The 72,089-nt window shown below is 44.3% G+C and overlaps 2 non-coding genes across 2 annotated transcripts; both read right to left on the bottom strand.

Moving 5' to 3' along the window:
• Positions 1-54,495: 54,495 nt before the first annotated feature.
• Positions 54,496-54,569, bottom strand: trnat-agu (transfer RNA threonine (anticodon AGU)). Its single transcript has one exon. It is a non-coding gene; the product is annotated as a tRNA-Thr (tRNA).
• Positions 54,570-67,743: 13,174 nt separating this feature from the next.
• On the bottom strand, positions 67,744-67,815 carry trnah-gug (transfer RNA histidin (anticodon GUG)). The gene has a single exon. It is a non-coding gene; the product is annotated as a tRNA-His (tRNA).
• Positions 67,816-72,089: the final 4,274 nt, after the last annotated feature.

Genomic DNA, 72,089 nt, shown 5'->3' with positions numbered 1-72,089 from the left:
CCAGCCCCATGCACCTGTTGCTCCATTCTGATGCCCAGTATCAGAATGAAGAGATCAAGAGTCACCATGTCCGGAAACAGGCTATTCAGCCCACCATAGCCATGCCAGCCTGCAGGGACCCATCCATATTAACCCCCTCTTCCAGCACCCAGCCTTTGATGCCTGTACTGTTTGAGAGCTTGGCTGGACAATTCTTAAAAGCTTGTCACCAAAGCTGTCTTCCATTCTCCTGGTGACAACAAATCTTAATGTTTCTGTGAGGTTACTCAATGTTCGAGCAGCAGACCACAAAAAAAAATTCTACCCGTACCTCCTACTTGTTCAGAGCTCTGGTGATTTGGCATGCCAAAATGGGGTTTACAACATGGGGTACACCTTCAGTGGGAGACTTGCAGGACAGCATTCTGTGTTTGAGTTGAAAACACTGGAGACTACAGATGCTGGAATCTGGAGCCAATTGAGACACTCTGTATGAAGGGTCTCAGCCTGAAGTTGACCGTCCAATTTCCTCTGTAGATACTACCCAGCTTCTGAGTTCCTTCAACACTTCTTTGTGTTGGTGTTGTTCATGTTGCAAAAGTAAAAAAACACTGAAGCCCTGCTGTCTAATCAGTTTGCTGTTGCTATTGCCACTTTCCTGGTATTACTCCTGACAAGCAGTCATCTACTCCTCTAAAGAACCAACAAGATGTGTGGTAAAGACAGTACATTGTAAATCAGTATTAATCCAATTGAGAGCCTTATGCAAAACATAATTAAGCATTGTAGATGAGAGTGAATTTAATTCCTCTTCATGGCCTTCACCTCCATTCCTGATTGATGCACCATGTTGAAATGTTATTTGCACCCTGGATATTTTATTCAGTTCCACACTGTTCACTACTTCTCATACAATCTCATTTCCTCTCCATAAATTGGCCTCCCTTTGCCCCAGCTCACCTACTGCCCAAACTGTCCCCAAATCTTTGTCATCTGGAGGCAGGCTTATGACATGTGAATTTCAGCCGTTGTTTGAGTCAGTGTCCTTTCTCACACCATATCCTTCCATTCAATCTGGCACCACATTTTTAGGTGGCCCTTGTCATGTAACTGCCCTGCTCTTTGAGTCTCATTACTATACCAAGTTTTTTTTTTTTGTTTTTGGTCGTTTTTGGGGATGTGGTTGGTGTTTCTTACCTATTCTCATTGGCGTTGAGCTAGGGAGATACCTCTTCAACCACAACTATCCTGGTGAAGGAGACTCCATGACTTATACTGACTTCCAGGATTCAGAATCAGGACTAGGTTTATTATCATTCTCTTGTAAAATGTGCTGTTTTGCAGCAGCAGTACCACACAAACACTTAAGAATCATTGTAAGTTGCAATAAATAAATAAAGAGTGCAGGAGGGACAGTTGTATAGTGTTCATGGACAATTCAGAATTCTGATGGCAGAGCGGAAGAAGCTGTTTTTAAAACATTGTGTGCAGCTCTTCAAGCTCTTGTATCACCTCCCTGAAGGTGGGGGGCAGTATACTGTAAAGGGGAAAATCTCTAACTGTGTTGCTGAGAGAGAGATCTTGGGATCCGAGTTCATAGCTCCTTGAAAATGGTGACACAAGTCAATAAGTTGGTAAAAAAGCCTGATGGAATGTTGGCTTTTATTAGTCAAGGCATTGAGTTGAAAAGTCAAGAGTTTATCTTGCATCTTTATAAAATTCTGGTGAGGCCACATCCGGAGTTTTGCAAACATTTCTGGTCTCCCCACCACCAGAAAGATGTTGAGGCTTTGGACAGGGTGCAGAAGAGGCTTGCCAGAACGCTGCATGGTTTACAGGGCATGTGATGTTATGAGAGGCTGTATAAACTGGGGTTATTTTCTCTAGCGTGCTTGTGGCAGAAGAAAAATCTGATAGAGGTTTATATAATGAGAGGCATAGATAGAGTAGATAGGAAGTATCTGTTTTCCAGAGTGGAAATACCTAGTACAAGAAGTCATGCATTGAAAGTGAGAGGGGGTAGGTTTGATGGGGATGTGAGGGGTAAGTTTTTTACTCAGAGTGATTGATACCTACAATGCTAGTTTGGTATGGTAGTAGAGGCTTTTAAGAGACATTTAGATAAGCACATGGATGTAATGAAGATGGACCATAAGACCATATGACATTGGAGCAGCATTAGGCCATTCAGCCCATTGAGTCTGCTTCACCATTCCATTAGGGTGTATGGGGTTGATCCCACTCAACCCATAAACCTGCCTTCTTGCCATATGCTTTTATGCCCTGACTGATCAGGAGACCATCAAACTTCTGCCTTAAAAATACCCATGGACTTGGCCTCCACCACAGTCTGTGCAGAGTATTCCACAGATTCAGCACTTTGGCTAAAAAAATTCCTCCTTACCTCTGTTCAAGGATGTCACCCCTCAATTTTGAGGCTGTGCCCTCTAGTCTGGATACCCCCACCATACCCCCATCCTCTCCACATCCACCTAATCTAGTCCTTTCAACATTTGGTAGGTTTCAATGAAATCCCCCGTATTCATCTAAATTCCAGTGAGTGCAGGCCCAAAGCTGCATTCCCAGAATCATCCTCGTGAACCTCCTCCAGACTCTCTCCAAAGACCTTTCTGAGATATGGCACCCAAAACTATTGACAATACTCCAAGTGTGGCTTGACTTACTGTCTTATAAAAGGTCACCATTATCTCCTTGCTTTTATAGTCTATTCCCCTTGAAATAAGTGCCAACTCTGCATTTTCCTTCTTTACCGCAGACTCAACTTGTAAATTAACTCTCAGGGAGCCTTGCACAAGGACTCCTAAGTCCCTCTGCACCTCTGATGTTTTAACTTTCTCCCCATTTAGGAACAGTCCGCACTATTGTTCATTTTACCTGAAATGCCTTATACTGGGCACCTCTGGAAAACTGGCTTGTTAGCCCCTCGTTAAGAGCCACTGGATTCTGTAGTGATAAACCCACCTTTATCCAGCTATGTATGTCTAGCGTGTATACGAATTTGGTCCCACCAATTCCATGAGGTTGGGATGTTTCGTTCACCCAAACCCTAGTTTGTGTGAATGCTCTGTGATTTACTGCCCCCGGCAAGAAATAACAGATCATATACTACATACAATTAAAAAGAAGTATATTTAAGAATGTTAATTTAAGCAAACAGTTATTAAATGAAAGAAAGAAAACAAAAAGGACCCACTACTCTTAAACGGTCAAATGTGCACTGAAGTTGGAGCTCATTTTGAACTTGTCCGTTACTCGCCTGCTGGACCCTCAGTCTGCGTGAAAGCACACACCACCTTCCAAATGTCAATTGAAATTCATCTCAAACGGGAGTACTGGTTCTTCCTTCCTGAAACCATCCATCTGCACCAAGCATCTTGTGCAACTGGGACAGCGTCCTCCGCCATCTTTTCCTCTGTCTTCTTCCAACTCCCACCAACAAAAAAAAAATTTCCAGCCTTCCAGGACCATGCCAGAATTAAGTGATTCTTAAAAGATCATGGCCAATGCATCTATTATCTCTTTAGCAACCTTTCTCAGGGCTTTGGGATGTAGTCCATCTGGTCTAGGTAACTTACCCATTTTAATACCTTTGAGATTGCCTAGCACTTTTTCCTTTGTAATAGCAATGGCACTCACTCCTGCTCCCTGACACTCACAGCTCTCTGGCACACCTCTAGTGAAAACATATGCAAAGTACCCATTAAGTTCTTCTGTCATTTCTTTTTCTGCCATTACTATCTCAGCAGCATCATTTTCCAGCAGTCCAATATCAACACTCACCTCCCTTTTACTCTTTATATAACTGAAAAATACTTCTGGTATCCCTGTTTATATTGTTGGCTAGTTTGCCCTCAAATTTAATCTCTTCCCTTTTTATAGCCTTTTAAGTTGCCTTTTGTTGGATTTTAAGAGCTTCCCAATCATTCAACTTCCCACTCCCTTTTGTTATCTTATATACCCTATACTTGGCTTTCATTCAGTTCTTAACTTCCCTTGTTAACCAGCCCTGCCATTTAAAAACAACTTCTTCTGGAGGACATATCTATCCTATGCCTTGTGAACTATTCCCAGAAACTTCAGACATCTCTGCTCTGCTGTCATCCCCACCAGTATCTTCCTCCAATCCATCTGGGCAAGCTCCTCTCTCATGCCTCTGGAATTTCCTTTGTTTCATTGTAATACTGATAAGTTTGAGTTATGCTTCTCACTCTCAAGTTGCAGTATGATTTCAATCATATTATGATTACTGCCTCTTAAGGGTTCCTTTATATTAAGCTCCCTCATAAGATTTGGGTAATTACACAATACACAATCTAAGATAGCCTTTCCCTGAGTAGGCTCAAGCACAAGCTGCACTAAAAAGCCATCTCATGGGCATTCAACAAATTCCCTCTCTTGCGATCCAACACCAACCTGATTTTCACAATCCCCTTGCATATTGAAGTTCCCCATTACAATTGTGATTTTACCCTTATTACAAGCCTTTTCCAGCTCTCTTTGCAATCTTAACCCCACTTCTTGGCTACTATTTGGAGATCTGTATATGATTCCCATTATGTTTTTCTTTACCCTTGCTGCTTCTGAACTCCACCCACCTCATTCTATTCCTATCTTCACTGCTGCATGGCACAGGCAGCAATCCTGAGATTACTACCCTTAAGGTCTTGCTTGTCAGCTTCCTTCCTAACTCCTTGTATTCTGTTATCAGGACCTCCTTTTTTATCTATGTCATTGTTATCAATATGTACCATGACTTCTGGCTCCTTCCCCTTCATTTACAAAGTATTGTGGATGTGTTCAGAAACATCACAGACCCTGGTACCTGGGAGGCAAACCACCATCCATATTTTCTTTTTGTGTCCACATAATTGCCTATTGTTCCCCCTAACTATGGAGTCCCCTATTACTACTGCCATCCTCTTCCCTACTCTTCTGACCCACAGGGCCAGACTCAGTGCCAGAGAAATGGCCACTGTTGCTTCTCTCATGTAGGTTGCCCCCCCAGAACGGACTACTTGTTGTTCAGGGGAATGGCCACGGGGTGCTCTCCGCTCACTGACATTCTCCCTTCCCTCTTCTGACAGTCACCCATTTATCTGTTACCCTTGGGGTGACTACCTCCCTGTCTATCACTGCTTCACTTTCCCTAACAAGCCAGGCAAGGCGTAGGTAGGAGGGATTAATGTTTGGGTGTTTATGATTTACTTTTCCGCTGGTTCCTGGGCTGAGTAGCCTGTTCATGTGTTGCACTGTTCTATGTTCTGTGTTCTATTGAGAAGAGTGGATGTCCTGAGTGGTGATGGTCTTTTGTACACCACTTTCTGAAGATGTGCTCGATGATTGGGAGCGTTGTGCCTCTGATGGAGCTGGCTGTGCCTACAAGCCTCTGCGGTCTCTTGATCCTGTGCAGTGACACCCAGTCAGAATGCTCTCCAAAGCTGCACTTGCAGAAATTTGTGAGAGTCTTCACTGATCATTGACATACGATCATTGACATACATTCCAGCCGACTGGGGCAGGTATTTATTTGGGTCAACTGTGAGGAAGATAAACTAATCAAGAAAAGTATTGGGATTCCTTTTGTTTATTTGGGATGCTATGCCATTTAATTGAGACAGGAGACTGTTGCCAAACGGGTTCCAAATTGAATCAGTCGTGCATACTTGTGAGGCCATCAGATGCTAAACCGTGCTTGGAGCAAACAGTTGTTAAATTGCAATAGTTGTGTGTGCTTGTGTGCAAAAAGCAGTGATTTTTGTCACTGATAGTCGGCAAGAAATAAGCGGCAAGAGATTTCAGAACTGTTTTGCTCACTGTGGTTTTAATTATTCAGGCTTCGAGATGCCAGAATTGGCCTGTAGTGAAAATTGATTATTTCACTACCTCAGCAAGTTAGGAAGTACGAAGAATTTGAAAGTATCGACAATCGGCTTGTACGTTACAATGAAAGTGAAGATTTGGAGGATGCAATCATCAATAGCATTGTACAAAGGCAGTCCATTATCTGCATTAGGTGTCTACACTGATTTTGATCATTGCATACACTGGAAATACAGGGAGGTAGTTACACCCAATTTACAGGACTCAAGGTGAGCATCTGGAGAGAGAAGCGGAATAGGTAGCCAATGTAGAGCTTCCCTGTGGATCTTCCCCTCAACAACAGATATGTCATTTTAGATATTGTTGGGGGCAGAAGAGGGAACAACATAGCAGATAAAAGCTTCAATGACCAGGTCTCTCACACTAAGTTTGGTTCTGTGGCTCAGAAGGTAAGGGGTGGAGGAAGAGGACTGCAGTAGTGATGTGATTCTATAGTTAGAAGAGCAGGCAGGAGATTCTGTGGACATGAGAGAGACACCAGGCATGTTGCCTCCCAGGTGCCAGGCTCTGAGATGCTGTGGATTGGGCCCACAGCATTCTAAAGGGGGGAAGTGCACAAAGTGTATGGAATAAGGTGACACATGATGGTACCAACAACAAAAGGAATGAGGCCTTGAATAGAGAATATAAGGAGTTAGCTAGAAAGCTGAAAAGCAGGATCTCCAGGAGTAGTAATCCCTGGATTGCTGCCTGTGCCACATGCCATTGAGGGTAAGAATAGGATGATTTGGCAGATGTATGTGTGGCTGAGGAACTGAGTCAGGAGCAAAGTTTCAGATTTCTGGACTATTAGGGTCTCTTCTGGGGAAGTTCTGCCATAAGTCGGTGACGTGTGTGTTAAAAGGAGAACTTTGCGGACATTTGGGCTTATTCCGGGTACACAGTCAGTGGTGAGAGCAGAGCACAGTGAATTAAATAAAGTACAGCAGAGATAAGCGGGTCAGCCATTATTGGAAGTAGGCCAGTGGGGGCAGTAAGAGTGTCAGGCTTTGGTCAAAAGAGGCTTCAGCTCTGAGTAAGTTTCTGTTATGGTTCCTTTTTCTCCCCCTCTTATTTTAAATGGTCGTTCTTCATGTTGGATATTGGAATCCTGGGAGACCCAGAGTCTCCCAGGGAGCTACAGCTGGGTGAAGTGCATCCGGCTGCAGCTCCTTGAAGACCATGTTGGGGATCTGGAGCAGTAGCTGGATGACCTTTGGCTTGTACAGGGGATATAGAGGAGCAGTTACTCCTAAGTTGCAGGATGCAAGTAGTTGGGTGACTGTCAAGAGAAATGGAAAGGTGAATAGGCAGTTGGCACCGAACACCCCTGTTGCCATTCCCCTCAATAATATGTATGCCGTTTTGGATACTATAGTGGGGGATGAGCTCACTGTGGAATGCCATGGAGACCAGGTTACTAGCATCGAGCATGGGTCTGTGGTGCAGAAGAGAAAGATGGAGAAGAGGAGAGTGGTAGTGATAGGGGACTCTATACGTAGGAGAACAGACAGGAGATTCTGTGCTCGTGATGGGACACCAGGATGGTAAGTTGCCTCCCAGGTGCCAGGGTGACAGATGTCTCATATTGCATCTAGAGCATTTTTTTGGGGGGGGGGGTGGGTGGGGGGGGGAGAGAGAGAGAGAGAGAGAGAGAGAGAATGAATGAATATTGGTACCAATGACATAGGAAAGAACAGCAAACAGGTCGTGAAGAGGGAATTTAGAGAGCTACAGAGAAAGCCGAGAAGCAGGACCTCCATAGTAGTCATTTCTGGATTGCTGTCTGTGTCAGTGAGGGTAGAAACAGATTGATTTGGCAGATAAATGCATGGCTGAGAAGCTGGTGCAGGAGGCAGGGTTTCAGGTTCTTGGATCATTGGGATCTCTTCTGGGGGAGCTATGACCTGTACAAAAGGGATGCAACTAAACTCAAGGGCACCAATAATCTTGTGGGCAGATTTGTTAGAGTGGTTGGTGAGGGTTTAAACTCATTTGGCAGAGGGGTGGGAACTGGAGTGAAGGGTCTCAGGATAGGATGGATGATAACAAAAGCAAAGATAGCATGCAGTCAAACTGTCAGGAAGGGCAGGCAGATGTTGGGACAAATTTACAGCCAGCAGGGTTAGTACCAGTGTATTAGGGATGCAGAATCAACAAGAGTAGCAAATACAGTACTCAAAGTGTAATATCTCAATGCATGGAGTACAAAAAATAAAGGTGGCTGATCTTGTTGCACTATTACAGATTGCCAGGTATAATGCTGTATCCATAACTGAATCATGGCTGAAGGATGGTTGTGGTTGGGAGCTGAATGTTCAAGGGTACTCATTATATCGGAGAGATAGGAAGAGGGTGTGACATGGCTTTGCTGGTAAAGAATGACGTCAAATCAGTAGAAAAAATTGACAGGATCATAAGATGATGAATCCTTATGGGTTGAGGTTAAGACAATGCACAGTAAAAGGACCCTGATGGTAGTGATATATAGACCTCCCAGCTGTAGCTGGGGTGTGGACCACAGGTTACAACAGGAAATAGAAAAGGCTTGTCAAAGGGCAATGTTATGATTGTCATGGGAGATTTTAACATGCAGGTTGGTAATGGATTTCAAGAGAGTGAATTTGGTGAATACCTTTGAGGTGGCCTTATGAAGCAGTAATCACAATATGATTGAGTTCAACTTGAAATTTGATAGGAAATATGTCTGATGTAGCAGTATTTCAGTGGAGTAAAAGAAATTACAGTGGTATGAGAAAGGAGTTGGCCAAAGTAATTGGAAGGAGCTGCTGGTAGGGATGTTAGTAGAGCAGCAATGTTGTGAGTTTCTGGGGAAAATGAGGAAGGTGAAGGATAGGTACATTCCAAAAATGAAGAAATACTCAAATGACAAAATAGTACAACCATGGCTGACAAGGAAGCCAAAGCTAATGTAAAAGCAAAAGAGAGGGCATACAACAAAGCAAAAATTAGTAGCAAGATAGAGGTTTGGGAAACTTTTAAAAGCCTACAGAAAGCAACTAAATGAATCACTAGGAGGAAAGAGATGCAAGCTAACAAAAAATATCAAAGTTGATAGTAAGGCTTTTTCAAGTATATAAAATTAAAAGAGAGGTGAGAGTGGATATAGGACTGCTAGAACCAGAGAAATAATAATGGGGGACAAGGAGATGGCGGATGAATTAAATGAGTAATTTGCATGTCTTCACTGTGGAAGACACTATCAGTGTGCCAGATGTTGAAAGTAATGATCTTTCAAAAATCATTGGACTGTGTCATAGTGCCAGACGAGTGGAAAATTGTAAATGCCACTCCATTCTAAAAAGGAGGAAAACAGCAGTAAGGAACTTATAGACCACTTATCCTGACCACAGTGGTTGAGAATGTTGGAGTCAATTGTTAAGGATGAGGTTGTGGAGTACTTGGTGACATACGACAAGATATGTCAAAGTTAGCATGGTTTTCTAAAGGGAAAATCCTGCCTGATGAAGCCGTTGGAATTCTTTGTGGAGCTTACAAGTAAGGTGGATAAAGAGAATGCAGTCGATGTTGTATATTTGGACTTTCAGAAGGCCTTTGATAAGGTGCCAAACATGAGGCTGCTTACCAGGTTAAGAGCCCATGGTATTACAGGAAAGTTGCTGGCATGGTTCGAACATTGGCTGATTGGTAGAAGGCGATGAATAGGAATAAAAGGATTTTTTTATGGTTGGCTGCCAGTGACTAGTGGTTTTTCACAGCGGTTGGTGTTGGGACTCCTTCTTTGTATGATCTATATCAATGATTTAGATGATGGAATAGATGGCTTTGTTGCCAAGTTTGCAGATGATACGAAGATTGGTGGAGGTGCAGGTAGTGTTGAGGAAACAGGTAGAATGCAGAAGGACTTAGACAGATTAGGGGAACGGGCAAGAAAGTGGCAAATGAAATACAATGTTGGAAAATGCATGGTCATGCACTTTGGTAGTAGAAATAAATGTGCAGACTATTTTCTAAATAGGGAAAAAGTCCAAAAATCTGACATGCAAAGGGACTTTGGAGTCCTTGTGCAGGACACCCTAAAAGTTAATGTACAATGTCCTGTGTATGTTACTCAAAATGGGTTTTTTGGTTTGTTAAGAGTAGGAATGCTTCTTTGATAAGTGTTTCTCTCGCAGTTGTTTTGCTTTATACTTGTTGATATGGTAATTGTATTCATTTGTTAACCAATGGGGAATGTTATTTTGTCTTGTGAGGCTGGGAACTTGGGGGAGGGGTTTTCGCGGGCTTTTTGGGAGAGAGCGGGAGGAAGACGTCGAGGAAGGTGGACGTGCGCTGCGCTGCTCGGAAGACCACTGGGCGTGGTCCTAGGTGCGAAGACGAGGAGTTTGGAGGCAAGCAATGGTGGGTTGAATGGTTCGATGTTTGAGCTCCAACAATGTGCACTAAACTGTCTGAACTTTGATAAGTTGGCGCCTTTTTGTTTGTTTACCTTGCAGGAAAGTTGCTGGCATGGTTCGAACATTGGCTGATTGGTAGAAGGCGATGAATAGGAATAAAAGGATTTTTTTATGGTTGGCTGCCAGTGACTAGTGGTTTTTCACAGCGGTATTGTATTGCCTAATACTCTTTTAATTTTAGTAAACTCTTTAAAGTGTATTTCATAACGGTATTCGTTGTGGGTTTGATACTGTGGGCGGGCACGAAGCATAAACTCGATTCTCACAGCACCTGTGTGTACAGGCGGTAGGATTGGTGTGTGGCTGGATCTCCTTTTCTCCTAGACCGGGGGTTGGCAACCCGCGGCTCTGGAGCCACATGTGGCTCTTTTACGTCTGTGCTGCGGCTCCCTGTTGCTTTGGGAAATAATTGGTCAGTATTTAATTAAAATGTATTTTATGTTAGTTTGTTAGTTTTTGAAATGTAATTCTAAATTTGAAGATTATGGTGATCTTGTACAATCTAAATAAGACATTGTGGCGACCCATTTCCTGACACATCCGAACCGGCTCACAATTAGCCAGCGTTCAGGCTAAGGGAGATAGCCTACGGGGGTTTGTGAGTACGTGTCTTTTGCAACATCCGCGCCCATGGGGGGGCGGGTTGAGGGAGGCTTAAAAGCAAGGCTATTTAGTTCGAACAAAGCTATCTTTGACTGCAGTTTACTGATTGCGTGTAGCACACCGCTACAACGTTTTTATCGCTGGCTGTCCAGAGGGGAGGTGCTGAAACGCTTTGTCGCGTGTCTGGAAGAAGTGAAAACTTTCCTGGGCAGCAAAGGGCTCTCCTTTCCTGAGCTGGAACAGCCAGAGTGGCTGGAAAAGCTACACTTCATGGTAGACATGACAGCGCACCTGAACACGCTGAACACAGCTCTTCAGGGGAAAGGACGTACAGCCCTACACATGTTGGAGGATGTTTTGGCATTCGAGCGCAAGTTGACAGTGCTTGCCAGAGATTTACAGAAAGGCACATTGTCTCACTTCCTCAATTTGAGAGAGTTCAAACAAGGTCACGACGTGATAAATTCGGAGTATTTACATTCTGCAATCATCGCAATGCAAACATCGTTTGGGAAACGTTTCTGTGAGTTCAGAGAGGAAAAAAACACATTATCCTTCCCGGTCACTCCCCTAAGCATCGATCCATCCCTACTGAATACGACTGCATTGTCAGGTGTGAGTCAACCTGACCAAGTATGATAAATATTTTAATTGCCTATTATTTTACGTATATTCATATGTTTTCATTGTTCAGTGAAATAGTCTTTTTATTTTTCAGGTTGACAGCTGGCTGATGTTATTTTTGGTTTGCTGCTGGCGGCAAATTTAAGTTTGGCGTTTTTCATAAATACAAGAAGGACTCAAATAGACGTTGAGTATTTTACTTAAAAGTAACCTTCAACCCAACGTCTTTTTTTCGGAGTTCAAAATGTTTTTGTTGCATGCAGAAATGTAATTTCGTTTTCTCTGCAGGAGTTCATCAATTTCATAAATGCAACACATTATAGTTTGTTTAAACATAGCATAAAGGCAAAACAAAACGTTGTATGCAGTGTTATTTCATTTTAAATGTCAAACGGGTTTTGCGGCTCCCAGTGTTTTCTTTTCTGTGGGAAACAGGTCCAAGTGGCTCTTTCAGTGGTAAAGGTTGCTGACCCCTGCCCTAGACATATACCAGCCTGTTGGGTAAGTGTTACATTAACTTACATGCTGAGGCAGTGGTGAAGAAAGCAAATGCAATGTTAGCTTTCATTTCAAGAGGTCTAGAATACAAGAGCAGGGATGTGATGCTGAGGCTTTATAAGGTACTAGTGAGGCCTCACCTTGAGTATTGTGAACAGTTTTGGGCTCCTCATCTCAGAAAAGGTGTGCTGGCATTGGAGGAGGTCAGAGGCGATGTGCAAGGATGATTCCGGGAATGAAAGAATTATCATGCGAGGAATATTTGATGAATCTGGGTCTGTACTTGCTGACATTTCTAAGGATAAGGGGGGATCTCATTGAAATCTTTCAAATATTGAAAAGCCTAGACAGAGTAGATGTAGAAAGGATGATCCCCATGGTAGGGGAGTCTAGGACAAGAGGGCACAGCTTCAGGATAGAGGGTTGCCCATTTAAAACAGAGATGCGGAGCAATTTCTTTAGCCAGAGAGTGGTGAATTTGTGGAACTTGTTACCACAGGCAGCTGTGGAGGCCAGGTTGTTGGGTGTATTTGAGGAAGAGTTTGATTGGTCTTGATTGAATATGGCATCAGAGATTATGGGGAGAAGGCTGGAGAGTGGGGCTGAAGATGGAGAGACAGGGTCTGTCATGATTGATGGCGATAGACTCAATGGACCAAATGGCCTAATTGTGCTCCTATGTCTTACGGTTTTGTGGTTTAAAACAAATGTGTTATACCTGAACCTGAGAGGTCCAATATCTTTGCCAGCTGGTTTGCCAAAGCTTTTTAGGGAGGGCTTAAATGGGAACCTGAGTGATAGGGCTGAGGATGGGACAGTTGGTATACCAGAAGATACAGTGTGTAGTAAGACTCTGGGGAAGAACAGACAGATGATAAGGCAAATTGCAGTCAGTGAGATAAGTTAAAGTGTAATAAGGTTTCAAAATCAAAAAGGGTGATGAATACAGGGCTGAAGATGTTATATTTGAAATCACTGGAATTAAGTAGGTGGTCCTTTAATGCAGTTAGAGATTGGCAGGTATGACGTTCTGGGTATCACTTTGTCATGGCTGAAAGCCGATCATAGTTGGGAGCTTAAAACCCAAGAGTACACATTCTGTTGAAGAGAGAGGCAGGTGGGCAGAGGAGGCGGAGTGGTTCTGTTGGTAAAAAGTAGGAAAAAAGTGAAATCTAATCTATAGAAAAAGGTAATAGAGGATCAGAAGATGTACTGTGCTTGTGTGTCGAGTTACCTACAAGGGTAAAAGAAAAACCCTAATGCGAGTTATATACAGGCTTCCAAACAGTCGCTAGTTTGCAGGGTACAAATTATACTGGAAGATAGGAAAAGCATGCAATGTTATGGTAGTCATGGGAGATTTCAGAATGCAGGTAGTTTGGGAAAATCAGATTTAGGCTAGATTTTTAGAACAGCTTCTGTTTGAGCCCACTAAGGGAAAGGCAATTTTAGATTGGGTGTTGTGTAATAAAACAGATTTGATTAGGGAGCTTAAGATAAAAGAACCTTTAGAAGACAATAATTATAATATAACAGAATTCACCATGCAAGTTGAGAGAGACAAGATGAAGACAAATGTATCAGTATTACAGTGGAGTAAAGGGCTGTAGTTTTTGGGAGTAATTCAGAAGTTGCAAGATAGATACATCCCAAAGATGAAAAGGTATTCTAAAATGAAGTTAAGGCTCCAAAGCATTCGGGCTCTCATGACCAGACTATGTAACAGTTCCTTTCCCTAAGCTATCAGACTCCTCAATACCCAGAGCCTGGACTGACACCTTGCCCTATTGTCCTATTTATTATTTATTGTAATGCCTGCACTGTTTTTGTGCACTTTACGCAGTCTTGTGTAGGTCTGCAGTCTAGTGTAGTTTTCTCTGTATTGTTTTTTTTATGTAGTTCAGTCTAGTTTTTGTACTGTCTAGTCATGTAACACTATGGTCCTGAAAAACGTTGTCTCATTTTTACTATGTACTGTACCAGCAGTTATGGTCAAAATAACAATAAAAGTGACTTGACGACGCAACTGTGGCTAGCAAAGGAAGTCAAAGAAAGCAGAAAAGGGAATGAGAGGGCATGTAGTATAACAGAAATAGTGGGAAGTTAATTGGGAGGCTTTTAAGAACCAACAGAAGGCAACTAAAAAAGCCAGAAAGAAGAAAAAATGAAATATGAGAGTAAGTTAGTTGATAATATAAAGGAGTGTACCAAAAGATTTTTCAAAAGAGTGTAAGGAATAAAAGAGAGGCGAGACTGGATATCGGACTACTGGAAAATGACACTGCAGAGGTTGTAATTGGGGACAAAGAAACGCATGTTAAAAAAATTGCGTTACTCTTTACTGTGGAAGACTGTAGTAGTAGGTCTCCGTTAGTCTCAACAGACCATGGATTTGCACCTTGGAAAGTTTCCAGGGCGCAAGCCTGGGCAAGAAATTTTTTTATGGAAGACTGGCAGTTGCCCAAGCTGCAGATCTCCCCTCTCCATGCCACCAATGTTGTCCAAGGGAAGGGCATTAGGACCCATTCAGCTGGGCACTAGTGTCGTCGCAGAGCAATGTGTGGTTGTGTTGTGCTCAAGGACACACACATTGTCAAGTCAAACTTGAGCAAGAATTTACTGATAGACCGGACGAACCTACGGCCTGAGGGCTGCTTCTGCCCGGAACATTTGGGCGGACCCCGCAGCATCACAGCAGTCTAGGAGCAGCGTTGAAATCCGCAGTATGATGCTGAACTTTGAATAACTTGAAACTGTTTCATGGAGAAGAACACTGCTTGTCACTGCGTTTGGGTTAATTTCACCATGGGGATCATCGTGTGCAGGCACTTCTTGGAAACGGTCCATTAGAGAAACAGAGGTGCAGGTCTGAATTCGTCTACAAAGTCCAAGAGGCAGCCAGTTTTTCACCGTAACCTTAATCTTGTGACTAACCTTATACCTTATGACTAAGCTAATGACTGACTTATGACTGATTATTTATGACTTATGTCTACTGACTAACAACTAACAGAACTATCAAACTGCCGCACTTGCGAAAAATAAAACGAAGAAAAAAGGAAAAGTTGTTTGGTCATTGAGTGGAATCTGGTTAAAAAACCTTTGGGTAGGCGCAGTCAATCTCTTTCAAGTGGGGAGGCTGCACATGTTCAAAAAAGAACAAGAACTTCGACTTGATAGTGAAAAACTGGTTGACAGTGAAAATACTGCTTGATAGTGAAAAGAAATGTTTTGACCAGAAAACTGGAGGACCAGGAAGCAGAAATCTTGGAGCTTTGATCAAGCTATTGGGAAATCAGTTGAGCAACTCAAGGTAAAGCGAATAGCAAAAAGTTTGTTTTCTCGTCTGGCCAACAGTATTAACAGGACCTATGAAGACATGTCTGAAGAGGAGCTCAGATTCAGTTTCGATAAACTGACAATAGAAGCTGTGAAAGTCATGGAAGCCAATGATGATGTGGAGAACGGGAGGTGGAGCTGAACACAGAGGAAGTAGCTGTGTTAACTGAACAGCAAAAAGCCGACCTGGCAAAGACGGCAAATGCATGTGAGTTGAAACTAAAGGAAGTCAGAAGGCTGATCCAAGAGACTCTTTGGACCAACTTTGGAAATGTTGAATTGTTCACAGTACTACAAGCAGCAGAGGATGAATGTGAAAATATCGGTGCTGTGCAACCCGATGGCAACCAGGAGGCGTATGACTTCATGCTTAACCACCTGCAAGAACTGGTAAAGACAGCGAAGGAGCTGCATGGTCGATGGAAACGATGGATCCTGCCAGGGGATCAGAAGGACCTTCAGAGTTGCCTAAAGGGGCTCGAACTCCACATTCCCAAGTTGGTTTCCAAGAAGGCCCACTTCATGCAGGCAAGGAGAAAGGAGGATGTTGAAAGACTGACACCGACGGCATTGGGCTTTTCCTCCAATTTTCCCATGCCAGCCATCAGATTGAAACGGATGGCCCTTCCCAAGTTTACTGGCAGAAAATGTGATTTTCACAGGTGGAGAAAGGACTGGGAAGCACTCCAGAGGCAGGGAGAGCCGATTGGTTCAAGAGAGATGAAAAAGGATCAAGTACTGGACAGTTTTAGAACCATAGAACACTACAGCACAGTACAGGCCCTTCAGCCCTCCATGTTGTGCCGACCCATATAATACTTTAAAAAAGTACTAAACCCACACTACCCCATAACCCTCCATTTTTCTTTCATCCATGTGCCTGTCCAAGAGGCACTGGTCACACAGCATTCACTGGGCAGAAAGTTCTCCTGCCTCTCCCATTTCCCTTAATTAACATGTGCTAAATGTGATTGATTTTTCCTTAGACTGACCCTCCAAGTCCTCCTCAACCTGACCCTTTGCCTTCCTCAGGCTGATTCTCTGTATCTTCCTTGGGCTAACCCGCTGCCAGTTCTTTCGATGGCATTGCCATCTTACTTTGCCATCAAACTACCTAATTTTCTCCCACCTCTGAGGGATGAAGCGTTGGTGCAATGTTCGACGAGGTTGTTCTGACTGATCTTTATTCAGAGAGCTTGATTCTGATTCACACCAGCCACCCACTGCATTGGTCATTTCATCAGCTTGAGAAAGGTTTACAAGATACTGGATTCTCCCCAAAATCATCATGACTATGAATGAAAAGTTTCTCTACAGAGAAGCAGGCATCAGTCACAAATTGGAAAAAAGTTTACAGAGGACCTATTTGTTATGAGTGTATTTTCCAAGCATTTTCTCATACAGTCCCTGCCCAGTATCAACAATTATTTGATAACAAATAAATTTGTTATCAAAGTACATAGATGTCACCATATACTACCCTGAGATTCATTTCCTGCAGGCATTCACAATAAATACAAGCACATTAAAATCAATGAAAAACTGCACCCAAGACAGACAAAAAAAAAACGATGTGCAAAAGACAACAAATAATGCAAATACAAAAAAAAACAAAATAGCAAAAAAATACGTTAAGTATTGAGAACTTGAAAGTGTGTCCATAGGTTGTGGAAGCAGTTCAGGGTTAGGATAAGTGAAGTTGAGTGACCCTAATGGTTTAGGGGTGATTAATGTTCCTGAATCTGGTGTTGTGGGCCCTGAGGCTCCTGTACCTCCTTCCTGATTGTTCCTGAAAATTTTCTCTGATGAGTGGTTTTGGGACTGATCTTTGCAGCATGTCTGAATGTTTGCCGCATTTTCTGTTGTATTTCACACTGTGAAGCAGCCTGGCTCTCTCTGTGCAATACCATAACAGCCGCACCTTCATTGTCAGTGAATGACTATAAGGTGCATGACAGGAGCTCACCAGCCCCTAGAATAACTTTGTGTGAAGTATAATACTGAAAACACTCAGCAAGTCCTACAACATCAGTGCAGGGGTAGAGTCTTGACAGATTACATCATTGACATTTCATAACAGCCCAAAAGATAATTCTGCAACTATTGTATATCTGAAATGAAAACAGAAGACTGGACCTGCTACCTATTTCAAATGTTCTGTTTTTTAAATTTCAGATTCCAAGCCTCTGCAGGTCTTTATGCTTTTCAGACACTTCAGCATGTTGCATGTAACTTTGAAATATTGTTTTTTCCCTCCTGCTTCGGTGACTGCTGTTTTACATCTGCCCACACCCAAAATGACCACATTAAACACTGTGCTCAGATATGGACTCCGTAAAGATGGCAGCACCATGTTATGACACAGACAATAAGACTGTCCATATTTAATCCATCAGTGCAATGTTCATCCAGTTGTGGTGCTGCTTTTGTTTTGCAGGTGTCACCGTGGTAACCATTGTTGATGTGAAACTTCATCACGCAATTACATTGATGCCCACCTTATAAAAGGCACCAGCTCCGGTTCCAGCACCTTTTCAGAGTATCGTAAACAAGACAATGATTCCAGGTTGGTTGGGGATTAAGCTGCTTCAGGGTGGAATCAGAACTGCTCAGAACCTCTCTCAATCAGTTGGGAGGAAGCCCTGCAGACCAGATGACCATTGTGAGGAAGAGTCAAGTACTTTGAATGAAGAAAGGATGGAACAAGCTGGTCCAAGTTCTCCACAGTACCATGCCACTCCAGATATAGTGCCCAAATCATTGAACATTGGTGAACATAAAATAGCTGGAGACCAGCCTGAAAAAGCAGAAAAATTGGAGCAAGAACTGATTTCCGATGAAAAGGAGCATCCAATAAGACGTGGCACACTGCTTCAGTTGATACTGGAGCAGGAGAGCAGAAGTGGAGAATTCGAGAGTTCCCCGGATGCCTCATTGGCGACATTTCCCCCTGCTGCCTCGTTCAAACATACGGTCTCCAAGCAATCGATGCTGAAACAAAAGCCACGATTCTTTGATTGTTTAAAAGGACAAAGGAGACGAAGATTCAGACAAATCCCACCAGACAGTGAAAAAATTTTACCATCAGGATTGAAAGCACATGCAGAGAGTGATAGAGGTGAAAAAATAGAGTTTTTATCATGTACCTCGTTAATGACATTGAGTAGTTTTGACATGTCCGTGGTTGATAAAACAGAAAGAATCAGGAAACCTGAGAATGCAAGTCTCCGAATGAAAAGCTGTGCCACAGGCTTAATCACCCTGCGCCCTGGCTTCATTGTCAGCCACGCACAGCAATGCAACAGAAGCTGGCATTTTCAGAAACTTGCATGGTAGCCATTCACAAACATGTAGGAATAGAACCTTGTTTTATTCACAGGGAACTGTACTATTTAATAATAAATATATTTAGCCCTGTTTCACTTCTAATGTGTGAAGTTATTTGTTGGTACAACCCTTTCCATTACTGGACCACCTTCTGATGGGCAACAAGATTGTGTAATGGTTAGCATGACGTTATTAAAGTGGCAGTGACAGAGGTTCAATTCCTACCACTGCCGGTATTTCCCCCCGTGACCTTGTGGGTTTCTTCCTGGTGCGGTGCTCTTGTTTCCACCCCAAAATGTGCTCAGTAGTGGGGAGGGCTTGGGCCATATCCACTACTTTTTTGTTGGATTTTTCGTTCAATGGAATTGGTGTTTCCATGCCTGGTTGTGCTGTTGTCGATCAATATACTCCACCACATTTCTGTAGAAGTCTGCCAACGTTTTGGGTGTCATGCCAAATCCTATGCTGAGGCACAGCAGTGCCTTCTTCATGTTTGCACTTGCCTGGGACAACTTCTCAGAAATTATAACACTGAGGAATTTAAATTTGCTGACCCTCCTGAACTCTGATCCTCCGATGAGGACTGCCTCATGGGCCTCTGGTTTTGTCTGATGAAGTCAATAATCAGCTCAAGGTCTTGATGACGTTGAGCGAGGCACCACTCAGCCAGATTTTCAATCATCCCCTCCCCATGTGCTGATTCCTCACCACCTTTGATTCCGCCTACAATGGTGTCATCAGCAAACTTGAAAGTAGTATTGAAGTTGTAAGTGCAAGTGAGTAGAATAGGGCTAAGCACACAGCATTTCGGACTGAAGGCTTTCATCAGGGCTAGAAAGAAAGGAGGTAAAAGACTGAATGCTTTCGAAGAAAAGGAAGGAGTGCAAGCTAGTTGGAAATGTGTAGGCAACACACAGAGAATGCAGGAGTAAATCAGCAAGTCAGGTAGCGTCTTTGGAGGGGAATGAATAGCCCACGTTTTGGGCCAAAAGCCTTCCCCAGGGCTGGAAAGGGATGGGCCACCGCTAGTATAAGAAATTGGATGGACAGATAAGGGCAAGAGAAAGATCAGTTGTGAAGAAACTGGGCAAAGGCTCTAGCACACAGCAATCTATAGCCAATGCAGAGGTGGTTGGTTTGGGAAGGGAAGGCTGAGCTTCCAGGTGAGATATTGTTGGATGCCGTCCAACAGACATTGAACTTCTCCCTCTCTTTCCGCAGTATATTGCATAGTGATTCTACCATGCAATATATGACCATAGTATATCATTGACAAGGTGGGCTGAATACCCCTTTATCGATAGTACAGCCAGTGATTCCCTCACTCCCGTCATCTGCCCCTCCCTTTACGGGACTTTTGTATGTGAGCCTCTGCTGCCGGGAGTCTTCCCATGATTTCTCAAACAAGCTCTCTCTGTCTTCTACTAACATCACCCTCCTCTCCCGCAGACCATAACTTCCAGCTAAAATAACCAAAATGAACAGATCCCGGGAACTGTTGCCGAGGTGCTGCCATAGAATTGGGCTTCAAGTTATCGAGAAGCTGGCGGCTCCAGCTTTGCCCAGTGGAGTTCTGACTCACTCCTATAGTCCCCAGCCAGGTCCTTCCCACTCTATCCCAACAAGATTTATGCAAAACCATGCCCACTGTCTTCCTTATTGTCTCCCGAACAGGAGGGCTGTCAGCAACACCTGGGGTCACTTTGTATCTCTGGAGGTTCCCACAGCCCCTTGAAGGACCAAGCAACTGTTCAGCCCCTTCACTAAGACATCCATCTCAAATTCACCATAATTGACTCCGGGAAAATCCAATAACAATCCTCTCAGCAATCGGTTAATAGAGACCCCTTATCTGGACTGCCTTTGTCTCATCCAGTACCGTCTACAGCACATTTACCTCCACAATTGTGCTTGACCCGCCGAATTCCACATGCTGTATGTGATTTGTTCTCATGGTCTCTTTTAATTTGAAAATTTACTGAACGCCGACTTCGCTAGTGATTATCTTTAAAAAAATTTCTGGCTCCATTGGTGCAAGCTGCAGATCTGCATAAGTAACATCACTGTTGAAATCTCTTAATTGGAGCTTTGTGCTTCAACCAGAGAAAAACAACCATGTTCACTAACAGCAAAATCAGTTCAAAACAATCTTTCAATGGGACTTTAAATCACTTGACACTGAATTCAGTGGCGAAACCCATAAGGCTTCCTTTGTTATCCAGCTGAATTCATTGAAAATATCTGAAGTATTTTGTTGAAATAAATCACTAACTTTGGTTAAATTCACTTTAGCACAGACAATCAGCAACTTAGCAGATTGAGAGTAAAAGCAGAGATTCAGAAGCTGTCTGATGATCAATGGAGCCAGATGTTGAGAGGGAGCAGGCTGAAACAGGTAGGGACGTGGCAGGGGAGGGCGGGAAGGTCGGATTGGGAATGGAGATGGACCAGTTCCTGTGTAAAAGAGGCTGGGGTGGGGTGGGGGGAGGTGGTTGTCCAACGCTGGGAAGGAGGAAACGGGAGATGGGAAATACATGTCAGAAGGACAATGTTACCATAGTTCTGTGGAATTTTACAGGTAGCTTGGAAAAATGAGATTTGTGCTGATTTTGGATCCCAAGAAACAGAATTTGTAGAATACCTACAAGATAGCTTTTTAGAGCAGCTTGTGCTTGAGCACAATAGGAGATCGGCTATGCTGGATTATGTGTTGTGTAGTGAACCGGATGTGATTAGAGAGCTTCGAAAGCAGAGTTCAATATATGATAGAATTCACCCTGCAATTTGAGATAGAGAAGTCAAAATCAAATGGGTCAGCATTAAAGTGGAGTAAAGGGTATTACAGAGGCATGAAAAAGGAGATGGTCAAAGTTGATTGGAAGGGGACACTGACAGGAATGATGGCAGATCGGCAATGACTGGATTTTCTGGGATCAATTTGTAAGGCGCAGGATCTGAAAGAGGAAGTATTTGAAAGGTAGGATAACACAACTGGCTCAGGAGGGAAGTTAAAGCCAACACAAGAACAAAAGAGAGAACATATAATAGTGTAAAAATTAGTTGGAAGTTAGAGAATTGAGAAGCTTTTATAAACCAACAGAAGACAACTAAAAGCCCTTGTGAGCAAAAATATTAAATATGAAGGCAAGATAGCCAATAATTGCAAAGTGGATACTAAAGGGCTTTTTCTTTCAGGTATATCAAGAGTAAAAGAGAGGCAAGAGTTGATATCAGTCCACTTGAAAATGATACTGGCAAGGTAGTAATGAGGGTCAAGGAAACGCTGGATTAACTGAATAAGTATATTGCATCTCTTCACTGTGGAAGACACTAGCAGTACGCTGGGAGTTTGAGATCGTCAGGGGGCATAAATGAGTGCAGTTCTCATTACTAGTGAGAAGGTACTTAGGAAGTTAAAAGGCCTGAAGGTAGAAAGTCACTTGGACCAAATGAACTATACCTAAGGGTTCTGACTGAGGTAGCTGAAAAGATTGTAGAGTCATTAGTAATGATCTTTCGGGAAACACTGGATTCTAGCATGGTTCCAGGTGACTGGAAAATTACAAATGTTTCTTCAATCTTCCAGAAGAGAGGATGAAAATTATAGGGCAGTTAACCTAACCTCAGTTGTTAGGAAGATATTGAAGTTGATCGTTAAGGATGAGGTTCCAGGTTACATGAAAGCACATGATAAAATGGGCTAAAGGCAGCCTGGTTTCCTAAAGGAAAAGTTTTATGTTGTACATCAGTGATTTGGATGATGGAATTGAATGTTTTGTGACCAAGTCTTCAGATGCTACAATGATTGCTGGAGGAGCAGATAGGGTTGAGGAAGCAGGAAGGCAGTAGAAGGACAGAAAGATTAGGAAAATGAGCAAAAATGTTGCGGATGGAATACAGTGTCAGGAAGTGTATGGTCATGCACTTAGGCAGTTGGAGTAAAAGCATAGACTATTTTCACAACTGGGAGAAAACTCAAAATATCTGAGGTGCAAAGGGACTTGGGAGTCCTTGTGCAGGTTTCCATAAAGGTTAACTTGCAAGTTGAGTTAGTGGTTATGAAAGATATAATGTTGAGTCAATGGTGACGAACAATGTAATGCTGAGGATTTATAAGGCGCTGCTGGGGCCTCGGAGTATTGTGAGCAGTTTTTGGCAACTTATCTGAGAAAGCATGTGCTGATATGGAAGAGGGTTCAAAGATTCACAAAGCTAATTCTGGGTTTGAAAGGGTTACAGACCCAGAACCTTTGTTGGTTTTCTGTCTGTGCTCTCTAGAATTTAGAAGAATGAGGCGGGGGGGGATCTCATGGAAACATCAAATGTTGAAAGGACTAGATAAAGTGGATATGGAGAAGATATTTCCCATAATGAGGAAGTCTAGGACCAAAGGGTGCAACATAAGATTAGAGAGATATCTATTTAGAATGGAGATAGACAATAGACAATAGGTGCAGAAGTAGACCATTCGGCCCATCGAGCCTGAATCACCATTCTGAGATCATGGCTGATCATCTACTATCAATACCCGGTTCCTGCCTTATCCCCATATCCCTTGATTCCCCTATCCATAAGATACCTATCTAGCTCCTTCTTGAAAGCATCCAGAGAATTGGCTGCCACTACCTTCCGAGGCAGTGCATTCCAGACCCCCACAACTCTCTGGGAGAAGAAGTTTTTCCTTAACTCTGTCCTAATTGACCTACCCCTTATTCTTAAACCATGTCCTCTGGTACTGGACTCTCCCAGCATCTGGAACATATTTCCTGCCTCTATCTTGTCCAATCCCTTAATAATCTTGTATGTTTCAATCAGATCCCCTCTTAATCTCCTTAATTCCAGCATGTACAAGCCCAGTCTCTCTAACCTCTTTGCATAAGACAGTCCAGACATCCCAGGAATTAACCTTGTGAATCTATGCTGCACTTCCTCTACAGCCAGGATGTCCTTCCTTAACCCTGGAGACCAAAACTGTACACAATACTCCAGGTGTGGTCTCACCAGGGCTCTGTACAAATGCAAGAAGAATTACTTGCTCTTGTACTCAATTCCCTTTGTCATAAAGGCCAACATTCCATTAGCCTTCTTCACTGCATGCTGCACTTGCTCATTCACCTTCAGTGACTGATGAACAAGGACTCCTAGATCTCTTTGTATTTCTCCCTTACCTAACTCTACATCATTCAGATAATAATCTGCCTTTCTGTTCTTACTCCCAAAGTGGATAACCTCACATTTATTCACATTAAATGTCATCTGCCAAGTATCTGCCCACTCACCCAGCCTATCCAAGTCACCCTGAATTCTCCTCATATCCTCGTGATATGTCACATTGCCACCCAGCTTAGTATCATCAGCAAATTTGCTGCTGTTATTGTCAATGCCTTCATCTAAATCGTTGATGTAAATTGTAAACAGCTGTGGTCCCAATATCGAGTCCTGTGGCACCCCACTAGTCACTACCTGCCATTCCGAGAAACACCCATTCACCGCTACCCTTTGCTTTCTATCTGCCAGCCAGTTTTCTATCCATGTCAATGTCTTCCCCCCAATGCCCTGAGCTTTGATTTTACCCACCAATCTCCTATGTGGGACCTTATCAAATGCCTTCTGAAAATCGATGTACACTACATCCACTGGATCTCCCCCATCTAACTTCCTGGTTACATCCTCGAAAAACTCCAACAGATTAGTCAAGCATGATTTACCCTTGGTAAATCCATGCTGGCTCAGCCCAATCCTATCACTGCTATCTAAATATGCCAGTATTTCATCCTTAATAATGGACTCTAGCATCTTCCCCACCATCGATGTCAGGCTGACAGGTTGATAGTTCTCTGTTTTCTCCCTCCCTTCTTTCTTAAAAAGTGGGATAACATTAGCCATTCTCCAATCCTCAGGAACTGATCTTGAATCTAAGGAACATTGGAAAATGATTACCAATGCATCCACAATTTCCAGGGCCACCTCCTTTAGTACCCTAGGATGCAGACCATCTGGACCTGGGGATTTGTCAGCCTTCAGTCCCATCAGTCTACTCATCACCGTTTCCTTCCTTCAGTCCCATCAGTCATCAGATGATGAGAAATTTCTTCAGCCAGAGGGTGGTGAATCTATGGAATTCATGGGTACAGATGGCTGTAGAGACCAGGTCATTGATTAAATGGCTAGAGAGTCAACAGGCCAAAAAGCCTAATCTTGCTCCAATGTCTTACAGTTTTAAAACTAGTTCACAGGTAAGGAGAAGGAGATCATTGGGAATGTGAATTGCAGGAAACTTAATAATTCAATATTGGTAATTTGACTTATTATTGTGGCATGCACCCAGATGCAGTGAAAAACTTCTCTTGCACACTACTCATACACATCAGTTTACTACAAAATGGCATTGAGGTGGCACAATGCAAAATAATAACATAATTCTTTTTTATTTTATACAGAATAAAATGTTACAGTTGCAGAGAATATGCATTGCACGTAAATAATAAGATGCAAGGTTATTAAGAGACAGATGTCAAGTGTCTGTTTTATCCTGCCAGAGAACTGTTCAATGGTCTTGTATCATCGGATGGATGCTGTCCTTGAGTCCGGTGATACAAGTTTTCAGGTCTTTGTATTTTCTACCTAATGGGAGGGAGAAAAAAAGTGAATGTCTGTAGTCGGTGGATTATTTGCAAATACTGGCTGCTTAAGCAGGAGAGTAACACACTCCACTGAGTGGAAGTTTGTTAACATGGCATGATGGGCTATGCCCACAACACACCTACAGTTTTTTTTTCATTTTCCAATAGAGTGTTTGCCATACCAGACAGGTGGTGCATCCAAATAGAATGCTCTATATGGTGCATTAATAAAAATTGCTGACGGTGAAAGAGGATATGAGACAATTATTTAGTCTCCTGAGGTGTTGATGAGCTTTCACTATGGCATCTATGTCTTTGGACCAGGACAGGCTACTGATAATTTTCAATTGCAGGAGCTTGAAGCTTTCAACCCTCTCAGGTGCTGCACCATTGGTATAGCCAAGAACATATGCATGGCCCATTCCTGAGGTCTATGACCAGCTCTTAAATTTTGGAAACATTGAGGAAAAGGTTGTTTTCATGGTAGCATGTCACTAGTCTCACTGTCTACCTCCTGTGCTCCAATTCCTTATTATTTGAGATGTGGTCCACTCTGGTAGCGTCATCTGCACTTGTATGTGCAGTTAAAGCAATATTTGGCCATGCAGTCATCAAAGTACAGAGAGCAGAGCAGGGAAGCTGTGAATGCATTCTTGAGCGTCACCAGTGTTGAGAATAATTATTGCAGATATGCTTCTGCTTGTCCTTACTGATAGTGGTCTGTTGGTCACGAAGTCCAGGATCCAGTTGCAAAGGGAGGTCAAGGTCTAGTTCTCAGGGTTTAGAGATGAATGTTTGGAATTATAGAGTTGAAAGCTGAAATGTAATCAATAAACAGTTGTTTAATGTAATTTTTTAATGTACAGGTGTTTCAGAGATGGCTGTAGGACTGGAGATGATATCCAGAATAGAGTCATTTAGGCAGCAGGCTAATTGCAGTGGGCCGGGCTTCTTTGGGAGGCTGAGTTAATGCATACCATAACCAGCCTTTCAAAACACTTCTTAGTTTCCAAATACCCATCAGCTCCCTCCCTTCCTGGTTTTACTTATCAGCTCACAGCTTTCGTCCCATATCTGCTATAATAACCCTGCCAGCACGACCCCCCCACTCATAGTACTGTCCATTTCTCCTATCCTCTCTCAGTCCCGATTCAAGATGTAAAACCAAACTGCTGACAGTCCCTTTACATTGATAAATGACACCTGTCCTGTTGAGTTCCTCAAGCAGTTTGCATTTGAATGCCTTGATAATATTTTGCTTTTCAGTGAGGTCACACCAACTCTTCTAAACTTTAAAATGCTTAGCCTGTTTGGATTTTAGTTTTATGACAAACACTTCATTCCATTCTCCTGCAGAGAAGCTTTAGTGCAAACCCTCTGCACCAAGTGCTGTATAACGGATGTAACACAAGGAGAGACAGCTTTTACACAATACAGTATTTTAAATACAGTCTGAATTCAGCCCAACATTATTGTGGTAACTAGTAAGACACATTTCCTCTTCTGCAGAATAACTCCAGCAATACAAATTATTTACATTTATACTCCCACATGTCATTCTGCACTTCAGTCCCTCGCTATTTAAACACACTCAGCATTTGTGTGTCTTCTACAGATGCTTGAACAAAGTTGGAGCAAGAAAGAGAGAGAGCAGATCAACACACTTGATGTTTACTTTGAAATCCCCCACGTATGTGAATGGCTCTTTCCTTTCTTGATCACCAGGTCAATGGACGTAGCCCAATCACTCCACTCAACCTTGGTCACATCGAGAGATTTGACTGTGTGCCATTCTAATTGGATTTTTCTCAACCATTCATGTCCAAAAAGTGCTGACCCTCCACTTGTTAACATATAAAGCTCCAACTGCTGTGTTTGAACTACGTACTTCACCCTCACTTTCAATTTGCCTTTGGGAGACATCTTTTCACCTGTGTAGTTCTTTAGCATCACTGAGGTCTTCTCTAATGGTATCTTAGAAAACAGTCTGTTGTAGTCAGCCTTTGAAATTATAGACAAAAAACCCTGTATCCAGGTCCATTTTCAGTTTTACACCAGACAGATCTATTGTGATCTGTACGATTTTTTGATCTGCTTCAGTAATACTATGCATGACAGTTCACCATTGTCAAACTCTGTGTTGTCTGATTCTGTTTCACATTCAGTCACTTGTATTTGATTAGTTTTCTGTTCAAAGCTTTTCACTTGGTGTGGTTTTCCTCTTTAGTTGTGCTTTTTGTCTGCCTTGCACAACCTCTCTATGTGACCTTATCTGTGACACTTTCTGCACAATATTTCTTTGAACCAACAGTCATTTGTATCATGGAGAATTTGCCACATCAATAACATTTTTTGGCTATTTGCACCATTCAGGGACCTTTTGTGAACTTCATATCCTGAACTCTTTTTCTGTAGTTCTGCTGCATCTTTTAACAATATTGCAGTCTCTAACAATATTGCAATGGTCAATGCCCATTCTAAGGTCAGGTCTCCTTCTAATGTAGCCTCTTTTGAGTGCTTTGACTATGCATGCCACATACAAGCCTGTCCCTCAAAGCATCAGCAGGTTCACCTCTAAAGTCACAGTGTTGGGAAAGCTTTGCAGTTCTGGAAAGTATTCACAAATGCTTTCATCCATTGACTGCTTCCTTTTGTAAAATCTAAATCTCTCAGCTACTACCAATAGCTTTGGGCTGAAGTGATTTTGTAAAATGTCAACATTTCCAGCTTGCTGGCTTTTCAGGACTTACTAGGTTAAGAGCCTGTATGTTTTAGCACCCATTAAACTAAGAAGTGTGGGCACTTTTGTTTGCTCATCCATGTCATTTGCCTTACTGTACAATTCAACCCTCTCAGTACGGAATTCTCAGCTTTTATCAGCATTATCAGATTCATCAATTTTCCTGAATAAAGCCATTATCACATTACTTTCACTTTAATTTTGCTGGTTGTGCGTCTTTCACTGTGTACTATGCAGTTACTCATGTGTCCATTTCTTAGCGTCCATGATAGCCTTCTTTGTTCTGTTTAACTTTTTCTTCTCACTCTCTCTCTCCCTTCAAGGTCTGTCATCTCATAACTGTTGGTGCAATTGGTGATATTCTCTGACATTGAGGTTTGTACTTTTTGCCAATTTGCTGTGTCTGTGCAGCTATGTATCAATTAGATAAAGGAAAGCAGCTGGGAAATGACTTTAACTGGTGTATTCACATCGCAGCGAGAGAGAGAGTGGGAAAGCAGCTCTATACATACACATTGACAACAGATTAATGTGCATAAGGAAGTTATGTGCATTATTATGTGCATAATGTTAATGCACATTATGTTAATGTGCATTAGGAAGTTCATACCTAATGCTTAGGGGAGTCATTGCTCTAATGACTCTAAAAGAAATAAATTATACTGATAATCAGAATAACACACACAAAATGCTGGAGGAACTCAGCAGGTCAGGCACCATCTTTAGAAAGGAAAGGGGAAGAAGACAGTATTAGACAGTGAGGGAAGGGAAGGAGTATAAACTGGGAGATGATACATGATGGATGATGCAGATTAGGGGGAAGGGAGGTGAGTGAGGAAGGAGGAATGCAGCAAGAAACTGTGAGGTGATTGGTGGAAAAGGTAAAGGGTAGAAGAAGGAATCTGATAGGCAGGTAAGAGAAGACAAAAGGCAAGAGGAAACCAGAGTGGAGAATGATAAAGAGGGAAAGGGAAGAGGGAAAAACTACTGGAAGCTGGAAGCATTGCTGTTCATGACATCAGGTTGGAGGCTAACCAGATGGAATTCAGGTGTTGAACATGGGATGGAAGTATTCCTGTGTCAAGATTGTAGCCCATGTGTTGGCTGAGGAAATAATACAGAGGTGGGGAATGGTGTACAAGCCACCCTTGAGTGAGGTAAGAGGAAACTTACCTGGAAAGGTGATCAAAAGGGCTATTGGTAAGGGTCAAGCAGAAATTTCACATTCCGTGCAAACCTCTGAGTTCTGGCACACTTGAAGGAATGAATTCCATCATAAAAGGGAGTCTATTGAAGGCCATAATGGAGGATAGGGAAAGGTACCCTATAGTCTTCAAAGCAGTACTAATGCAACTCCTGCCTCCTCCTCAAGGGACAGGATTTACTCATTTGAATAAATGACAGGACAGACTATGCAACTAGCAGAGGAAATGATTATGGGAGGACCAGAGACCTGAAATGGTAATGCCCAGATTACTCAATGCATATGGGAGTTGACTGCTTGTCTGCAAGATCTGAAAGGAGAAGTCATTAATAGAGACTGTGAACTAGGAGCTCCAGAATGCCCCAATGAAGCAGAACTTGCCAGAAGCAGCAAGGAAGGGAATGATCAGGACTACAAGCAGATTGCTTAAATTGTGTATGATAATTTTGACAGGAGAAATGTGTGCCCTGGTGGAAACTAAGGAAGGGTCCAAATGGCAACTAGTTTTTGATTGAATGATTTAATCATGTAAAAATATTTCCACAGAAACAGTAAGCATGGAACACAAGAAACTATGCCAAGAAGAATTTAGTTAATTGGATGTGTCCCTTTTGAGCTCTCTCTTGGTAGCAATAAAATAGCAGTTTGTAAATCATATAAATTTAGGATGTAATGAAGAATGACCAGGTGTGGGGTGTACTAATGGTAGGTGGTTTTACATGGGGATGTCATAGCATGCAGTGCTCTGTAGTGGATATTAGAAACTGCTCCATGCTCAGTGAACATCTGGTAAGGAGTGGACATGCATGAGGGCTAGAAATGCAACATAAGGCAAAAGGGCTACTCTAGCACCAGGCTACAGTCATGTATGGTAATTTTTAATCCAACTGCTTTATGGTTCCCTAGTTTTGTGAGGAAAGTACAAGTTGCCTTTTTCAACATTGGCAGGTTACTCTTAGTGAGTTCATGGCAGAAAGGCGGAGAAGGAAAAGGGTTTTGAAGAATTGTTATGAGGCAGGACTTTCAGTGGGTGAGTCCACAATCAATACATCAGATTTGGCTCTGTAAATCAGTGGCAGCATTTGACAGGGATAATAAGACAAAATCATGGTGACCTGGGACAAGCTAGTACAATAGTGAAGCAAGAGCCACAAGTGAGATGGTATCGATCAGTTATTGCAGCTATTAAAGGACATGTAATAACTGACAATGCTATTGATTGTTATTGAGTGAACATTGACATTGGATGCTGTGATAAAAGCACGGTCTGTAAGAATGGGTGGTTAAGGGTGCATCCATTCGAGATCACATTCGAGATCTCACTCTCACTAATCATATCCTGGGAGATGACTGCAGATATAGGAGAAGTCCACTGTATGTTGCAGCATTCCTCCAAATTGCCCAACATGGTGACAATCGTGAACTGCATAATTTTGGACAATACCATGAAGTGGATATCACTAAGCAACGCGACCAATGCAGTGGAGTTACTCAGTCCAAGGAAGGGTGTGAATTTGATGCAATGTCAACAAAGGGTGAATCATTGAACACGTCAGGAAGTGATGGTATGAAGTGGCCTGACGCAATTGGTTTTTCAACATATGATAACTGTTCTCTGTCCATATTGCCTGTTAATAACGAAAACTTCTTGAAGTATACTGTGAACAACATTTACTTCTTGTAACATCAGCAAGAGGATGTAACAATGGGCAATTACAATGAAATCTGACTGGCTGTAATGTGTTATTCAGTGATGTCACAAACAAATTAATGTTCGCTGAGCAGAGGTTGCTGAAGGCAGTTGTGGAAGGGACACTGGAGCTGGAAGTTACAGTTTATGGTAGAAGCAGACAAAGGATTGCACAAGTATGCAGCCAAAGGACTACCATCCATCCACACTTTACTGCTGACTGTGAAAAGATAATATGGGAGGATAAGGAGTCATTAAAAAATGAGTTGGCCTGTCCAAAAGTGTGATTGATTATGAGAAGGGGGCCCAGGTGACTCTAGAGAACTACGCCTTTTGGGACAAGAATTGGAAATGGAGTTTGAATCTGCAAATTCATCCTTACTTAGATTTGACTTATCTCTCACATTATTGTTGTTTATATGCATCTTCACATGCAAAATGCCCAAAAGCCATGGCGTTACATTCCTTTCTTTTCTTAGATAAAGGGCCAACATTGGTTTCAATAGTCTGACTTGTAAGGTGCTCTTATAAGGCCTCGGCCTCCTTTGGTGTTTGACATTTTCACACCATGGAAAAAAAAGATACTGAGTGTCTATTTATGTGTCTCATAATTTTATAAGCTACCATGAGGTATCCACTCAGCCTACGCCATTCCAGGGACAACAACTCAAGTTTGTCCAATTGCTCTTTATAGCTCATACCCTCTAATCTAAGTTAGCCTCTTCTGCACCCTCTGCAAAGACTCAACATCCTTCCTGTAATAAGGTGACAGAACATGAACACAATAAAGATGAGAAGAAATACAAGCAGGGGTAGACCATAGAGTCAATGCACACTGCACTGGTATTCAGTTGACACCCATGGGTAATACAGTTGTCCTTTACCTTTCAGCTAGGTCTTCTGAATATACAACAACAGGCTACAACAAACTCAGTGGATCAAATTGTAAGTGTGTTTATTACTTGCAAGAGAAAGTGTACCTCCACATGTCAGGTCATTAGTACGTATATACAATCTTACAGCTCAAAACAAATTATGTTTATCCATTTACAGAGTCCAGTATTTCATCAACTTCATGTATTTGAGGTTGTTCTATGCCTTTCTATTCTGCATCCATCTTCAATGAGTCTCATTTGACTTTAATGAGTCAATTTGTCTTTGAGGATTCTCTCCCCCCACCCCACCCCCAGCAACAACTGTGTCCTGTTTTCCTCTGCTGTCAAACACTCCATGCCAGAAGACACATATGATTCCAAACTTCCCATCCAAACAAGTCAACAACTAGCAAAGCACTCTGGAATCTCATAGTTTTCATTTTGTTACATTACATTTTACAAAAGTTATAAATTCATATAGACTTCAGGGTTACAGATATACTTCCACATTCTCTCCTTTTGACATTTCTTGACTACACCATAATCTTCAAAACACAGTTGTTAAGGTATGAATACAGTAATCAGATTAACTTCAAATGCCCATATAATGATGCAGTCTCAGAGCTTTAGTCAAGCAAAATCCCCTTTACCAAGTCTGCACCAACAAGTACCTATTTTCAATATCCTCTCCTTTTTAGTCCTGCAGCACTACACATAAATCTCAAAAGAATACCAGTTATGATTATGATACCAATGGTTATACCATAATGTAGAATAGTCACTCACGCCATTTAGTTCCTGGAGTGTTATTGTTGAGAAATTGACTTCCACTTTCTTAATCTTTTTGGCGACCTCTTGGATATTATTTGCCAAGTTAATTATGTCTTCTGATTCATCTGGTATGTAAGTGTAATATTCTAGTCCAGTCAGGACACAAGTTCCCTCTTTCTCAGGTGAAACCTCTTTTGAGTCAGTATGGGTGGAAGTCAGGAACAGGAAGGGAGCAGTTACTCTATTGGGAGTATTCTATAGGCCCCCTGGTAGCAGCAGAGATACAGAGGAGCAGATTGGGAAGCAGATTTTGGAAAGGTGCAAAAATAACAGGGTTGTTACCATGGGTGACTTTGACTTCCCTAATATTGTTTGGCACCTGATTAGTTCCAATGGTTTAGATGGGGCAGAGTTTGTAAAGTGTGTCCAGGATGGATTCCTGTCACAGTATGTTGACAGGCTGACTAGGGGGAATGCCATAATAAATCTAGTATTAGGAAAAGAAATGAGTCAGGTCACAGGTCTCTCAATGGGTGAGCTTCTGGGGGAAAGTGACCACCGCTCCCTGGCCTTTAGAATTATCACAGAAAAGTTTAGAATCAGAGGACAGGAAAATTTTTACTTATCCATAGATGCTACCTGGCCTGCTGATCACTCCCTGTTGCATATAAACTACTCCAATGAAGCAGTTAGGAGCACCAATTTTCTCAGAGTGCACATGATGGCGATCTTACCTGGTCATCTGGTCTACCTCCTCTTTGCTGAAGAAAGCACAGAAGTGTCTCCACTTACTAAGGAGATTCTGATGAGCGAGTCTCCGACGTTCTACCCCATAGTTCTCATTCTTAACAACAGACTCCAATACTTTCCCATCAACTGAGGTTATGCTAATTCACCTATAATTTCCTTTGTTTTTGCCTTCCTCCCTTCTTAAAGACTGGAGTGACATTTGCGATCTTCCAGTTCTCAGTGACCACACTAGAATCAAGTGATTCTTGAAAGATCATGATCAATGCATCCATTATCTCTCTCAGCATGCTGGGATGAGGTCCATCTAGACCTTTGAGGTTGCCTAGCACTTTTTACTTTGTAATAGCAATAACACTCACTCCTGCTCCCTGACACTCGTGGACCTCTGGCACACTTCTAGTATCTTCCACAGTACCTATCAAGCTCATCTACTACCTTTTCTTTGTCCCCCATTACTACCTCTCCAGCATTATTTTCCAGTGGTCCAATATCAACCTTCCTTCCACTCTTTATATAACTGAAAGAACTTTTGGTATCCTGCTTTATATTATTGGCTAATCTAGCTTCATCTTTCATCTTTTCCCTTCTTATAGCTCTTTTAGTTGCCATTTGTTGGATTTCAAAACCTTTCCAAATTTTGAACTTTCCACTCACTTTTCCTACCTTATATGCCATTTCTCTGGCTTTTATGCAGTCCTTAACTTCATTTGTCAGTCACAGTTGCCTACCCCTACTATTTGAGAACTGTACCCCACAACTGTACTCCAAATGGAGTAATTATTGTTGAGAGGGATGGCCACAGTGGTGCTCACCACTATCTGACATTTCCCCTTTCCTCTCCTGACAGTGACCCATTTACTTGTCTCCTGTAATCTGTACATCTGTATTCTCGATATGAGATGTTCACATTTCAAAGGGAAATGGAAATTTGAAGAAATTGCTTATTGGTAGACAGTTAAATTGGGAATTTGGAATTAATAATTTTGGAAAGATTGGAATAGTTTGGAAGGAATCCTAAATGCTGCTTTTACTAACATGACTGTTTTCCTCTTATAGAACATAAAAAGAGTTACAGAACCAGAAAGGTCTCAGTTGATAGCATTCCCTACCATGGTGCAGGTAAAGCAGCACAAGAACTGATTAACATGGCACCAGCATTGACAAAGTTAGCAAATGAAACTGCATATGCCCTCGATCAAACCCAACAAGCAATATCTAAATTGTTGGCAGTCTGTACATTGCATTGCAAACTGAATCATTTTGGACTTGTCTTTACATAGAACATAGTATAGGTCCTTTGGCCCACAAGGTGATACCAACCCTTAAACCCTGCCTCCCATAAACCACCCCCCCTTAAATTCCTCCTTATACCTGTCTAGTAGTCTCTTAAATTTCAGTAGTGTATCTGCCTCCACCACTGACTCAGGCAGCACATTCCACGCATCAACCACTCTCTGAGTAAAAAACCTTCCTCTAATATCCTCCTTGAACTTCCCACCCCTTACCTTAAAGCCATGTCCTCTTGTATTGAGCATAGATGGACTGAACACCTGTTTTTGTGCCGTAGTGTCTGTGTTTCTAAAAGTCTGTAAGTTGGTGAGTTTGAGTACACACCATATTTTATTGCATACTGTAGGTGGATGGACTAGGAAAGGTGAAAGCCTTATTTCAGTGCCTCAGAACTATAGGGGAAATACAACAGATCACAGTGTATCTATCTCAGAGCCATGGCAAGAGAAGGCCAAGACATATTGAACTTCCTGGGGTTATAAATTCACCCAGTTCAGAAACAGATTATTTGTCGAACGTGTTGGCAGTATTGTCCATCTACAATTTTCACATTTGGTGCTATTGGGACCGTAGCTTTTTTAAGTGCATCGATAAATGTTTTTAAATATTACTGTGACAGTTCTATGGCAGCACTTTCCGGATCACAGTCAATCACACCCCATGCAATAAAACTCCCCAAAACTCACTTAAAAATCATTGTGTCATGAAGGGGTGATACTAAAATAATGTGTTTTTGGCAACATGGAAGGTTATGAATAATTACAACACAATCTTTGTCAGGTAGGTATGTGGGCTGAGGACTGGAAAATGCTCAAACTCAATTGCATGATTGATGAAGGCCAATGCACCGTATGCTTTCAAAACCACAAAGTCAACCTGCACAGTAGCTTTGAGTGTCCTATGAACTTGGACCCCAAGATCCCTCTGACCCTCCACACTGCCAAGAGCCTTACCATTAATACTGTATTCTGTCATCATATTTGACCTACCGAAATGAACTACCTCACAATTATCTGGGTTGACCTCCATCTGCCACTTCTCAGCCCAGTTTTGCATCCTATCGATACCCCGCTGTAACCTCTTACAGCCCGCTACACTATCCACTACACCCTCAACCTTTGTGTCATCAGCAAATTTACTAACCCATCCCTTCACTTCCTCATCCAGGTTATTTATAAAAATCACAAAGAGTAGGTGTTGCAGAACTGATCCCTGAGGCACTCTATTGGTGACCAACCTCCATGCAGAATATGACCTGTCTACAACCACTCTTTACCTCTGTGGGCAAGCCAGTTCTGGATCCACAAAGCAATGCCAATTTACTACGTAAAACCAATGAAAGGATTTAAAAGTGTATGCATTAACATAGTTTGAATAGGGATAATCTGCACGGCTTTGCAAGGGACAGTACACGGCTCTGGAGGCTCATTGAAAATGTTTAAGATAAAATTGGATAGGTACATAGAGAGGGGCGTTTTCGAGGGATGAAGATGAAACGCAGCGTAATGGGACTAGAGCAAATAGGTATCTAAGACTCCTTAAAGTTATGACCTATTTTCCAAATACAAAACTTTTAGAATATTTATTAAAAATACCGTCAAGCTGCAACTATAGTTGCAGGTTATCTACATAGCTTGCCGTTTAGTGTAAACAGATACTTCACTCCATTTTTCAGCTCTTCCCTGAATTTCCTTTGAGTGAGTGTATAGATGCAAGTGTTGGTGCACATACTGAGCATTTGCAACATATACCCCAACTGTTGCAGGATAAAGGTTGGGGTATTCAGATATTTGTTCGAGTAAAAGAAGTTTTCAGCTTGCCAGTTCATAGAAGATACTACGTAGGGCATCCATAATATAATGAAGTTGGCTGATAGAGCGAATAACAAAATCATTGACTTTTTGCGGTTCTCCGCCTCGGAATCCGGCTGATTGTCACTACTGATTCGAAGTCCTCTGCGCACTCTGTTTGCCTCTATGATATGTCTGATTGTTAACCCATTGAACAGTATAATTAAACTGATTGGTAACAACGGTGTTATGATACTGTCAAATAACTCGAAACCTTTCCACGCCGATGAAGTGATGTACTCCTCCGTTAAGACGCAACGCCATGGTACGTTGTTAATTACGACGTAGGGCTCCACTATAAAGTAAAACGGGACACATCTTCCAAAGCTCAGTACAATTATAGTCACGATAATCACCGTCGCTGTTCGCTCTGTGCAGTAGCGTTCACGGAGCTTTAGACAACAAATTGCGATGAAGCGATCAAAAGTGAAACTAACAGTTAGCCAAACAGAACAGTCCATGGTTACATTCCTGAATACCATTGTGAGAGCGCAAACCGGCGTAAGGAGCAGGAAACGAGCATATGAGTACATATTATTAATCTGTTGTACGATATCAACAATGAGGACAACCATAAGATCTGCTGTTGCCATTCCCACTAAATAGCGGGTGATGCATTTCGAGAGCCCACATTTTCCACGAGAGAGGATTGCAATTGCTGTTATATTCACTGCAAAGAATTAAAAGCAAAATAGTTAGTTACAAGCGCACTAAAAGGTTACATTTCACTTAATTTGCATCGGAAAATACCCACTGGACAGTGCCATTTCTCTGATCCTGTAATGAAGAAATTCAGCACCTGTTCGGTGCACCATTGTACTCCAGCTGCCGGACAAGGGTGAGAAAGAGGGGCAAATACGGTAATAGATGCCGAGCAGTTTCTAATAGGGTCTCTGCAAACTTCCCGGTGAGTGGCTGATCGCCGGAGTCACTGTTTGATTATGCATTAATAATCGGAACAAAATAGATACAGAGAGATATTAACTTCAGGCCAGATTGTGAAATTTTAAATCAGTAATTCAATTAAGCATAAAACAAGTGTTCTCATCTGCCCCCTGATGATAGGAAAGACCTGTTGTCAAAACTGGAACTAGAAGATCAATTTAAGAGCAGTCGTCATTATGAGGACTATTATCGGCTGCCGTGATTTTCCACATGTCTATATCGATGTAGAACAATATATAGCAACAAGTCTCCGAATAGGCAAAATTGTCAAACGCTGCACCACATCAAGGTTAGCACTAACTTAGTTGATGCAACTGGCAAAAAAACAACCCGGCGGGATATTAGACAGATTAAGATACATTAAAATAACACAGAATAAGCAGGTGCTTAAAGCGTCTTCATCCTGGAAGCAGTCATTTGGAGATACCGACTCTGTTTTGGGTATCAAGGTGACAATTGTATAGGACAGCACGTGCAACATCGTACCAGGTCCAGTATCTCACCTGGAATACTAACTGCCGCAAGTACAGGATAGAACGTGCTTGTTAAATAGTAAATTGCTGGATATCCCATTTTCCGCTGTTGTAGAGTGCGACCCAACTGCCCTTGTGCACAGGTGGTTGATGTAACAAACTCTTATACCAGATAATGGAAATTCCACTGGGATAATTCGTTAGACTACATCTTCTCCGATTCCAGGCGCAGCCCCCTGAAGAAAAACAGTAAGCTATTTATTGCGCAACTGTAGAATGAACGTGGCTCCTCAAGGGATACTAGAAGTTACTATGTTTGAAGAATATTTAAACTTTATTGAAAGGAGAAGATTGCACGACGTTTAAGCTGCTTCCACAGATATTTTATTTAGATCATGTATTCAAGAGAGTCTGCAGATGCTGGAAATGCAGATTAACACACACAAACCGCTGACGGAACTTGCTAGGCATCTACGAAAATAAACAAGCAGTTGACGTTTAGTGAAGGGTGCCCTCGACATTGTGTGTGTGTGTGTGTGTGTGTGTGTGTGTGTGTGTGTGTGAGTGTGTGTGTGTGTGTGTGTGTGTGTGTATGTGTGTGTGTGAGTGTGTGTGTGTGTGTGTGTGTGTGTGTGTGTGTGTGTGTGTGTGTGTGTGTGCGCGCGCGCGCTGTTTGGCTCTTTCCTGTTTCCAGATGTTATTGCCAGCATCATTTTCGACATGGTGTAACAACTTGGAATGGTCGTAATGTACAACATTAGGCTGAGCATGATGGACTTTTGAAATTCAGAAAGCGGATTTAGCCTCGTAGGTGAAATGACGCAGACGTCTTCCTGGAAAGGGTAGATCCACGTCTATCTTTTGCTTTTTGGGTTGTATTAGTGCCGGGAGCTGCTCACCCTGACCCTTTTCCACAAGCGATTCTGCAGTCACTGAAATCCAGAGCAACACACACAATATGTTGGAGGAACCCAGGTCTAGCAGCGTCTATTGAAATAAATAAACAGCTAACTTTTCGGATTGAGACGTTTCATCAGGATTGGAAAGGAATGGGGATGTGCCAGAATAGAAAGGTAGCGGACAGGCAGGAGGACAAGCCAGAAAGTGATGGGTGTGGGAGGAAGTATGAAGTCAGAAACCGGCCGGAGATAGCTGGTAAAAGCAAAGGGGCTGGAGAAGAATGAATCTGTTAGGAGTGGAGAGTGAACCATAGCAGAAAAGGAATTGAGAGGTGATAGGCAAATGAAGAAAAGAGAAAGGGTAAGGGGGCAGAGTGAGAAATTAAAGACACAAGATAAAAGGTTCAATATTGTTTACTGTCATGTCCAGTACATAAATATAAAGGAGAAGGACCCGGTGCAGTACAAAAACACAATATAGAAAGTCCAATAAAGAAAACACGGTATTCACTTATACTGTAGAAATAGATTGATTGTGAACCGTGTCTGTACATAAGGTGTCTCTACCAGTAAACAATAAAGTAGCGGTGCTGGAGTTGGGGGCAGAGAGTTGATGTGTGACGTGTCGCTCAACCTTAATGCTTGGCGAAAGTGATTCTTTTTGAGTTTGATAGCCGTGGCGTGGATGATGGGCCTGGGATAAACAGTACCACACGCGGGGTGGATGGGATCATCCATGGTGTTATTGGCCCTTTTCGGATTCACTTCTGTACGTATGTCATTGGTAGAGGAGAGGCTGCTGCTAGTGATGCGTTGGGCAGTTTTGACAACTGGCTGGTGAGCCTTCCCGTCTGCCAAGGTATAGTTTACGTACCACGTGGTGAATCAACATGTTAGGATGCTTTCTGGTGAGCAGGGATGTGCGATGGCCAGCTCTCTGTAGCCTCTACAGAAAGTAGGGGCGTTACTGGGCTTTTCCGATTGAATACTACCTGTTTTTAGACCACGGAAATCCGTGCGAAATGTGCCCCCTCAGGAGTTTAAAACTGCTCGCAGGCTCCATTGCTATGGGCCCGATATAAAGCGGTGGAAATGGTGCGGTTGTTCCTGAAGTCGATAACCCTCTGAGTTGTTTTATTGACAATGAGGAAGAGGCCATATGCTTGGCACCAGCCCCCGAGATCTTTCATCTCCTCTCTGAAGGTCGTCTTTGTTGTTTGTGATGAGGCCCGCTACTGTTTTGCTATCAGTGAACTTGACAATGCGAATTATTCGGGTGTTTTTTTTTTGTTGGCCGTGCTGTCTCGTGTAAGCAATGGGCTCAGCGCACAGCCCTCGGGGCACCCTTGCTGAGGATGATGGGCAGGGAGGCGCAGTTGTGCAATTTGTCTATTTGAGGTCTGTTGATTAGGAAGAAGAAGGAAGGGCAAAATAATGCCAACAGACCATGCACTTTCTTAACAACCTCACCAACCTGCGCGGCAGCTTTGAGGGATATATGGACCTGGGTACAATGACAAATGTCTTGCTATTAACGGTGTATCCTTCTTTCAGGTTAGACCTTCCAAAGTGAATCACTTCACAGTTTTCCGGGTTCAACTCCATCTGCCATTTCAAACCCCAGCTCTGTATCGTGTCAATGTCCCAATGGAAGCTGCTATAACGCTGCACGCTATCCACAACCGCATTGACCTCTGTAAGGGCCCTAGTATCCTAAACACTAAGGTGCTGTTTGTATCAATGGTCACCCTTTTGTTGACCGTTAGACAACAGCTGTTGTTACTCCTGGCCAATTATTTACAACACCGAAGTATGGAAATATTCTCCGGTCGATCATTATGAGGCCAAAGTTATATACACCCTGGACGTACGAAGCAGATAAAGGCGAGTCTATCGCTGCCAAATCCAGTGGCTGTTAGTAAGGGGCTAACGAGTCGGTTTTCCAGAGACGCCCAGTAAAAAGGTATTTTACCTCTTTCACCTTATTCGCTAGTTCACCTTCCTATTTCATTGTTTCTCCCAATGGTCCAGCACCCCGACCTCCAGGTTCCTTGCACTTCTCCTCTCTTACATCCATCTCTTCTACCCTTCTTCCTCGACTCTCGTTAATCCTTCCAACTCCTCCAGGCACTGTCTTTACAACCCATCTAATCCAAACCCTTCTCCTCCCACTGTCTCCGCTAACCCGCTCACCTACCACAACACTTTTTCACCAACTGCTTTCCTTTCACCTCACAATCCTCTATGCCCCTTTCCACCAACTTCCTCTCCTACATCTCCTGTCAAACACTACTCCTCCACCCCTTCGTATGCAGCATCGTCTTCAAATCCCCTCTATTCCACGCCCAATCCATTTCTTCTCCTATAACACCTCACACTTCGAAGCCCCTAACGTTCAACACCCCATCTCATCTAACAGCCTCACCTCTACACTCCCTCTATTATTCCTCTCCTCTACCCTCCACATCCACCACATTCCTCCACTTTCTCTCTTCTGCTCTCATTACTCCACCCCTCTGACGATACATTACTCCTTTAGGCATTCTCTCCTCCAGCCCATCTCCTCTTTACACATCTCCCCCAACATTCTCTGCTACCCACTACTACTGACCTCTGCTCCCCACTAACTGGCTCTCCTCCACCTTCTTATCCACCTCGCCCTTTTCTGCACACTCTCCTCCACTCCTGTCCTCCATCCTTATTACTCCCACCAAATCTCCTCCAGCCCCATCTCCACTAGTTCATCTCCTCCAAACCTCTGCTTCTCTTCCTCTCCTCCACACAACTCTTTCACTGCACTTCCTTCTCAACCAATCCCTACTCCTCCAACACCCTCCTCCAATCCGCTGTCCACCAACCCCTGCTTCTCCACCACTTATCTCCAATCCCCTTCCCACTAACCTCTGATTCTGCAAACCCTTCTCCACTAACCTCAGCTCATCCACCACTCCCCTCCAATTACTTCTCCACCAACCACTGCTCCACCACTACTTTCCTCCAATCCCCTCTCCACCAACTCCTGCTCTTCCAACACTCACCTCAAAACCCTTGTTCACCAACCCCTATTCCTCCACCTCTCTCCTCCAATCCCATCTCCACCGACAACCCCCATCACACGCTTCTGAACTCACACTTTCAGCCCATGCTCCTCTACCTCTTTTCTTCTCCAACACCACTTTGTCCCCCATTTCTGACCAATTTCTTCTCTTCCATTCTGTCTTACACTCTCTTTGTTATAACCCGCTCCTCTATCTCTTTTTGCCTTAACCGTATTCTCAAGCAACATTCTACTACCCACATCTTCTCTCCTGCACTCTCATTACTTCACCGCTGTCTCCAACCTCACCTCTCTTCTCCAGCCTTTCTCTGCTATCACCCCTATACTTCAGTTCCTTCTCCTCCACTCATCTCATACTCTCCTACACACCCTGCTCATGCAGCAATCCCGTTGCAAACACCCTGGCCTACACCCTCCTTTTCTGCACAGCCACTCTCCTCCACACATTTCTTCCTCTGGTTGCCCTCCACTCAAATCTTCTCCGTTAATTCCTCTCTTCCACTGTCTTCGCTTCCTCCTCCTCATCCTCTTTTCAAAACCCTCTCCTCTACTTGCTCCCCACCCCTTTCCTCCACTTTCTGTCCTGTCCATCTTCACTGTACACGCTTCTGCTTCACCCTCTCTCTACCAAACCCACTTCCTCCAAACTCCTCTCCTCCCCGACCGTCTTCCCCACTCATGCACCCACCTACTGCACCCCTTTCTCCAATAACACATTCTTCTCTGCTCCCTTTTCTTCCACCAGTTCTCCACCATACCTTTGCCCCATCGCTTTTCCCATCACATCCCTCCAATCCTCTCTCATACACTCATTATGCCACCTTTCTCGATCACCTCCTCTGCTCAAAACCCTTTTCCTCTACCCCTTTCCACCCTTCTCCTGAATTTCCGTCTCCTAATCATTCCTCTCATTCATCATCTGTCACCCGCCTTTTCTGTACACCCTGTCCACAGACCTTCTCCTTCGTGCCCCTCTCCTCTGCTTCCCACTTCACCAAACCCTCGCCAGCCCCATCTCCATACGTTCTCTTCTTTACCAGCTCATCTTCGTTAAATCCCCACCCCCTTTTCCAGTCGTTACCCTCTAGCCCTTCTCCAATCCCTCTTCTCTGCGAACTCTAAACACACTCCACCAACCACCTACACAAGATACCCAACAGCCTTCTCCACTTTGTGAGAGTGGGAGGAAAACACCAATGAAGCCGACCAAGTCTCTACTTGTAAATGAAACGTTGCATTCCACTAAAAATCCGGCGAAACAAACCACCCCTGGGGATGGGCAGAAAGTTGGCGTTTACGGGTAGAAAGCCTACATCGCGGCTCTGCTATCTTCGTTCGTCCTCACTAAAGGTCTCACCTAGCATTTATTGGTTTAGATTTCTTTTCGATTAATTTCCAGATAATTTACCAGCTTTGTTTTGTTCTGTTCTAATGGATATTCTTATTGTCAAAAACAGAAAAATAAAATCAGGATTCTTTTTATCTAGAAACTGAAATCATTCTTCCCAGTTTTACCACAGGTTATTAGGAAAGGAGATAACTGCAGCCCGGAGACAAATTTTATTTTCATTCTACTCTAGTTATTTGTGTGGTGCCACAAGGGTGTAGATTAGCTCTAAAGCCATTTCAGTGACCAGTCGGGTAACTACAAGCCAGTGAACTTTATGTTAATGGAATCTGAACCAGAATCAGAACCGGGGTTATTAACACTGACGTTCAGTACGGACGAGGCAGGAATTCAGTGTAACACATAGAACGCTGAAAGTGCCTTTATATACATTCACGGGGCACGGAAAAAATCATTCAGCTCTTTATCATCGTTACAGAACTACAACATTCTGTTTAGTCTACGTATTTCGCTGCAACGCAGAAAAAGCCCAGCTAACGCACAGCTCGGACAGTTCTCAATATCATATAATCTTTGGTCCAAGAAGTGAAGAAATAGTACCTGCAGCTTTTGATGTAAGCAGTGCAAATATTGCTACTGGAAAGAATCAAATTGGTAAAGGAGACATTTTTTTTACGTAAAGAAACTGCCCCAGTCTCCAGAAATCTAAAAGGCGATCAGACTTGCAGAAAAATTACATTGTTTTCTGCTTATGTTTTCAGTTTTATTTCTTCCATTTCGGTTCATGACTTGAAATACTATTGATAATGAGAGAAACATTCATTTTATGATACTCAATCACGACCTGATTAAATCTACTATTACTGTAGATTTCATATTGTCTTCGCTCTTTCGGTAACTGCTAAGGATAAGATTGATCGAGCAGTTCGTGGAGCAGACAGCACGAGCTCCGGTACAGGTATAGATATCTTTCCAAAACATGAATGGCCGGTGAGCATCACCGATAGATGATTGCATTTATGGCCAGAGCCTCAAGTGATGAAGTGCATTTTGTTGGCTTTAACGAAGTTACGGGATACAGATCTTCTGCGTTCGATGTTATTTGACATGGCAGCCACTGTGCTCAAATAATTGAATTTTGTAACAAGAAAATACAATCAGTCCCGCAAAGCTAATATTAAGGACATTAATCTGCCAACATTGAGTGCATCTTCAAAGCAGCAATGCTTCAACAGCGGCATCCATTATCAAGGAGTCTCTCGAACAGGAGCCCGAAGACGCACTCTCAACATTTTAGGAACAGGTTCATATCCTCCGCCGTCAGATATCCGAAAATTCCATGAGCCCATTAACTCCGTCTCTTTTTGCACTATATATTTATTTTTAACTTATTTCTTATTGTGATATCTAGCTCTTTATATATCACAATGTACTGCTGCCGCAAAGCATACACAAAAGAAAACATTACGAGATATGTCGGTGATAATAAGCCTCTCCACTACGAATAATTGTTATAACAATTTCGTCATTAAAGCACGCTGTGCAATTAAATTATATTCCACCGCCCCGCAACACTGATCTTCCTGTAACTGTAAGTAACGACAAATGTACACCAGAGCAACCAGCTTGCGTGACCCTTCATCCTCCCACATTACTCATTTACTATTGCTGTATATACTTGTACAGATACAGCACACACTGAACCACTGCTGTGAAATTTCATACCTATTGTAAATGACCTCATTGTTACAAGAAGTAACTGCACAAATGCATCACGAGTTCGCACATAAAATACTCTATGCTTCCCTACGTTACTGCCCTCACTAACCCGACTCAGTTCCCCGTCCTCTGACTCTTCAACATTGTTAAATCACTTGAACTGCAAATTTCTGACACTTCCAAACACTGACTTCATACATACATTATCGGCACACACATCTCCGGTCGCCCTACAGAACGGGATATCATTATTACCGTGAACACCTGGGCACGTCATTACCTCTAAACTTCCACCATTCTTTGCCAGACAGACACACCATGGATCACTTCTACAGTGAGTACCTCCTCAGGTGATTCACCGATCTCCCTTGAGATTGGACACCTCATTTTGATACAATGGTTTATATTTCCAGATATGGAAAGGGGAATGATAGGTCTGGTCCTCGGGTTGAGTTTATAAATTGGAGAAAGACCTGTTTTATTGGTATCAAAAAGGATCTGACAGGTGTAGATTGGGACAGGTGATTTCTGGCAGAAGTGTTCTTGGCACGTGGGAGGCCTTCAAAGGTAAAATACAGTGAGTAAGGAGTTTATGCGCTGCACTTAGAATAAAGTGAAATGCTACTAGGTTTAAGGAATTTTGGTTTTGTAAAGATATTATTTTTAACCGTTGCAAGGAAGACGCAAGTGGTATAAGCAATAAGGAACAAATGAGGTACTTGAAGAGCATAAAAAATGCAAGAAAGCATTTAAGAAGAAAATCAGGAAGGATAAGATGAGGCATGAGTTTGCTCTAACAGACAAGGTGAAAGAGAATCCGAAGGGTTTCAACAGATATACATATTAAAAGGAAAGGAATAGCAAGGAACAAATTTGGTCCCCTGGAAGATCAGAATGGTATTCCAGGCGTGGATCCAAAAGAAGGGGGGAAGATGTTAAATTGTTTTTTTTTTTGCATCTGCAGTTACTTAGGAGACTGAACAGAATCTATAAACCGAGGCAAAACAACAATGAGATCATGGAATCTTTCTAGATTACGGAGCAGGAGGTGTTTGCTACCTTGAGCCAAATTGGTGTGGATGCATTTCCAGGGTCTGACAGGGTGTTCCATCAGACCTTGTGTGAGGCTAGTGCAGAAATTGCAAGGAGTCAAGCAGAAGTACTCAAATCTCCATTAGATATGTTAATGTACACGGGGGATTGGAGGACAGCTAACAGAGCTTTGACCAGCGGCCAATGCAGACATCGGACGTTTGGAGAGGAGAGGCAGCAGTCAGGTCCACTGCCAGAGGATAAAGGCTGGCGCGGATCGCGACAGTATGGAGAAACACCTCGCGGGTTAAACTCCAGAAAAAGAGAATGTCGAAAAGCTGAACGCAGTTCATGGAAAATAAAACTCCAGGTCCACTACGTCTTTTAAAATGAAACTCTTTGTATCTATAATTTAGAGTTGGGATGTGCAAGTGCACGTTCCCTAATTGCTGTAGCTGATAGGCTCACACATCTTTCTGTATCAACAGCACTTGATATTCTATCTACAAAGCTACGCAATGACCTTGTGTTCGTTTCTACTGACAGAAGGTTAGATATGCTGTCCGTGTCTCTGCATCAGGTTAGAAGTCAGCGTCATCCTTTCACTCACTTAGAATTAATTTAGTAAAGATGACATAATACAAACCTATTGACTATAAAACCCTAGAAGAAATTGTGCTACACCTGAAATCCTCCTCCTGTTCCCTTGACGTTTTACCGACAACCTTTTTAAAACATGTTTTTAATTGCATGGCGCCAGACATTCTGCAAATAGTCAATACTTCTCTTCTATCAGCCTGCTCCCCAAAAGCCCTGAAAACTGCAGTTATTAAGCCTCTTTTAAAAAATAACAACCTGGACGCCTCTGTAATTAATAACTACAGGCCTATATCAAACTTACCATGTTTAAGTAAAATTACTGAAAGGATTGCTTATCAACAACTTATCGGCCTTTTGGCACTAAGCAACTGCACGGATGCTTTCCAGTCTGGATGTTGGCAGCACCGTAGCACCGAAGCTGCTCTGATTAGGGTTTTAAATTCATCCACTCATCAATTGGTAACTGCATATCTGACCGAACGAAAATGACATGCGGAGTGCCTCACGGGGTCAATACTTTTGTTTAACATATGCATGCTTCCTCTAGCTCAAAGCATGGCAAGCAACGAAATATCTTACTTGAATTATGCGGTTGACACTCAAATTTATATAGCAGATTACGGTCACATAGATACAATCACTAAAAAAGTGTACTGAACAACTCATTCATTGGATGAGACAAAATTTCTTCCAGTTAAAAAAAAGCGAATAATTGTTTCTGGTGCCAAAAACTAACGATTAAATGTCAGTGCTCACTCAGAATCCCTGTCGTTAGAGACCACAAACCAAGCCAGAAATCAAAATCCTGGTGCTGCGATGGACTGACTTAAATGTTAACTGCCGCATTAAGACGATTAGAAAGTCAACCTACTACCATCTTAAAATACAGCGAGAGTTAAAGGGGTTATGCCTCAGGAAGATCTAGAAAAAAATCGTCCATGTATTTATTTTAGTAGGCTTTATGTGAGTAATGACGTTTTCTTCGGCAGTTTAACGGGGGCACGACTGCGCAAGCGCGTGTAAATTGGACCGTGAGGCAGCGGGAGTGTTTAAAGAGAACAGTAGACGGAGCGGGCGACAGATTAGAGGGAGACAGAGTAGGAAGGCTTTGTCTCCAGAGGCTTCGGCGAGCAGAGGCTGAGGACGAGCTTCACTCCAAGTGAGGTAAGATCGGGTAAGTTCCTCACAAAGGAGAAAGTTTCAAAAGTTCAGGCAAGTATTGGGTAGGTCATGGCAGCTGAGATCGGCCCCGTGGTTTGTTCATCCCGCAGCATGTGGGAAATCAGGGATACTTCCAGTGTCCCTGACGACTATGTGTGCAGGAAGTGTGTCCAGCTGCAGCTTCTGGCAGACGGCATTGAGCGTCTGGAGCTGCGACTGGATTCATACTGGAGCATTCGCGATGCTGAGAAAGTCGTGAATAGCACGTTTAATGAGTTGACCACACCGCTACACAGGCAGAAAGGGAAGGAGTGGCCACTAGACAGCGTAGCAGTAGGCAGGTAGTGCGGGACAGTCGTGGGTCGGCAGAGTGAACAGCAGTGTTTTGAGCACGCAACCCTGGGGAGCCCCCGTGCTCAGAGATGGTGTTGGAGATGCTGCTCCCGATCTGGACTGACTGAGATCTCCCAGTTAGCAAGTCCAGGATCCAGTTGCAGAGGGAGGTGTTCAGGCCCAAAAGGCTCAGCTTTCCAATCAGTTTCTGAGGGATGATTGTGTTGAATACTACACAGAGTGTAGTTAAGTACAATCTGTTCGGCTTCCTCGCAGTCATTGGAATCTGTTAAATATGGATTCTCGGTTCTTGCTTGTACATATACTTATGGATCGTTCAAATTAATGCACAAGACCACAGCACAGATAACCGATGCTTATGCATTTTTAAACAGAGACTGGTGTGTTATAGTTGCTAAGTTATTTTCACCGATTTCGTCTTTATTAACTTCCCTGCCGTATCACCATCATATTGCACATCACTGAATGTTTGTGGATTAATTCGGATTGCTCTTCACAAGACGTTCGCTACAAACGTGTCCGGATGAAGGTTCTTGGTACGAAACGTCGGCTATTTATTACATTCCATTAATACTGTCTGACCTGCTTAGTTCCTCCGGCTTTGTACCTGTGGTACTTGGATTTCCAGCATATGAAGAAACTCTTGTTCTTACATTAGTCCACGCAAGGAACATGAGCGTCATCCGTACCAGTGAGGCCTCTGTCCTTGACGCTCCAAGCACGTTTTCTACACAACGCAAGCCAAGAACGCCACCAACCTCCCAGTTGAGCAGCCACTGTCTATACCAGCAGCAGACATGAAAAGGACTCTGCAGAGAGTCAACCCCCATTAGGTGGCTGAGCCAGATAGTATTCCAGGCCGAGTACTCAGTGACTGCCGTCTTCAACATCTCATTCATCTAAGCTGATGCCTGAAGGTGGTTCAAAGTCAGCCGCAGACATAGCAGTACCAACAAACTCTGTACCTTCAGAGAGAAGCGGGTGCAGTTGCCAAGCATCATGAAGCTCTTTATTCGGCAGATAATGGCACATATCAAAAACTCCATTCCTGCCACACTGGGGAGTTGCCAATATGCTTACCGACAGAAACGCTCTACGACAGATGCCATAGCATTTGTCATGCACCTGGCCGTGGTACACAACTAAAAAACAAGGGCGAATGTCAGAATGCTGTTACTGGATTTCCCTTTGGCGTTCGGCACTACTTTATACAGACCTCGGTGAACAAACTCCTACTCCTTGGTCTAAATATATCACTGCGCCGCAGAGTGAAGAAGTTCTAAATAACAGAGCCCATGTGGTCAGGATGCACAACTGCTCCTCCCTACTCATCATCCTTAACATGGGCTCTCGCCAGGGCTGCATGCTATTGCTGTCCAATATGAGCGGAGATGATAGCACGGCCAAACGCCAGAGCAATCACAATGTCAAGATCTCTGATGACACGACAGTGATGGGGCTTATCAACAATTATGAGACGGCCTACAGAGTGGTACTGGATAAAGTCGAACTCTGGTGTCAGGCAAATAACTTTCCTTATGTCAACAAAACGAAGTAGATAATTACTGACTTCTGGAGAACACGCGCCGCTCACTCCCCTCTTTTCCTAGGCGGTACAAAAGCGGAGATTACAAACATCTTCAAACTTTAGTGCTGTAACCGTCCCTCGTTTTGATTTTGGTCCCTATTATACTTCATCTCATTCCACTGACTGTAATTTTGCCCTATAGTATGTCTGCCCTTCCTCACAACCTCACTATGCATTGCATCTCGTTATATACCAACAACTCCATCCTCAGCCCCAGTACTCCGGTTCGCATTCTCCGGCTTAAAAACCTCCCCAACTGCTCGGGAAAACCTGTGCTCAAGGTTATTGGTTCCCTTCCGGATTAGGTGTAACCCGTCCTTTTCATATGGGTCATACCTTTCCCAGAAGAGATCCTTGTGTCCTGCAAAAAATCCTCAGCCACGTATTCATCTGCCAAATTATCCTATTCGTATCCTCGCTGGCAGCAATTTCAAGGAAGCCTTGTCTTTCAGCTTTTTACCTAACTCCCGATATTCTCCATTCAGGACATCCCACCTTTTCCTAACTCTACCATTGGTGCAAAGTCTGCAGTCTGCTCCTCTAATTACAGAATCCCATATCACTACTGCATGTTTCTTTTTAGTCTCAGTGCCAGAGATCAGGTCGCTGATCTTCCATCTCCACACCCCAGCAGTATCCAAAGCGGTATACATATTATTGACAGGAATGGCCACAGGGGCACTCTGCACGGGCTGCCTATTTCCTTTCCCTCCGCTGACAGTCAATCAAGTAGCTGCTTGCTGCAACTCAAGGAAAGCTACATCCAGAAGTGTGGAAGGCTATCCAATAACGTTTCCATTCCCTTTACACGATCCATCCAGAGCTGCAGCTCGCTGCATTTAGTTCAGTTATCGTTGTCAGGGAGACAGGAGGTCTTCCGAGTTTCCCACATATCAGACAAGAAACATAACACTAACTCCGAGTCCATTCTCAGAACACCAGCCAAGGTAAAAGAAAATCTTACTCGAAACTTACTTAAAACCTCCGCCCGCCGAAATATCCCGAAAGCATCCGAGCTCTTTTTAAACTTCGCGCTACGCCACGATTTAACGACCTCTCGCGATGCCACCGCTGCAGACCAGAGTACGCGATTGTCCCTGATGTTCCGCTGCTACTGAAATCTTGCTGAATTTTATTTTCCAGAGGTACATCATCCAGAAGGATGATTGACAGCCATTCCCTTCTGCAGCATCTCCTTATCACGTATTGAACTATATTACCTTCCTATGCCTCACTAGAATCTGGTAAAGGTACACATCTCGTAATCACCATCCTGTAGGTTTTGCCCTTTAATTTATCACTAGCTCCCTGGACTTACTTTGCAGGACTGCGCCACGCTTGCTACCTATCTCATTGGTGCCAACGTGAACAAGGATCTTTGGCTGTTCACTGACCACCTGAAGAATGCTATGGACTCAATTCTTCTTCTTCCCGGGAAACTCGGCAGTAACATGCCACCTGAGAATCTTGTTGTCGTGCACAGAATCTTCTGTTGGATCCCCTAACCAATGTATCCTTTATCAATGTATCCCTATTCCGTTTCCTTTTCCTGACGGCCACCTATTTACCGATGTTCTGCAGCTTCTATATAACCATCTCCCTGAATCACCTCGATCAACCCACTCGACCTCCTGAACGATCCGGAGTTCATGCTGTTCGAGGTGCAGTTCCCAAGCAACGTCTGTAAATAGCTACATGCATAGTCTAGAATATTCGGAATCTCCAATATCCCACAAGAAGAGCATTCCACTGTTCAGCCTTTAATCCCCATTGTTCGAGCTCGACGATTGATTGGCGCTTGAGCAAAGCTTCATATCCCAACGCACATAATGGCCGCTTTGCTCAAGCCACAGACAACTATACTTTGGCTCTCGTCAAGAGCCTAATTGCGCAAATAATCGTGAATTCCGCAGGAAGTCCCAACTGCCCTGTCAGCTTTTTGAATCTGGCGCTTACTCTCCGCAAGAAACCGTGGCAAGTGCCGCAGAAATGTTAGCACCGGGATGCCCGCTTCATGGAACCACTAGGAAACGTCATTCCATTCAGAGGTATAAACTGGGATTTCATGAGTAAAGGTGAAGCATTGCAACTCAGAGACAGATGACCATAAGCGACAACTCATTGATTCTGTTACGAATTTTATTTTAGTCCTTGCGGAATATACAAGGAATCCCGAGTTGTTCCGTCAAGGTACTGGAAGCTGTTGCAGCCACTTTGCTTCCAGGGAAAACTGCTGACTGGATCTTTCTATGAACGGTACAAGTGCTGGGGATGATCTGCTTACGATGTCCTCTAACGGACAGGAAACCCACCCGGCCTTTTCTGATCAACGTGAAAAGTGGTGTTGCGTCAGCTAAGCTTCAGGCCGTCGATCTGTCAGTGAACCGTTATTTAGGAAATGGTGCTGCAGCTGGATGAGAAAGGAGGGAGCCGTTTTGTTTCTTCCTCTACGAACGTGTGAAAGAGAGAGTGCAAGTGAATAAGTGAATGTGTTATTCTTAAACTGCTATTTTCTCTTCAGTTTTAGGTTGCCGCACTAGTGACCATTACTGTCAGCTCTCTGGCGCAATGGCTGGTTTTTGCCTTCGACTGTTGAAGAATCAAATAATAAGTAAAATGGTTGTGGATTCGAATCAGAGCCGGAGAGGCAGTTTTCTTCGCATTTGGTACAATGATAAAAGCGGTCAGAATTCGATTTTCTGACCATGTCGCGTGATGGTGGAGAACCTAGCATTTTGGGACATGGAAGAAAAAAATCGAGTTAAATATTTTATTTTCATTTATTATCAAAACACCGACAGTATTGTGCAAAAGCCTCAGGTACACAAATATAGCAACCTTTGTACAGTACTGTAGTAACTTTATCTATCGTACTGTACTACTGCCGCCAAAAATAAGCAAATTTCATGAAATAAGTGACTGCTGATAAACCTGGTTCTGATATGCGTTTCTATTGTGGACTGAGAGCGAGAAATGGGCAGGGAGAGGGGAATCATGTTTGGGAAAAGAGGAAAGTAGAGGAGATGGAGCAGGAAGCACCCGAGAGCCATTCCAAAATGATCAATAAACCAATTGTTTAGAATTAAATGATCTTGCCGGGAGTCTCAGGACTGGGTGTGTCTGCACCCGCGCCACCCCCACCCCTACCCCACTGGCCCGTGGCATACCTTCTTTGCCAACTGTTCCTCAATCCTCCGTGGCGCTCCAAACTTACCATTCCCAACATCCTTTGTTTCCGCCAGATTTTCAAACTTCTTTCCCGCTCCACGTTACAATACTGTAGACTTAGGGTCTGCGCCTACTGCACGGCTGCGCATCAGCGCATACACACCCAAGATTAATTTTCTTGACGGCACATTATTGCATTTTTCCTCACCGCGTCGTCTCCGCTGAATTGATCGGGATAAATGCGGAGGGGATAAAGTATTTGATTATTCATAAGAAGGTGAAAAAACGTACTAAGAAAAATAAAGCGACATGATAACTGAATTGGTGGGCGTTAGGAGTTCGACAGACAATCTAATCAGCCGCAACAAAATTGAATATCAGAACCGGGTAATCTTCTTCCTGATGATCTTATCCGATGTATGAGTTTTCTGTAGTTTGGGAAATAATGTTACTATTCAACTCGGAATTTGTCACCTCAGAAACACACCACGTGCCCTATTTACCTGGCATCTAATCACCGATGTTAATCTTAATCAGCTTTTAGCTTCTAAATTAAAAACCCTGACTCAGAAGGCAATGGGGAAAAGAGTGCTGACGGAACAGACCCTGCTTAATCAGGCAACAACTTCATAGCAACTGTTTCAGCTAATATTAGAGGTTTGTCTTTGCAGATTAGAACAGCTTTAAATACCCCAGAGAGGCCTAAGTATAGAATTTCTAGAACCGTTGCCAACATGAGCGTTTTTATTTGCAACGTTAGGCCTCGAAAGCTAAGATTGCTTCATGTGCATGACACCCTGGAACAGCTGGGTGTACGTGTGCATAGGTTGTATGTGACAACATAGACAGGCGGCGTGATTTTACTCTTCGCATCCGCTGGAAATGTGAACAGTCAAGCCCAATGTCCCATGCGCAGACTGAGAATACTGTCGATAATTAGCGTCCTTCCTGGAAAGTCATTGCTTGCCATCCGGCAGTATGAAGAAGCAACTCTGTTCCACTGCTCGCTCCATGCTGCTTTAATGAAATATCGAATGGCTAGAAAATGGAAGATACATTAATTTTCAGGCACTTATCCGTGAGAATGTTTCACAGCATAGGCCGATGGAATAACGCTTTCATGATCAACGTGATCAACCGACCCACATCAGTGTGCAATGAATAAGAAACGTGATAGGATGGCTGAGGGGTCAGAGGGTGGGAATCGAACGTAGTTGGTGTAAAAGTATTTAATGTCTATATATCTTTTAGCTCCTTTCTGTAACGGCGATTCCCCGATTTCCCGAAATATGCAGCAAGCTCGTCGGGATTCGTTTCCAAAACCATTGAAACGCAGAGTGCTATCGTTTCTGATTAAGACCAGTATAATTTAACAATGCAGGGCACGACCGCGATATGACAATTGTCACCACAGTGCCCTACACGAACGAAGACTGTAAAAACACTATAACGAGGTAAGCAAACTAATCAGAACTGTCATGTATTTGAACCGTAGTCCTGTTTCTTGCTCCACAGACAGTACCAGACATACGAAATGTTCGAGGACATTTTTTTAATTTACTCTGTTCTTGTTCCATTCCTTGATGCCGCTTTGTTCTTTGTGATTACAGGTGCAGTATAATTTGTAACTTGACGATGTTCCCGAAAGACGCTTTCATCATAAATTAAAGGCTCCGCTGGGAGTCGAACCCAGGATCTCCTGTTTACTAGACAGGCGCTTTGACCAGTTAAGCCACGGAACCCTTACACAAATTTGCAGCTGTCATAAAGACATTTCACTTGCATTAACTTATCTTGTACACCTGCGACTGAGGGAAATGCATAGATCAGATAAAGGCTCGGAAGGTCGTTGTGCAACGAACAGGAGGCGTGAGCTCAAACGTATTAAAATATGTGCACAAACTGACAAAGTTATTATTACTTTAGCGCCTTAAGGTTATCTGTTTCTACTAACCCATCACTAAAAAATAACTGTAACACTTACCCAACAGGCTGGTATATGTCTCGGGGAAAGGAGATCCAGCCACTCACCAACACCACCTCCCGTACACGCAGGTGCTGTGAGAATCGAGTTTAAGCCGCGCGCACACACACAGTATGAAACTCACACCAGATACCGTTATGATACCGTTTAAAGATTTTACTAAAACTAAAAGAGTACTATGCAATACAGTATATATAAATGAAAAGAAAAAGTAAAAAGCGCCAACTTATCAGAGTTCAGTTAGTTTAGTTCACATCGTTGGAGCTCAACCATCGAACCACTCGACCCCTCGTCGCTTTCCTCTGACCTCCACGTCCTCGCACCTGGGACCACCCCCGGTGGTCGACCGAGCAGTGCAGCACACGTCCACCTTCCTCGGTGTCTTCTTCCCGACTCCCGGAAAAGACCGCGAAATCCCCCAAGCTCCCAGCCTCACAAGACAAAATAACATTCCCCATTGGTTAACAAATGAATACAATCCCCATATCAGCAAGTCTACAGCTAAACAACTGTGAGAGAAGCACTTATCAGACAAAGAAGCATTCCTACTCTTAACAACCCAAAGAAGCCATTTTGAGTAACATACACAGTACATTGTACATTCTCCCCCCCCCCCCACCAGCAAATGTCACGTTCTCATGACATTACCAGAGTTCCCCAAAGCTTCTTGCAACACACAAAGCCAAATCAAGGTGCAGAAAGCAGCGACGTAACTACCCAGAGCAGCAGAAATCACACTCGGTTTTCTTAGCACCACATACGTCAACCGCTCTGGGAGGCGCCTACTTCTGTGGGATCTCCGTACCCCTTCTGCCGACCCTTCCACCTCACTGGGCTCCCTCTTCACCTGCGAGCCCTCTGCCTCGGATACCCCATGTCTACCTGTCAGACCGTCACCCCCTCTCTCACGGGGTTCCCCCCTCACCTGAAAACCCTCTGGCTCACGTTCGGGATCCACCCTCTCTCCCTCCAACGCTGGCTGCCTCTCCATCTGACCCTCAGCACCTTCCCTCCTCTCACCCAACTCAGTATGGGAAGGGCCAGGAGCCTCCTCTCCTGGTACTGGAGCGCCAGCGAATGGGAACAGGGGCCACTCATCTGAGTCGTCATCTTCCGAATCGGCATCCATTCCCGTGTTAAGGACCCGTCTCGTCTCTTCCCCAGCGGCCTCTTCCCTCGCTCCGCGCCCTCCCAGAGTAATTGTACTAGGCGCAACCTCCCACTGTGGCTCCTTGACCACCTGCACTGCTTGACCCAGGGGCAGCAGTTGATTCCGATGGTACCTTGATAGGCCCATTCCCATCCTCAGGTTTCACCCGGTAAACTGGTAGATGCGGCATTTGCTCTCTATCACATAGGGGATGGCCGCCCATCGACCTGCCAACTTTTGCTTACCAGGGAGTCCCAAATTTCGTAAAAGGACCCAGTCGCCCGGCAATAATTGGGCAAACTTCACCTTTTGGTCATATCTCATCTTATTCCTCTGATTTTGTTTGATAGCCGCCGCCTCGGCCAACTCGTACACCCTCTTTAGCTCCCTCTTCATATCGGAGACATACTTTAGATAGTGCTTCCCGGGTAATTCACCCACTTCAGCCCCAAAACACAGGTCAATGGACAACCTCGCTTCCCGCCCGAACAGCAGATAGTAAGGCGAGTACCCTGTAGCATCATTACGAGTACAATTGTAACAGTGAACCAATTCTCCAAAATGGCAACTCCACTTATTTTTCTGCCCAATCTCCAGCGTCCCGAGCATATCCAACAGGGTCCTGTTGAATCTCTCAGGCTGAGGATCACCCTATGTGTGATAAGGGGTAGTCCTGGATTTCTCAACCCCAAGCATAGTCAGTAATTCATGGATAAGCCGGCTCTCAAAGTCCCGCCCCGATCACTATGGATTCGCCTGGGAAGGCCATAATGAACAAAATACTTCTCCCATCACACCTTCGCCACTGTCGTCGCCTCCTGATCCTTAGTGGGAAATACCTGAGCATAGCGAGTGTAATGATCGGTGATGACTAAGACATTCGCGGTGTTGTTGGTGTCAGGCTCAATCGACACGAAATCCATACATACCAGGTCCAGAGGCCCACACTCTGCAAGTGCGACAGTGGAGCCGCTGGGTCTTCCTCCGGATGCAACGACTGCATCACCTACAGTATTCTTCGACCTCCCCCCTCATCTGGGGCCAGTAGAACCTTACTCAAGTCTTTGAGTAATCTATAGGTCTTTTCCACCCCCAAGTGTCCGGAATCATCATGTAAGGCCTGGAGTACAGTCTGCCGATACTTCGTCGGCAGGACCAGTTGCCAACGGCGGGATTGGTCCGGAGGCGCCGTGACCCGGTACAAGACTTGGTTCTTTAATTTCAACCGAGACCACTCCTTCATTAACAGAGGCTCCTTCTCAGCTAACGCCACATCCCCCTTCTGTACCGCTCTCCACACAGTGCCAACACCCGGGTCATTTTGCTGAGTAGCTGCCACTTCCCCCGGACTTAGCTCCGGCAACTGTTTAGTCTGCAGTGTGGTCAGGTCACATTAAGCTAGGGGTATGGTGTCGTCAAAAACCCACAAATGGCCCACAGCTCTCTCCAGCCTTCCATTTCCCTCGGCCTTCACGGTGAAAGCAAACTGACACATAACCTTCACTCCAGGAGCAAGGACACTCTTCCACTCCTCGTCCTTCTTCTGTTCCCCCGGCTCCCGACGTGACAAAGCATCCGCATCGACATTCCTGCTTCCTGGGCGGTACTTCCTGGGCGGACCGACAAGGCCGCCAGCCACCGATGTCCTGTGGCATCCAGCTTAGCCGAAGTCAAAATATAAGTGAGCGGATTGTTATCCGTTCTCACCTCAAACTTGGCTCCGTACAGGTAATCGCCCAACTTGTCCACCACCGCCCACTTCAGCGCCAGGAACTCCAACTTGTGAGTGGGATAGTTTCTCTCAGAGGGCGACAAGCTTCGGCTGACAAATGCTACCGTTCTTAATGCTTTGCCATGCTCCTGGTACAGAACACCACCTAGACGCTCTCGGCTGGCATCCGTGTGCAGCACATATGGCTTCTGGGGATCGGCAAAAGCCAACACCGGGGCCCGGGTCAGCGCCCTTTTCAAAGATCGGAACGCCTCTTCACATCGATCATCCCATCTCGAGCCAAAAGGTTCCGCCGGGTTCCAGTATCATCCAGGGTCTTGCTTCCGGTCCCCCTTCCTTTTCTTTCCCACTGGGGGATATCCATACAACAGCTGCGTCAACGGGTGAAACATTTTGGCGTATCCTTTCACGAATTGGCGGTAATACCCACATAATCCGAAAAATGAGCGCAGAGCGCTCACGTTCTGGGGTCTCGGCCAGGTGGTTACGGCCTCTATCTTGGTTGGATCAGTAGCCACTCTCTCTTGCGAAATGATATGGCCAACGTAGCTGACCGACGACTTGTAGAACTGGCATTTGTCCAGGTAAAGCTTCAGCCCTTCCTCCTTAAGCCGGCTTAACACCTTTAACAGCCGCTCTTCATGTTCCTCCAAAGTCGATCCAAACACTGTCAAATCGTCCAAGTACACCAGCATCTCCAACAGATTCATATCCCACACAGTCCTCTCCATGAGACTCTGGAAAGTGGCTGGGGCCCCCGATATGCCTTGGGGCATTCGTTCGAGCTGAAAGAACCCCAGCGGGCAGATAAAGGCCGTCTTCTCTTTATCGCCCGCACTCATCGGGATCTGGTAATACCCACTTCTTAAGTCCAGCACACTGAACCACTTCGCTGCACTCGAGCAGGCCAACGCGTCCACGACCCTCGGGACGGTATATTGATCAAGGACAGTTCGCCAATTCAAAGTCCTATAGTCAACGCACATGCGCACCCTTCCATTCTTCTTCCGTGCTGCCACTATTGGGGACGCATAAGGACTTCGAGACTCAGCTATGATTCCGGCCTCCTTCAACTTGCACAAGTGCTGCCGCACATCGTCAACATCTGCTGGGGCCAACCGCCGGGATCTCTCTCGGTACGGGGTGTCCTCCATCACCCGGATGGTGGGGCGAGTGCTTTTGGAGCAGCCCACATCAAACTTGCCCAGAGAAAAACAGCTTCTATCTTCAGCATCTTCTCCACTAGCCTGCATTTCCAATCCGGCGACACAGGAGAATCCCCGAAGTTAAAGGCTTCAGCGGTCAGCTCCCTTCGATGCTCCGATCCCTCCCCGTTAGGGGTCCTCACTGGTGCGCTAGACATTACCGTCACCGCGAACAGATGTGCTTTTTCTTGCCATACTGTTCCTGACACTTACGGCTATACGCCTCGCATTTACCACCCCTGGTCTCTGCACTTCGGGCCTCACCAGCGCCCCCGCCCGAAACTCTCCCATTCAAGATCGGCCGGGGCGTCTACTAACAGGGCTTCGACCGTCGGCACTCCGGGGAATCTGGGGATCCCCATCACGAGTGCTACCTGCTCTGGACGGATCACCTTGGCCCTCGCCTGCGTACACCACACCGTCCCTCGTTTACACTCCGGGTCCAGCCCTTGGGGAGCAACTCCTTATTCGAATACCGCTCGAAACACTGGTTGCACCGAGAGGGTCTCCAGAAAGTCCCCCCCCCCTTTCTCCTTACAAGCTCCCAGGAGCCGTCGCACAACGGGGGAGTTAGTCCCCACCAGGAGGGCAGCACAACCGGTTTCCACCGGGTCAGGACATACCAACACCAACGTCTCAATAGCTTCGGACACTCCCACATCGCCCTCCGAGAACTCCAATCTCACCGATAGGTACCCATCGTACGGGTAATCACCCTCGCTCACACCCCAAATCTACAGGGCGTCAAATGGGGTTAAGGGCATGTGCTTTAAATATTTGTTGTAGAACGACCAGTACAATAAGGTCACCTGCGATCCCCTGTCAAGAACGGCTTTTGCGTAAACTCCCTCTATCCGTAGAGGCACACTGGCACGGGGTCCTACCAGCCCCTCCGGAATAGAGGCGTGGGCACCCGGTGGTCCCCTGGCTGATCTCTGGGAACGGGTTCCTCCAGAGGCTCCAGTCCGTTCCCTCTTTGAGCCTCTCCTAAGTTTCCCGACACCTCTCCCTTCTTAGTCACAGGAGGGCTTGCCGTCCACGGGACTCCTTGTCTCTCACAATCCCACCGAAAGTGTCCCTCCTCTCCACAGCTATAGCACACCCTTGGCTGCCCACAGTCCCGCCTGAAATGCCCCTCTTTCCCACAGTTAAAGCACACGCTGCCCGCTGCCCCTCCTCTCCCAGGACGGCACCCGCTCCCAACCCACAGCACGAGCTGCCCACGGGAGTGGGTACCCCCCCTGTCCTTGCCCTCCAGAGGGGGTCCCTACTCCTCTGGGGGTTTTCAGTCCTCCACTCAGCCACCACTTCCTGTATCGCTGAGGATTGCTCCCGGTGGTTCGAGCCCCTTTTCCGCCCCAACGCTCTCTCTTCCTTTCGCACCTCTCTAATCAGTTGCCCGAACGATGGAGGGGGGCCTTTCCTATAAGCCTGCCGGATAGTCCACGCCACCTTGTCCTCCTCTAGAGAGCCACTGAATATCTGACTCATCCTCACGCTAGCCACGTCAGGCGCCTTCACTACCCCCGGCGCTGCACCCCCGAGAGCATCCCCTCCATCCTAAATATGTACTCGGAGAGCTTTTCCCCTCTCCATTGTTGGCGTTGGAGCTCTGCTAAAAGCAGCCAGTGTTCCCCTGACAACCCAAACGCTCCCTCCAAAACTTCTATGCATTCCTCTACTGAAGCCCCAGGCTTTTCAGCTTTCAACTCCCGGACTGTTTTGGCTGCCGCACCCCACAAACTTCCCACCAATCGCTGCCTCTTCTCCTCCTCCGAGCCTGGCCACTCCTCTAACATCAAGGACGTATGCTCGATCCAGGTCTCATAGTTCACCTCCCCGTCCGGAGAAGACTTGGCTCCGGAGAACAACCCCAGGTTCAGCCATGGCCTCTCGGCCACCCGCACCAGGGAGTTAAGTGCGGCTGCCAGCTCCGAGGCTGCCCCACCTACCTGGGGGGCGGGGCCTAGTCACGCCTCCCTCCTCCGACCTCCCTTTACTACTGCCGGGCACCTCTCTGGGGTCCACCTCCAGCTCTAGCTCCTCCTCCGGTGTCTCCTCATCCTCATTCTCGGAGAGGGTGTGGAACCCCCACAGCCCCGCCTCCCCCTGAACTCTGACCGTCGCTGGCAGTTCCAACGTCATGACGTCAGCACTCGTACGAACCAACACCCAGCTAGACTCTACCTCTTTACCACACCGTCCAGCTACCAATTCTACCTGCCCAATACCTTTTACCAAACTTAAGCCCCGCACTGACGCGTCTCCCGAAACTCAAAAATCCACTCCACTCACTCCACAGGCATACTGCACCGGTACATCTTCCAACTCGCACCAGTTAACAATCTTATCTCTGTCCATCTCCGCTCTGCTGCCTGCGCGATTCCACAGCCCCTGACAATCCAATCCCAGAAGAGCACCCCACAAATGTAACACTTACCCAACAGGCTGGTATATGTCTCGGGGAAAAGGAGATCCAGCCACTCACCAACCCACCTCCCGTACACGCAGGTGCTGTGAGAATCAAGTTTAAGCCGCGGCACGCACACAGTATGAAACTCACACCAGATACCGTTATGATACCGTTTAAAGATTTTACTAAAACTAAAAGAGTACTATGCAATACAGTATATATAAATGAAAAGAAAAAAAGTAAAAGGCGCCAACTTATCAGAGTTCAGTTAGTTTAGTTCACATTGTTGGAGCTCAACCATCGAACTATTCGACCCCTCATCACTTCCCTCCGACCTCCACGTCCTCGCACCTGGGACCACCCCCGGTGGTCAACCGAGCAGTGCAGCACACGTCCACCTTCCTCGGCGTCTTCTTCCTGACTCCCGGAAAAGACCGCGAAATCCCCCAAGCTCCCAGCCTCACAAGACAAAATAACATTCCCCATTGGTTAACAAATGAAAACAATCCCCATATCAGCAAGTCTACAGCTAAACAACTGCGAGAGATACACTTATCAGACAAAGAAGCATTCCTACTCTTAACAAACCAAAGAAGCCATTTTGAGTAACATACACAGTACATTGTACATAACTATAAAGTTGCAATTATTCACTCGCTTTTGGGTATTGTCTGGTATTTGTATTGTGAGCGTGTACTGGGGGGTACACCGTATTTACACCAAAGTATTGCACTACTGGCGGGGCGACGGCTATTCACCCTAGGCGAACGGGGGTGCAATGGGGGCACGGAGGCTACACAAACATAACATAGCCTTGTTTGACTACTTTCTTTCTTTCTAAATCTTTTTATTAATATTAGTAATATGGACAGAATACAGATGATATATTGATAAAGAAATTACCAACATACACATTCCATTACATATGAAAAAAAACATACATAATAGTTACAATATAAATGAGTTTACCAAGACATAAGCCATAAGATATATGTATGGACATAGTAAATCTAAATATTTCATAATGTATAATATAAAAAAAACAGAAAAAAGAAAGAAAAAAACAAAAAAAAATTATATAATGCAAAACTAACTAATCTAATCTAATAACTATAACTAATAAGTAATATAAAAGAAAGAAAAACAAACAAAAGAGAAGGAGAAAAAAAAGTGGGCTGTTTATAATATCTCACAAAAATAAGTGATCCTCCCACTGTATTTAATGGGTTCTCTCAAACTATGTTATGTTTAAATTTAGAAAAAATTAGAAGTGGTACTTTTGAGACTTCTATTAAATTTGAAAAGTTATGGAGACCATTTATTCAACATTTTCATATGATGTAATATGACCCTGTGCCAAGTACATTTGATTTCCTAGCTTTTAGCTTATGTATTTTGAGAGGACCGGAAGTGACGGCATTGATGAATACTTATTTTTGTGAGATATTATAAACAGCCTTGTTTGACTACTGTCCTGATTGCAAAGCGCAAATTGCAGTCTCCAACTCTGAAACTTTGGATAGAAAGTTCCGTGGCACGTTATTATCACCGTAATTAATGCGCCACGAAATGTGTTTTTAAAGATGTTCAATGAATCGGATTTATTTTGTTTGCTTGCCTTAAACGGGGGGGAGGGGGTGGTGGGTGGAAGGGGGAAGTGCACGTTGACGGTTTAGGGAGATTGCACATGTCTGAGGATTGCTTTTGAGGTCTTTCAGCATGATTAATGAATAAAGGTGTCCACAATTGCTGATAACACGAAACTGGTTCGGTGTCAGTGTGTGCAGGGAGGATGGTGGTCGGAGACCTCGGGAGCAAATACGCAGGTTAAGCAGACAGAACACAGCTCTAGTACAACTTCACCTTGGTGTGAATACTGCTCTTCGTTTATTCCCAGATGTTGCTCGTTGAGCTGAAGATGTTCCCAGCTTTGCTGAGTAACTACTAGATGTCGCCCTTGGTCCCAACATCCTGCCGAATGACGCTACCCAGGTAGGGCAATCTGCTTGCGTCGGGTAAGTCGATGCCATGAGAGAAGACTGTACATTGAGATTCGTGGTCTCAGTCTTTCTCTGGCTGCTTGTGAGTCCACCTTGACCACCAAATGCACACAGGCAATGAGTTTTCTCTTGCATGTGCTGGTGTGTGTATGTGATAGTAATACGGGGTCATTACAAAGTTGAGATCTTCTGAAGTAGAGAATAGAGTCCACCTGATGTCCCTCTGCTTATTCTATCCTTCTTTACCTTATAAGCCAGTTAACCACCAGAGTGAACAACATCACCGACAGCACACAACGTTATCTGACCATTGACTTGTCTGCAAAGCTCAAATTGCAGTCTCTAACTGTGATACATTGGATAGAAAGTTTTGTAGCACGTTAGCGTCCTAGTCAATGTGCCACAAAGTATGTTTTTAAGGAGGATCAATAAATTGGATTTATTGCGTCGTTTGTCTTAAGCAGAAGGGAGATGGCTGAAGTGGGTGTTGATGGCTTAAGGAGGTTGCACATTTTGACTTCTCTGAAGATTGGTTATGTTCTTTCAACAGGATGAATGAACAAAAGTGTCCAAAGTTGCTGATGATACTAGTCTCGGTGTTAGTGTGTGCAGGGAGGATAGTGCTCGGAGATCTCATGAGCAAATACTCAGGTTAAGTGAAATGCGTTGCCTACAGATGGGTTATAAAGCGCACCATGTGGGAAAGGCGTAGCATTATTCAATTGGCGAGAGACAGAACGGCAAGACATCTTGCGTCAGGGAAAGAGAATCACATTTTGCGATGATAGTAATGAGTGTCAGATCAAAATGTCTGAATTTGTGGACGGTGCATACATGCATGGAGGAAGCGAGTTAGGACATTGTATCCACTAGGACCTCCTATCTAACGATGTTGCGGTCCAGTATTGAGCAATCTGTCCATGAATTACCGTCTATAATGTCCTGTTTCATTTATATAACCGCGTATCTTATTGATATAAACTTTTGTAAATTCAAGCATTGTTATGATTTCCCCCCCTCAGTCCCACGCAAAATTTAGCGGAGTTAGTTATTTCTGACTGTTGGTGTATCAGGCAGGATCTGTGGAAAGTAAGAGAATTGTGTTAAATTATAACGTCTCCTTTTGACAGTAGCAGTAAAATATTGTCCAGTCCGGTGGATACAGTTGCCCAGGGATGAATTCAAACTACGTTTCTTCGCAAGCGGCGGGCTTTCAGACTCACCATGCGACCTGACTTCTCGCTATCTCCAGGAACGGACTATAAGACGTGCGTCTTCATGGAGCGGTCCCGTTCATGACCCGGTTCTGACAGGGACGACCCTCTCTCCTGAGGCTTAGACTCTTCCATCATAGCAAACATCCTTTCCACATCCACTCTATCGATGCCTTTCAACATTCGATAGGCGTCAATTAGAACACCACTCATTCTTCTGAATGGCAGTGGACACAGGCCCAGAGCCATCAAACGCTCCTCACAAGACACGTCGTTTAATCCCGAATCATTTTCGTGAACGCCCCTTGAATCTTCTCCAATGCCAGTACATCCTTTCTTAGATAAGAGGCCCAAAACTGCTCATACTATTCCTTGCGAGGACTCGCCAGTGCTTTATAAAGCCTCACCATGACATCCCTGTTTTTTTAATCTTCTATTCCTTTGGACATAAATGCTAACAGCGCATTTTCCTTTTTCAGCACCGTCTCAAAGTGAAAAGTAACCTCAGGGAATCCTGCACAAGGACTCCCAAATCCCATTGCACCTCTGATTTTTGAATTTTCTCTCTAATTATTAAATTGTCTGCCGTTTGATTTCTTTCATGCACTGTCCAATCTGTCTAAGTCCTTTGTAGCCCCAGTACTTATTAAACACTATCTGGCCCTCCACCGATCTGCAAACCGTGGAACAAACCCATCAATTCCGTCATCCAAGTCATTGCATATAACATCAAAAGAAGAGTTACAACACAGAACCATATGCAACACTAATAGTCACCTGCAGGCGACCAGAAAATGCTCCTGGTATTCCCACTCTTTACTTCCAGCCAATCAGTCACTGTTTTATCCATATTAGTATCTTTACTGTAATGCCATGGGCACTTGTTAAACAACCTCATGTGTGGTATCTTACTACTATTAGGGGTCTGTATATAACTCTCATCAGCGTGTTTTGACCCTTGCAGTTCCTTAGCCCTATCCACAATGTTTCAATACCTTCCGACCCTATGTCACCTCTTTCTAATGATTTGATTTCAATTTTTACCAGTAGAGCCACGCCTATCACTATGCCTAGATCTGTCGCCCTTTCTATACAAAGTTTATCTTTGAACGTTAGGCTATCAGCTATAATCCTCTTTCACCTGTGATTCAGTGTTGCCAACATCATGCATGCCAGTCTGTAACTGTACAACAAGTTCACCTACCTTAAGGCGTTTATTGCTTGCACTCAACTATAACACCTCTGCCCTGTAATCGCACTTCTCAATTTTGTCCGCCTTTTAACTTGCAGCTCATCCTGAAAAAAGCAATTTCTCCCTATCATCAACCTCCCCTTGCTAGGAGTCTCAGAACACAGAGCTTCCGTTTATTAACCAACTACACCATCTTCAGCACTATCAATCCAGTTCCTATACCCCTGCCAAAATAGATTAAACCCTCCGAACAAATCTCCTATCAGCATTGTAGTCCTCTTCACCTTTCTGCTCTTCTGAGCCACTGCACCAGACACAGTGCCAGAAATCCTGTCACTGTTTCTCCCACCCCTCCTCCAGTGAGGTGGTCCCCTCATCAGTATCTAAAGTGGTATATATTACTAAGGGGAACGGCCGGAGGGGTACTCTGCACTGGCTGTGCATTTCCCTTCCTTCTCCTGACAGTCACCCAGTTACCTGTCTCCTTCAAACGAGGAGTAACTTCCTTCCTACAGTTCCTACCTATCACATCCTCATTCTCCTGTAAGAGACGAAGACTTTTGGACTGCAGCAACTGATAGTAAAGCAATAATAAATATAGAACAGACAAGAAGAAGAGACCTTAAAGTGGGTGTATTGGTGTGGGAGCAGTTCAGTCATGCCTGAGTGAAATTGAGTCAAGTTGTCCTCTCTGGTTCAAGAGCCTGATCTCTGAGCGGTAATGATTGTTCCAGAACTTATTGGTGTTGGTCGTAAGGCTCATTTATCTTCTTCTTGATGGAAGCAGAAAGGAGAGTACATGGCTTGTGTGGTGGTTCCTTGATGATGGATGCTACGTTCCCACGGCAGGTCTTCGTGTAGATGTGTTCAACGGTGGGGAGGACATTACCCCTGATGGACCGGGCCTTATTCGCTGATTTGATAGTATAATCCGTTCAAGGGTATTGTTGTTTTTCTACCAGTCCGCAATGCAAAAAGTCAATATACATCTATACATCACCACCACACATCTATATAAGTTTATCAAATTTCTAGATGATATACCGAATCTTCCCAAACTTCACAGAAGATAGAGGCGTTGCCATGCTTTCGTCCTACTGGCATTTACGTTCTGGGGCCTGGACAGGCCCACTGAAATGAAAACATGGAAGATCCCCTTCGCCTCTGATCCTCGGATGAACACTGGATCATGGACCGGCAGTTTCCTCCGCCTGAAGTAAATAATCATGTACTTGGTGGTGTTGTTATTCAGAGAAAGGTTGTTGTTCTGACACCACTCGGACAAATATTTAATCTCCCTGCTATATGCTGATTCATCACAAATTTGATTTGGCCAGCGGTGTCGTCAGAAAAACGACGGCTGGATATGGACAGAGCGAGAAAGGATAAATAAATACATATTATTTGATTTCCTTTACTTCAAACTACTGCCATCCACGCTGTGGCTAATTGGACCCAGTCAAGTCTAAGTTTTTTTTCAGTCTCCAAGACTGAACACTTCACATGAACAAAGATGAGGAACGGAATCAGTTATAATTTGGAAGAGAATGCAAAAAGGCTTTATCAGTCGGTGTTCACATCCTCCATATAACATTATCCAACTGTGCTCTCGAAAAACCGCGAGCAGAATCAGCTGCATCTGCACTATATCCTTCAATAAAACGAGTCATCGGCAGGTGAATATCAAGCATAGTTGCTGCGGGGAACGACACGTCTCATCCGGCAGTTCCGTGATCAGAGAGTGGAGTTCCTCCGCTGTTGCTGAAGCAATACGGCTCTTTCTACCTTTCATATTCTGCGATCTCCGGGACTGATCATTCCAATCTTGCTGATCTATCGAGGGAATTTATCACCGAATGCACCGACTGGTTCTGTGGGTATTAGTGAAGTGGCAATGTGGCCGGGGAAAAGCCACTAGTGACAGAGGAGACAGAACTTCCTGCGGGACGCGACGGATGGAAATTCAGCAAAAGGAAAGCGTTTGTTTTGCAGGCGTTGCAGGAAGTTAAATGCATAAACACACGTCTGCCGTGACTCGGATTCGAACCGAGGTTGCTGCGGCCACAACGCAGAGTACTAACCACTATACGATCACGGCCACACATCAGCTGTGCGGCTTCTGCTGTCAAAACCTCTGGTGCCGTTGTGACTCAGTCAATGGCTGTCACTGCCTTGCGGATCTTCTCCGAACACTACTGAACTACTCAGCAGACCAGCAGCTACAGGAGGCACAGTGTCTACGCTTCATGTACGCGACCCGCCCGCAGAACTGAATAAAAAAAAGACAAATGAAGTGTTTGAAGATGAGGTGAGATGTCTCTGATGGGGAAAACCGGAATATTCATGGGGAAATATAATAAACTGCTGGACGAATTCAGTACGTCTGCGCAGACAATGGAGAGGACGACGATTTCTGTATCAAGTCTGTGGCCATGACAATCGTCTGTAATCAAAGGTTGAAAGATTAACGAGACAATGGGAGTAGCTAGTGGGAAGAACAGAGAATAAAGACGGAGAAAAGAGAACGTTGACTATTGAATACAGCGCAGCATGGGCAAGTGAAAATCAAGGTGAAATTTTCGTGTTGCAGTGGAAGGCAATGCTCACAGCGGTTGGAAACGCGGATGGCGAGGGTACTGAGGAATAGTTAGGAAATAGAAGGAATCGTACTGCAGGCCTGGAGAACTGGGATCAAGGAATAGCCTGACGACTTGGACAATAGAATTAAGAGGGAAATAGTGAGTGTAAATCATGAGTAGAAAAGATACAGCTTTGACAGGCTATGTAAATAACACTCCTCGGAGATTATGTTAGCATACTAAAAGAGAAACGATTATCAGCGACGAACGGAAATACAGCAAGAAATAGAGTTATAATTTGCAGGCGTGGTTGAAAGTAAACGCGTTATCACCGCTTGCTGTGACTCGGATTCGAACCGTGGTTGATGCAGCCACAACGCAGAGTACTAACCACTATACGATCACGGCCAAACACTGTGTCTGCAGCGTTTCTGCTGTCAAATCTCCCGTTGCCTGTGACTCAATCAATGGCTGTCACTGCCTTTGTGGCGTTCTGCTGAGACACACACATAAAGTGCTGGGAATACTCAGTAGGCAGCCGCTGCTGCGACAGGAGAAACAGAGTCTACGTTTTATGCGTGGCCTGTCTGTTGAGCTGAAAGGTGACAAAGCAGTGTGGGAGATGTAGTGAAGGGGGATAGTGAGGTGTCTCTGACACGGGCAAAAACCCGGATGACCATGGGAAAGATAACAACCTGCTGGACTGTAGCCAAGGGATTCGTTTAGAAACAAAGGTTGAAAGGTTAATGAGTAAATGGTGCAGTTAGTGGGGGAGAAACAGAGGCTTCAATATGTCGACGGAAGAATGCTGGATATGCTGAATATAGGGCATGCTGGGCAAGTCGAATCAAGCTGCAGTGGAAGACGACGCTCACAAGGGTAATGACGATCTGTATAGGGAACAGAGGAAATCGTCTGACAGGAAGGATGCAACTGCTCTTTCCCATAAGCTGGTACATAAACCACGGCACTGCTTCTGGTTCCGGGCGCCTCAATTGTAAACGAAAACCACATGCGAAAGGCGCGTCTCTTGGGCGTAGCCGGTGGGTTAGCGGGACGTCAGCATCGATACAGAGCTGGGGCGGCTGGTGGAGGAGGGTGTGGAGAGAAGGGATCGGGATCCTCAGTCGAGATGCAATCACGAGAGCTGGCTAAGCTGGTTAGGGCTGGAGTAAAGGACCAACCTTGCCTGTTCGGAATTTCGTTTGGGCACGATGGGAGATAGAGATGGCAGGTAGCGACTGGGAAGTAAAGAATGAGAAGACCGAGATAGCGAACGGGCAGTGGTATAGGTGATAGGGGCTGTGTGAAGAAAGGCGAGAGGCGTGTTTCTGGAAATTGGATATAAGTAAGAAATCGATTGAGGATTCTAGTGACTTATTGTTCCGCGATGAAGGTAGTAGAGAGGATTTAATCAAAAGGAATGAAAAGTTTAAGCAACACACGGAAAATGAATTTGAATTGGTGTTTTGGAAAATTGGAACATTTGAGAGTAATGCTAGAAGTTGTTTTGCTAACAAGACAGATTTATGTCGAGAAAGAGAGAGAGAGAGAGAGAGAGAGAGAGAGAGAGAGAGAGAGAGAGAGAGAGAGAGAGAGAGAGAGAGAGGGAGAGAGAGAGACAGAGAGAGAGAGAGAGAGAGAGAGGGAAGAGAGAGAGAGAGAGAGAGAGAGAGAGAGAGAGAGAGAGAGAGAGAGAGAGAGAGGGAGAGAGAGAGACAGAGGGAGAGAGAGAGAGAGAGAGAGAGAGAGAGAGAGAGAGAGAGAGAGGAGAGAGAGAGAGAGAGAGAGAGAGAGAGAGAGAGAGAGAGAGAGAGAGAGAGAGAGAGAGAGAGAGAGAGAGAGAGAGAGAGAGAGAGAGAGAGAGACTATATTGCAGAATAGTGAAATGGTGGATGTTGATGTCAATTGTGACGACGCTGACCTTTGGCGTGCGGTCCTATAAAACGCTCCTGTAGATACCGTTTGAATATTTGAATATGCAAATAGGACAGACTCTCAGATCGCTGGATTTGAATTAGTTCTCCTCACTACGTCACAATCGAGAATCCTTAATTTACTAGCAAATAAGACTGTTGGGGGAACTTGTCCTGTATCTAGAATTTTGGCATTCTGTTTCGGGGGAAATAGGGATCGAATAGTCTATTCTAGCCAACGTCGTCTCTTCGCATGTTAACAGCCTTAACGAACTTCAGCCTTAGTGACTACAACCCCCGCCCCTATCCCGATGGAGTAGGAGTTTTTAGGCCTTAGTGACGACCCCCCCCCCCCATCCTGTTGAGGGAATGTTTTAAATACTGGAATTCCCTTACGTACAGTTTGTTTATCCAAAGGACCGACACTGAAAGCGATTTCCCAACGCAGAGAGGAAGGAAAGGAAGGTGAATGCCAGTGCACAGGTGGCATGACAGGCACAGGTGCATCCAGTCAGTGGAACACAACAAGTATGAGCAGGAGAAGGATCCTGGGAAGACTGTGTCTACGTCGAATGGTGCTATGTACGGGGCATTCTCTGCATAGTCAATGGCACTTAGTAGATAGGCGGCTTCTGGTACCCACGGTATTCTGGTATTCATGCTTGCCCACGGTCTGGTACGGCTGCTGCTATCCGGTGTATATGGTGGACTTTTAGAGCAGGTCGTGGTTGAAACCACAAGGGAACTGTCTGTCCTGAATTGGGTGCTGTGCAACGGATCATAATTGATGAGGGAGCTGAAGATAAAATAACTCTTAGTGGGGAGGAATCATAATATGATCGAATATACCTTGAAATATGAGAAATTAAAGTAACATGTATCAGTATCACAGTATTACAGGAGTAACAGGAACTACAGAGGCATGAGAGAGGAATTGGCCAGAATTTATTGGAAGAACATATTGGCAGTTTTGACGCCAGAGCAATAATGGCTGGAATTTCACGGAATTTCTGGTGTGCCTCAGGGATCTGTTCTGGGACTCCTTCTCTTCCTGAATTTTAGAAATGACCTGGATGAGGAACTGGAAGGATGGGTTCATAAATTTGCTGATGACACAAAGGTTGGGTGTGATGTGGATAGCATGGAGGGCTGTCAGAGGGTTACAGCGGGACATTGGTAGGATGCAAAACTGGGCTGAGAAGTGGCAGATGGAGTTCAACCCAGATAAGTTGCAGGTGGTGCATTTTGGTAGGTCAAATATGATAGCAGAATATAGAATTAATGGTAAGACTCTTGGCAGTGTGGAGGATCAGAGGGATCTTGTGCATTTGAGTCCATAGGACATTTAAAGCTGCTATGCAGGTTTACTCTGTGGTTAAGAAGGCATACGGTGCATTGGCCTTCATCAATCGTGGGATTGAGTTTAAAAGCCGAGAAGTAATGTTGCTTCTATATAGGGCCCTGGTCAGACGCCACATAGGAGTACTATGCTCAATTCTGGTCGCCTCACTACAGGAAGGACGTGCCAAACATAGAGAGGGTGCAGAGGAGATTTACAAGGATGTTGTCTGGGTTGGGGAGCATGCCTTCTGAGAATAGGTTGAGAGAACACAGCCTTTTCTCCTTGGAGCGACGGAGGATGAGAGGTGACCTGATAGAGGTGTAGAAGATGATGAAAGACATTGATCGTATGGATAGTCAGAGGCTTTTTCTCAGGGCTGAAATGGCTAACATGAGAGGACACAGTAATTGCATGTAAGTAGGTACAGAGGAGATGTCAGGGGTAGGTCTTCGATGCAGTAAGTGGTTGCGTGGAATGGACTTCTGGCGGCGGTGGTGGAGGCGGAAACGAACAGGTCTTTTAAGAGACTACTGGA

Source organism: Hypanus sabinus, chromosome 6 (genome assembly GCF_030144855.1).
Source record: "Hypanus sabinus isolate sHypSab1 chromosome 6, sHypSab1.hap1, whole genome shotgun sequence".
NCBI lineage: Eukaryota > Metazoa > Chordata > Chondrichthyes > Myliobatiformes > Dasyatidae > Hypanus > Hypanus sabinus.
The sequence above is the reverse complement of the archived record's forward strand: the minus strand, read 5'-3'. Positions and strand labels throughout refer to the sequence as shown.